At 47.4% G+C, this 70,519-nt stretch overlaps 2 protein-coding genes across 5 annotated transcripts; both read left to right on the plus strand.

Moving 5' to 3' along the window:
• Window positions 1-442: 442 nt before the first annotated feature.
• On the plus strand, window positions 443-18,077 carry LOC129190091 (cytoplasmic polyadenylation element-binding protein 4-like). 3 transcript variants are annotated; one of them, XM_054792469.1, is made up of 12 exons: window positions 443-570; window positions 1,379-2,492; window positions 2,579-2,677; window positions 3,266-3,356; window positions 6,351-6,401; window positions 6,576-6,599; window positions 6,776-6,952; window positions 13,059-13,148; window positions 13,242-13,360; window positions 13,808-13,922; window positions 14,004-14,185; window positions 14,987-18,077. In XM_054792469.1, the coding sequence occupies exons 2-12, from the start codon at window positions 1,434-1,436 to the stop codon at window positions 15,212-15,214; spliced, it is 2,235 nt and encodes a 744-aa protein (XP_054648444.1). In that variant the 5' UTR covers window positions 443-570; window positions 1,379-1,433; the 3' UTR covers window positions 15,215-18,077. The 3 variants fall into 3 exon arrangements, with proteins under 3 accessions (XP_054648444.1, XP_054648443.1, XP_054648445.1); XM_054792468.1 differs by having other exon boundaries at window positions 3,263-3,356; window positions 14,987-18,076; XM_054792470.1 differs by lacking the exon at window positions 6,576-6,599 and having other exon boundaries at window positions 3,263-3,356; window positions 14,987-18,076.
• A 1,669-nt stretch (window positions 18,078-19,746) lies between these two features.
• Window positions 19,747-27,638, plus strand: LOC129190045 (B-cell receptor CD22-like). 2 transcript variants are annotated; one of them, XM_054792369.1, is made up of 9 exons: window positions 19,747-19,855; window positions 19,935-20,282; window positions 20,355-20,570; window positions 21,696-21,974; window positions 22,065-22,316; window positions 22,512-22,590; window positions 25,932-25,962; window positions 27,006-27,289; window positions 27,375-27,638. In XM_054792369.1, exons 1-9 carry the CDS (start codon window positions 19,798-19,800, stop codon window positions 27,430-27,432), a joined length of 1,605 nt encoding a protein of 534 aa, XP_054648344.1. In that variant the 5' UTR covers window positions 19,747-19,797; the 3' UTR covers window positions 27,433-27,638. The 2 variants fall into 2 exon arrangements, with proteins under 2 accessions (XP_054648344.1, XP_054648345.1); XM_054792370.1 differs by having other exon boundaries at window positions 19,786-19,862.
• Window positions 27,639-70,519: the final 42,881 nt, after the last annotated feature.

Genomic DNA, 70,519 nt, shown 5'->3' on the forward strand with positions numbered 1-70,519 from the left:
CTCAACAACTATGGCTGATCTGCGATCTGATGCAACACACACCTATCAGACTGCTGGCTGAGGGTGGAGGAAGAACATTTGTTTCATCAAATCATTTTCTTCTGCATTTTGACTAAATGGCTACATATATTGTACCTTGCTGTTCTTTTGCCTAGTTTTTATGCGATTTCCTTCCAGAAACGCCTTTTTTAAAATATTGATTTGATAGCTCATTAATATAGTTCCCCATCAACCCCTCCCTTTCATTTCAATGTATCCTTATTTGGGAGGAGAACGTGTGCCATTCATTGAATAAAGGCGTACTATGGGCGTGGCTACACAGTTATTATCCAATTAAAGGGAAGATAGAAGTATGACTGGGCGGGACTACAGGGGAAATCCTGACACACATTGGCTCCTTATTGCTGTCGGGGCGGGGCTTATAGTCGGAAGTGTCCGCCGACTGGCTCAGCTGTCATCTAGATGAAAGAGGAGAAACCATTTACACCGGCCGTCTGGGAAATGCAGAAAAGGGAAAAACGCTGAAATATGGCGACATCAAAACGATAAGGTCATGACGCCGAACTGAAGGTAGTTAGGCCGAGGTGCTATCGATGAACTATGATTGTCAGTGCTTCAGAACAGCGGGCTGGATTGGGTTGCGTTGTTTCGAGGTGAAAATTTGATGGCTAGGCGGTGTGACATTGAACATACAGGGCACGAAACAGACGAGGTCGGTTAAAGAGCCAAGCTCCATTTCCAACTTGTCATTCCCTAGAAATTTCCACCGGGCTGTCGTTCATAATGGTGTCGTGAATATTGCTTTCCTTTTGTTGGACACTGTTATCACCGAAAGCGCTTAATGCTTGCCAGCTGCTTTGCAAATATGCTAACGTGACAACGTCCCTTATGCTAGCTTAGCGGCTCCTGGAAGGGAAGTACCCTACATTCAGAACAGACGCGGAGACGTCATCAGCATTTTCCTGTATTTAAATGGCTACGTGTGAGGGGGGCCATTACTTAGAAAGGAAGAATACTCGATAGGTGTCCGTGCTGTTTCCCCACCTCGGCAAAAACACAGGACTACTCGGAGGTGCTTTAAAATAGACTGCCTTGCCTCCATGATGAAAAGGACACATGAAAGGTGGTGGAGTCGTTGTGTTAGCTTGCTGCTAGCTGCGCAACGACCTTTGCAGACGTCAGAGCAGGCTGCTAGCTTATGCTGGTTCACTTGGGTGTTTTCCCTGTTTTCTTAGCCTGGCGAGATATCTATTTCATTTCTTGTGGTATAATCTAGACATGGTGCAATTTACACGAGTAATCCACAGGCATATTTTTTAACTTGTCACTTCCATTAGACCTGTCACCCGTTCTACTTTTTTGTATCTCTTTATTTCAGCATAAAGACGTCGGTGAAAGCCAAAAGTCAAGTGAAGATTTACTGGGTGTCCTAAATGGGGGACTACGGGTTTGGAGTTCTGGTGAAGAACAGCAGTGGCAACAAGTCTGCTTTCCCTGTAAGGATCCCTCCTCACCTCCAACCCCAGCACCCACACCATACCACCAACCCCCCCAGCCCCCCCTCCTTTGTAAACAACACCTGCTCCACCAATGGGGGCAGTGCTTGGCTGTTCCCTGCCGTAGCCCAACACAGTAACATGCAAGATGAGATCCTGGAGTCGGAGAAGTCGAAGGCTTTAGAACTCCAGGACATGCAGGAGAAGTCTCAGGTCCAGGCCCAGCCTCAGGCCCTCTCTCCAGGCCAGCAGGAGGCCGGCACAACCTTGGGGGAGCTTGAGGGAGCTCTGCCTGAAGACAACTTAATGGAGAAAGGTTCTTTGGAGAGCAGTGGAGGGAAGGAGAAGCTAAGGATGGAGTCTCCAGTGCTTAGTGGATTTGACTACCAGGACACCCTGGGGATGGGCACAGGCTGCACACAGTCCACTTCCTCCTCACTGACGAGCTTCAACAACTGGTCCCCTGCTGTTCCATCCACCCATTCTCCAGGGGTTGGTGATGACGTTGGGGGCTTTTTTGGTCCTGCTGGCTCTAACGGCAACGCACCACCTTTGCTGTTCCAGAGCTTCTCTCACCACACTGGGCCTGGCTTTGGCGCAGGAGGAAACTTCACTCCTCAAATCGGACCGGTCGCACAGCACCACCCTCCCACCCCTCACCCTCAGCCCTATCACCCTCACGGCCAGGGGGTGCCACCGCAACACCGGCGCTCCCCAGCTAGCCCTCACCCACCTCAGCCCTCCTTCCCTCCACACGCTCATCGCACAGGAGCCTTCCCCCAACTGCCCCACCTCACACCTGCCCAGAGCAAACACCCTTCACCCTGGGGAAGCTACCAGAGCCCCTCCACACCCACATCAACCACCTGGAGCCCTGGGGGATATGGAGGCTGGGGGGGCACACATGGTGTTAGGGAGTACCGTCGTGGGGTAGGTGGAGGAATGACTGGCCTTAACTCCATCTCTCCACTGAAGAAGTCCTTCCCCAACAATCAGGTAAAAGTGACGTTTCACCTAAACTCTCATTTTTGTGTATGTTGATTAATTTTAACAAGAATATAAAACTCTTCACTGATCCCCAGGTTCCTTCCCAGAAGTTTCCCCGAAATAGCTCTGGATTCAATCACAAGGGCTGGGTGGAGGACGCAGTGAGCCGCAGTGATAGTGTGTACCCTTTCCAGGTTAGGGCGTTTCTGTAGTTTCATTCATTTACATTGTAGTTTCATTCTTTTTTTGTGTGTATTTGGGATCCCGAGAGATAAGGTTCTGTAATGCTAATCTTGTTGAATGCACTTGGCTGTATTCAGTGCAACAAATGAGCCATTGAGTAAAACGGGATATGTGACAGAGTCATATGTAGATCCTTAGGTTACAGGATAGTAATCTTGTCCCCCTTAGTCTTGCTACTGCCCTCATTTCAGAGGTCTTGTGCTGTATGCATACTGATGCTCTTTGTGCTTTCAAGCTTTCTCAATGTACAGTCAGCATGTTGTGTGGCTCCATTTTAAATGCCTGCATTTTGTTTTGTGTCAGGGTATTTATTCATAGTGATGTAGATGCATGTGCCCTTCTTGGTAGCACAGCATCTCCTTTGCTGTCATTATGTATGTATGCAGTCAATGCGGAGGCCCTGCTTTCTACTCGCATGATGGCTAACTGTGTCAGGCCTGCTGTTGTTGCCTCAGATGGTGATGCAAAGCTGCGTGGAGGCTAATTGTTTTCTTCCTCTTTTTTTTTTTATTTTTTTTTATTTTTTTTTTTTTTAGCAGGAGAGAACCCGCTCCTTTGATGGTTTTAACATGCACTCTCTGGAGAACTCCCTGATTGACATTATGAGGGCTGAACAGGATTCCTTGAAAGGTTAGTTCCCACATGAACAATAGTGTGGAGGAGCTCTCGCTACTGGCTGTAAATAAATACAGCCAGTCAGAAGATACACTTTGTGTCTTTTCATTGGATGTAGTTTACAGTGGATACACGGCAGAGGACGGTGTGTAAATATTTTACAGAGGATTTTGTCATACTATTTTCCAGTCATACCTGGGTGGTTAATACAGATGCATAACAAAAAATGGGCATTGGTAGAATCTTATTGTGCACCTCCAAAAAGTCAATGCCAAAGGAAGGAAAACCTGAATAAATGATTAAAAGGCATTTAGTTGGAGAAAGTTCTTTATTTGTTCAAATAAAGTACTTTTGTAATAATAAAGTGGAACACTAGTGTGTGACTTGCAAAGATGCCGTATCCCCATAAGGTAAGATAATCTTTGACATTGCACAGGGAACTTGTTTATAACATCCAAGTAGCAGCTGGTACAGCGCCACACTTCAGTTAATCTGAGATCCGTAGGTACTGCTGTTTTTGTTAGCAACTGACTTGAAGTGGGTCAAGTGGAAGATCCACCCAGAGATTAATTGAGACAGGCACTCTAGCTATTTCATTGTTTCCTATACATTCATTTATTTACTACCACTACTGACTTGGTCAAGCATTATATCTGTTAAGATGTACAATGACGTGTCCATTAGGGCTGGGCGATATAGCGATATTATAAAATTATTGATATTTACTTTAAGCATGACATCAAAACCAACCATATTGTTAGACTGGATTTGCGCTGTATCTCCCTTATCCCTGCATGCAGGAAGAGGTGCGAAGCAGAAGCCCGGCGGCTCCAGTCGAAGCGACGGCGTCTGCGGTGGAAGAAGTAGTCAGCAAGGAAAAAGCGGTAGCTCAGTAATATGGAGATACTAAGAAATCAGAGCATAAAAATATTTTTCACCACCCTAAAACTTGGCACAAACTCTCATACGAGGAATGTGGGACGCTATGCTCTGTCTGCCGTGCTCCTGTGGTGTTCCTCATGAAAGGAAAAGCAAAGTGGTGTGATTATGGTCCCTGTTGCAACAGTGGAAAAAAGGGCTTTAAAAACCTGCTGAAAAGGATGGACTTGCGATGTCCAGCGAGCTTTGCAGTCACAATTATTTAGCACGACAAGCTCTACCACAAATGTACAAGAAAGTTAGACAGACAGTGGCTAAGCCTGATGCGTTTGACAGGTTGGTGTTCCTGGCACAAAATAAGGACATGCTTCTGTCTTCTAAAAATGTTTACCTTAAAATACTACTGTTCAATTGAAAGTATTTTTGATTTGCCGACATTTTAAAATTTTCTCTTAAACCGGTTACTCCTTCATATTTTGTTCTTTTGTTATTGACTGAGGATTTGAGCATAGCCAACGGTTTGTTCTAAAAAAGATTATATTTGGCTTTTTCTATATTTCCAAAAAAAATGGCCTACTTCATTTTAGAGGGCATTTTTAGATTTGTTTTAATGTGCGTCTTGCACGCAGCTTTAAAATTTCATAATACATTCTCATGTTAAGTATTTATTTTAATAAAACAACTTGACACACATATTTGGCTTTGATTTTGTCTAAACTCACTCGCTTAAAAAAATATCGGGGTATTCATTGTATACCGATATTCAACCTAAATACTGTATATTGGGTTATGAGTTTTGTTTCATATCGCCCAGCCCTAGTGTCCATTATCTTTTAAATCAGCACACACTTGCATGGAGCCCAGGAAACATCATGCATGTTTTTTTGTTTTTTTATTGCCAATGCAAACCAATCCCACAGATTTATTGCAGTCCTATGGAAATCACTGTATTGGAGCATTTGTTTTAGATGCCTCCTTAGGGAATGGTGTGAGTGTAATGCAGTGATGATTTTTAATGGCATCCTGCCAACTTGCCTCAACCCACCTCAGCACCTCTGGGAGATTTTGTACTTGTGGTAGACAAGACTGTCAGTTTTCTCAAATGAGCAAATACCTTTCAGAAAAAGTTTGTTGGGACAAAGAGTCATTGCCAAAATGGTCATTTTGGGAGCTCCGCGGTTATCCAATACCATGCTACATATGTTAATCGTGTTTATTTTTTCCCCAAATTGTTGTCCTTCTAATACCAACAAAAGTCAGCAAATATAGATGTGCAGCAGATCCAGCATGTGTGCAAAAGCTACATAACCATTTTCATGCTTATATGTTGGAAAAGAAAACATCAGATTTCAGCGCAAATCAGGAAAAACATTACAATGTTGTTTTTTTTCCCATTTGAGTCATAATGGAACAGTTCACCCTGCCCCAGAATGCAAAGGGAACAATCCTGAACATTTAATCAAGAAGTCTTTATATTATTCTTCATGAACTTGAACCAAAAGTTGCCTGCTGACAGACAAAATAAATATTATGGTGCGCTGTAATTTATTCACAATTATTATGTATTTTCTTATTTGTTTATTTGGCTTTTTGAGTTTCAATGCAAGCATTCATATCCTCTATATCACACAATGCACTAGGAGTGCAGCAGCCATCATTATCTTTTGTGTTTGTGTGTGCTTGGACAATAATGTGATCTACTGCCTTGCTGTTGTCAGAGTGGACGCTGCTGATTGCAGGTGTAGATATTGTTCAGCCCAATGTGGTCGGACAATAAAAATCCAAGTGCAGCGCTTTCCAATTTTTTTTTACATTGTTAACCATGTAACATTGTATAATAATAATGAATTTGTCAACTAATTTTGAATTCTTTTATATATGCCAATGTTTTCCATCACTGGAAGACTTCAACAATCGTGAAAATTAAAAAACATATTTATAATGGAATGTTATTTACGTGCATTTGTGTGCTCATTTGAGAATAAATGTTAGAAATTAGGCAATATTTGTTTTATTTATATATGTATATTTTTTTGCGAATTGAGTCGCTATTACCTTTTTGGCAGAAATGAGTTAATTTTTGTTCATGAAGCTGTGATCTGAAGCCTTTCCTGTTTTCATTTACTGTAGGACGCTTCAACTTCTCTCACCAGGGTGGAGACGGGCCTCTGCCTATGAATGGTATGTCAATTGCATGCATAAAAGACACCGTCCCGAACACCAATTGAAATTAAGACCTGACACATAAGAATGCAATACGTTCCCAGTTTGATGTTAGTTACTTTCTCCATTGCTGAGTGACCACCATTTTACCTCTGAGGCAGTTTGAAGGTTTTTGTTGTGTTTTACATGCAGCGAGAAGTTATGGCAGAAGACGAGGTAATTGTTGTCTTTGTGTTGTTTTAAAATGGTTCAGTAGTAGTTAATTTAGTTAAAAAAAAAATACAGTTTAACAATCACGCATGAAATTATTGAATGTCTTTCTTCAATCTTGTTCAATGATTTAAATTAGTGAAGGAGATACCTGATGTATTTGAGTGTTCTTTTCTGGCCAGGTCATTCCTCTCTGTTCCCCATGGAGGATGAACGCACTTTCGGGGATGATGAGACCACAGACCAGGGCCTTGGTGGGCTTGGCTCAGCACACTGTTTCCCCCACCTCAATGGAGAACGCATAGAGCGTTATTCTCGCAAAGTGTTTGTTGGAGGCCTGCCCCCAGACATTGACGAAGGTACAGACAATGTTGTGAACATGTAAAATGTCAGTTTTGATCAACGGCACAGTTAAATTATAATTTTTTTAAAGGAATAGGCTGTGAGCCCCCCAAACTACCATACAGACTATTTTTGACGTAATAGTGGAAAACTATCAACATCATTTGCAAAAAGAGTGAATACAGGTTCCGAATGTGAATACAGGCTGTTCCGAGTTTCTGCATTTCGTGGTTACATACGCACTCCCACAAATTAACGGAATTTTGGCTTGTGAACTAGTTAGAGTGGAAGTGTGCAACTCATGCGCAGCCATATTACACTCAATACTGGACTGTCATGACCATTAAGAATAAAGATCATATTGTACCATCTACTCGGACATTGTAAGGTTGACGAGGGGGGGTCGATCTTTATTGCAAAAACAGAACAGGCGACAATGCCACAAGCAGGTCAAAACAATACCAGCAAACTCGCCTGTCCTCTCTGCACAGAGACATCCCCCCCCCCCCCCCCCCCCCCCCACCACCACCACCACCACCACCACCACACACACACACACACACACACACACAGTCAGGTCTCAGTCTATCACATTCACAGACAGCAGAAACCCGAAATCAGAATACAGAACATCACACAACTACCAGGTTGCTGCAGTACCTTTGAGCATGTTAAAAGGATCTGCTCCAATGAAAGTGACAGTAATAATTGAGTGGTAGTGGTGTTTTTGGTTTTTATTTTTTATTATATTTAATAACTTTTACTGTGTAATTCTTGTATTTGGTGTTTTATTGTTGTATTTGAAGTCTTTCACGTGTTCTGTGTACAATGTGAGTGACTTTGTTACTTTAGATATAATTTAGGTGTAACATCTGACTAACACCAACACTCAACTTCATCAGTCTAGGAACGGAATTCGTTTGTTACCTGAGGACGGCCTGTATTAGATTAGATTCAGCTCCATCTCTCTTCAATATGCCTCACACACTTAAATGCATTTTAAATGTAAATGTATTCGGCACTAATGAATGATAATGTAATTTGATTGATGAACAAATGGAATCGTAGTCACTGTGTAGATGTTTTGCTTCTGCGTCTCACAGCAACTATGATGCGAACAAGGTGCTGTTTTTTTGGGGGGGGGGGGGGGGGGATATACAATACATATAATTTTAACCAAAAATCTGCAAATTTGTGGGGTTGTGAATGCTGAATCGCAAATCAGAATGCAGTACAGTACGGTTGTCCTTCGCTACATTGCAGCCTCACTCTGTCGCTGTTTTTCAAAAATGTATTATTAAATCATTGCTGTTTTGTGGTTGAATACAGCCTATGATTAGTAAAAATAAATACATATTTAAGCAAATTGTACTTATTTTTGGTGTAAATGGCTAAATGAACTAAAATACAAATGCAAGGGAGAAGACACATTCTAATTGTATGTAGTTTTCTACATTGTCCACTAGGTGTCAGTAATTGTTTGGTGAGAGAAGCAGCAGAGGTGATTGCCAGAACAGGCATTTATTGCAGGTTTAAATGATCTCACAATAATAACCAGAGCTGTCAAAAATAGCACATTAACCGCGGGAGCTAATTTATTTCAATAATTCTGTAAAAAATAAAATACAACTTTGCATAATTTACGCATTGTGGCAAGCCACGCCTCTCTGTTGTGATGACAGACGGAGGCACAGGTATAGCGTCCCCACAGAGTCTGACAGTCTTTTATAACTTTATTCTCAGACACAGACACATATATATCTCCAACACACAAACACGTCTCGAGTGCCTTCGTCATAGGAACGACACTTCCTCATTGTCACTAGATGACCACAGATGCATTCATGAACCCTCCGAACGTGACGTCTTTATTATGCTTGTACGTGTGGTCTAAATAAACAAAAATACAAAGAAAAAAATAAGTGGATATTCTTGTCACTCACTAACGCAACTCATACTGCGGAAGTACATCTGCTCCATTTGAGTATACTTGGTAATCCAAGAAAACACTCAAAACATGTGAATTCAACTTAAATGACATGGTGCCTTTCAACACAACCCCTCATTGCTCATAATAACATGGTCACAGTATGATTCAAATGTTCTGCTACTATTAAAGAAACTAAATAGATTTTCAGATGTGTGCCATCTTTTAGCTTTATTAAAATTTTCACCTAATTTTGAGCTGCTAATACTAGGGATGTCCCGATCCACATTTTTTGGCTTCCGATCTGATTTTTAAAATTTTTTTATAGTCTTGCAGATCCGATCCGGTACGGATTGTTTTCTGTTTTTTTAAATAATAATAAGCCTTTGTTACAAACATGACTTTGTGGAATTTAATATGGTTATGAAAATAGCTCTTCAAAGCATTAAAAATAATGCAACCAAAGTAATGCCAAATGTACTTTTTTATTACGCAGCATGACCAACAATATTGTTTGGCTTTTGTAACAAACCTCTGTGAGTCAGGTCCCAAATCCAATAAAAGTACATCCAATAAATGATAAAACTGAAAAAAAAAAAATCTTCAACAATGCCCGTAATGCCCGTGCTTGCAATTAAGGAAGATGTAGTCACAGATGTCATTCCAATCGCGTTATTAATGTAAGATATTTTAATGACACCCATATTTTGTTTACACAATTAGACAAATGTGACAAAAAGCGGTCTTATTTTGAAGGCCGGAATGTGTTGTGTGTGTTGAGAATGGTAATTGACAGTTGATACGCGCTGGGTGCGAGAATAAACGTGCCTCTCGTCTTTTTTTCACCCAGAACCTGCGCGTCGTCAGTGGGCATTGAAAAATGATCTTTACGTTAAAGCAGTAAAACACAACACAGTGAAAATATACTCATCCCGCCTGATTTGCACGCACGCACACACACACACACACGCACACACACAGCTGCACGAGCTAAACTAAGCTAACCCCGCTAGCTTCCATTCACGCTCCGTAACAGAGGAGTTTCCAAGGTTTTTTGCCACCGTTTCGACATGTTTAGTAGTATATGTGCGGTCCCTATTATAAGCAACCAGAGCGGCACTTCCCGTGCGAGCCAAATGTCCAACATGAAACTAACTTCACCACGGTACACCGCGGACATGTCTACATGGTGGTGTTGAGGTTTCTTCTTGCGGGAGTCGAGAGGCAACCAGCTTAGAGGCGCTTTACCGCGCCTACAATGTTGGAGTGTGGCTCAAGAGTTACAAACGTGATACGGCAACCGGATCGGCCCGTTCTCGTGGCGGAAGCCGATATTAACCGATCTTCACAAGTACAGCGGATCGGCAGCCAATCCCGATCATGAAGATCAGATCTGGACTTCCCTAGCTAATACATACAAATATATATATATATATATATATATATATATATATATATATATATATATATATAAAATCCTGTCTTATCATTTATCTTTCTTTTAATATAATACAGTAAAAATGGGCATATTTCATGCATAGTTGCAAATGGCGATTAAGCATGACTAATAGAAAACCGTGATTAATCTGCTTTCATTCATCATTTGACAGCCCTAATAATAACAAAGTACTCATACAGTGCATCCCATAAGTATTCACAGCGCTTCACTTTTTCCATTTTTTTTTTATGTCATAGCCTTATTTCTAAATGGATTAAATTTATTTTTTTTCCTCAAATTCTACACAGCACCCCATAACGACAATGTGAAAAAGGTTTTTTGAAATTGTTGCACATTTATTAAAAATAAAAAAAATTAAAAATCACATGTACATAAGTATTCACAGTCTTTGGTCAGTACTTTGTTGATGCATCTTTGACAGCAATTATAGCCTCAAGTAATTTTGAATATGATGCCACAAGCTTGGCACACCTATTTTTGGGCAGTTTCACCCATTCCTCTTTGCAGTACCTCTCAAGCTCCATCAGGTTGGATGAGAAGCGTCGGTGCACAGCCATTTTCAGATATCTCCAGAGATGTTCGGTTAGATTCAGGCGTGGGCTCAGGCTGGGCCATTCAAGGACACTCGGTTATTCTGAAGCCACTCTTTTGATATCTTGGCTGTGTGCTTAGGGTCATTGTGCTTAAGGTTGAACCGTCGCCCCAGTCTGAGGTCAAGAGTACTCTGGAGCAGATTTCCATCCAGGATGTCTCTGTAGATTGCTGCAGTCATCTTTCCCTCTATCCTGACTAGTCATCCAGTTCCTGCTGCTGAAAAACATCCCCACAGAATGATACTGCCACCACCATGCTTCACTGTAGGGATGGTATTGGCCTGGTGATGAGCAGTGCCTGGTTTTCTCCAAACGTAACGCCTGGCATTCACTCCAAAGAGTTCAATTTTTGTCTCATCAGACTAGAGACTTATATTTCTCATGGTCTGAGAGTCCTTCAGGTGCCTTTTGGCAAATTGGTAGATTGCTGTATAGATGGTTGTCCTACTGGAAGGTTCTCCTCTCTCCACAGAGGAAGGCTGGAGCTCTGACAGAGTGACCATAGCGTTATTGGTCACCTCCCTGACTAAGGCCCTTTTCCCCCGATCACTCAGCTTAGATGGCCGGCCAGCTCTAGGAAGAGTCCTGGTGCTTCCAAACTTTTTCCACTTACAGATGGAGGCCGCTGTGCTCATTGGAACTTTCAAAGCAGAAGAAATTTTTCTGTAACCTTCCTCAGCCTTGTGCCTAGAGACAGTCCTGTCTCGGCGGTCTATAGACAATTCCTTTGTCTTTATGTTTGGTTTGTGCTTTGACATGCACTGCCAAGGCTGTGAATAATTATGTACGTGTGATTTTTCAGTTTTTCATTTTTAATATGGGGTGTTGTGTATAGAATTTTTGAGGACAAAAATGAATTTAATCCATTTTGGAATAAGGCTGTGACTTTAAAAAATGTGGAAAAAGTTAAGCATTGTGAATACTTTCCGGATGCACTGTAATAATAACATGGACTACTGTTGGGGCCGTAACCCACGACAAGCTAAAACTCAACTCTGAACCTCTGACATCACTTCCTGTCCTCCATACATCTGTAAGCCCGCTGCACCGTGATAAATGAGGGACTTTTAGCCCTGGCCCACAGGGCCAAAATCTGCAGGACTCATGCAGCTTAGCAATGAACGTGCAAACCAAATACAACAAATAACTTAAGTTTCCAAGTTCATGACAAGGCAGTGTTTTTGGGGCTTGGTGTGCTAATGACTTCACTTGTAAACTGCTGTTTGTTCACTTTCCGTCAGTCTATTGGGTTGCAATGAAGCAGTGGGATTGTCTCCCTTAGAAAATGGAATTTTTTTACCCCTGTCCTGTCCAGCCTTTAAAGCAGATAGAATTGTACATCTAAAGTACATCAAGTGCTCAACAGATTTACTCTGCCAGGGAGAAGTGTGATATACAATTCCCCTGTTATACAGAATTTATTTGACTTTGATGCTTGTTATTAAGCAAATTTGGAGCGACCGGACCGGAGCAGGAGGGGACAGAGAAGAAGAGAAAAGAAAACCCGGGGGGGGGGGGGGTGCGGGGATTAGAGGGGGACAAAAAAAAGAGAGACAAGAGACAAGGACAACAGCAGCAACAACAACAATTGTGACAACAAGAACAGAACAACAGAAACATACAGAACTACATCAGCAAATAAATGTCTGTGACAACTATAAAGACGAACAAGGACATAAGGACAAAGAACAAAACAATATCAACAACCACAATGACAATGCTGTCAATGACAATCACACATAATAGTAGTCATGAAATGATGAACTATGACTATCACAATGACAATACTGCATTTGAAACAGTCACACATAATAGTAGTCATGAAAACTGAATTTGATTCAATGCTGTTGTCATGCCGTGAGGAGTGATGCCACGGTGCTGTTGCATCTTTGGCGAGCTGCTTGTCATGGGCTCCAATGCAATCACCAGATTTTAGACTGAGTTAACAGTGCTGGTTGCGGCCAGATAGTCCACTTGATTTTCCCTGCAAATGCAGCTTTGTTAATAACTGAAAATGTTTCTGAATTACAATTAATCAACAAATTGATGTCTATTCCAACCTGAGAAAAAAAATCTGTGGATTTGCTTGTGACACTTGATGAACATCAATTGAGGAATTCACAAGATCCTGTGTTTTGTTACAGATGAAATCACTGCCAGTTTTCGTCGTTTTGGTCACTTGTTTGTAGACTGGCCTCATAAGGCAGAGAGCAAATCTTACTTCCCTCCAAAAGGTGAGAACTTACATAAACTTAGTGGGGGGGGGGGGGGGGTTTAGACCCAGCAGCGCTGTGGTGCTCAATACTCATTTCATCCTAACTTTCCAGGATACGCCTTCCTGCTCTTTCAAGATGAGAGCTCTGTTCAGGCGCTGATTGATGCCTGCATTCAAGAGGATGGCAAGCTGTACCTGTGTGTCTCCAGCCCCACCATCAAAGACAAGCCTGTGAGTGCGTTTCGCCCCTTTTTCACTGCATGGTAGCCCACTATTGATGCATAAATTCCCTTTATCAAACCAGGTACTCCGAATTCCGATTTGTAGTGGCTGAAAATTTTCCAAGCAGCAATTGTGTTTAAGTCTCACTCACATTGCTTTCTTTCACACACATGCAGTCATGCCTAAGCGTGCACAGTTTAAAATAATAGTTGGTGTTCTGCGCAGTGTTTGCTGTCTGCTGCAGTGAGTCACCGGTTTGTTAAAAGTGTTGACTGGTAGTCAAATGCCTTCGTCACACAGCAGACTTGTATGTGACAGGTGAACTGCTACGGTTGCAAGAATTGCTGTGTTGTAAAGACGGATTAACAAACGACCATATTATTGCCTTTTTTTTGCTTGAAAGTTGATGTGTCACAATCCTAAATTTATAATGTCTTTGATATTTTTGTGTACCAGGTCCAAATTCGACCCTGGAACCTTAATGACAGTGATTTTGTCATGGACGGCTCCCAGCCTCTGGATCCCAGGAAGACCATCTTTGTAGGAGGTGTCCCTCGCCCCCTACGTGCAGGTACATTTGTTATTGTGACCACCAAGTGCAATCACATTACTCTCATCACACCAACTTAACTTGTACACACTGTCATTCCAGCGGAGCTGGCCATGATCATGGACCGTCTCTATGGCGGAGTGTGTTACGCTGGCATTGACACAGACCCTGAACTGAAATATCCAAAGGGAGCGGGGCGTGTGGCTTTCTCTAATCAGCAAAGCTATATTGCAGCCATCAGTGCCCGATTTGTTCAACTGCAGCATGGGGAGATTGATAAACGGGTGAGTTTTACTGTTTGCATCATCTTTTAACAGTCGCATCTAGCAGCCCAATTTCTCAATGGATCCTTTTATTTTCACAACACTGTCTTTCACTGCACGGGATCTACTCAGGCACGTAAGCGTATAATAAGCGTAAAATTATAAAAGTTTTGTTGGAACATTTTTTACTTTCTGGAACAGATTAATTGGATTTACATTCTTTCTTATGGGAAAAATTGATTCGGTTAGTCTGTTTTGGTTAGGGCCTGACCTTATGGAACCAAGATTCCACTGTACTAGAAAATCTTAGGAATTTGTTTGTTCTGTTGCTGCTGGTTTTGCTGTGATAATTATGAACATTTTTTGTGGCTTTTATTGCAAATTGGTGAATTTATTACTTAAATCTTTAGCTTCTATAAATTAAAAAGGCATTGTTTTTAGAAAGAAATTGTATGTTATCCATATTTTTAAGTACTGGTTCGGCCCCCTTTGAAGAACCGGCCCCGTTTCTAAATTACAGATTTGGCACCTGTATCAGATAATAACTAAACAATACCCAGCCCTGGCAATGATGCAGCGATGTCCCACCAACCAGAATGCAATGGTGTCATCCCCAAACTGCTCACACACCCCCAGTGGGCGGTACATGCTATTTGTGAGCATCACAATGATGTACTGTATTAACTGGCATAAAAGTCCTTGATCCATGCAGCAATATCTCTCAGAAGTTTGCACCAATGTCTAAGCCAATAGCATTCTCTAGTTTAATGTTACTGTTAAAATTGACTGTTGTTTTCTACCATTTATTTTTTGGTCTCCCAGGTGGAAGTGAAGCCATACGTATTGGACGACCAGCTGTGTGACGAGTGCCAGGGAACCCGTTGCGGGGGGAAGTTCGCTCCTTTCTTCTGCGCCAACGTGACCTGTCTGCAGTACTACTGCGAATACTGCTGGGCAGCCATTCATTCCCGGGCCGGCCGTGAGTTCCACAAGCCCCTGGTGAAGGAAGGTGGCGACCGACCACGGCACATCTCCTTCCGCTGGAACTAAAGGCAAGGGATAAACCTAGGAATGGGGCGGGATGGAGGGAAAGGGATATGGGGGTGACCTATGATATGAATATAAATGCACTTTTCTTTTAAGTTAAAAAAAAACAACTTAATTTATATATTTTTTTTAAATTGGGCCCTCTAAACATAGCAACTGCTAAGAAGAGTATGAAATCCATTTCTGTTTTGACTTAAAGTGTGCATGAACATATGAATGCATTATATTTGGATTTTGATGTTTTCTTACTTGACTGTCATTTTGTTTGGTGTTAGCTGGCAAAGCTGCTTACATTTGTTGTCAAGGGTAACAAATTTGAATTGAGGTTCATCATACCTAAATCAGTATACAGGCTGCGGAAGCTGCATTGAAGAGGGTGCGTTTTCTTTTTGCTTGCAAGTTTCGAGAACAAATACCATTTACCAAAGTTTGAGTGATATTTGGTTGGGTTTGAACAGAAGAGGAATGTTGTTTTTAGATGGCGAGTTGATTTTGTTTCAAGCAGCTCAGTGTTTGGAAACTGGCCAACGTCACACATCAGTCTCCCCTCAAGTCTGGCAAAGCTGTGTTTGAACCGCTTGCAATGGTTTTAGGTCTTGGTTTAAAAGTAGACGCTTTGTAACCAGAAAGGGCAAACCAAAGATTGGCCTAAAACGCATCATCAAGAGCAGATGTCAATCTGGGGGTTGTCGTCAGGATACGGTGGTGTCCTCTGGTGGCACAAGGACTAGTCAGGAGTTTCAGCTCATAATGGCCCCAGCCCCTCAGGGCTCAGGTATTGGCAGTAGTATTTGCTCGCTTTATATTGTCAGGGATATTAGCACTGGAAGCTAACATGCTAATGTAGTACAAACTAATGGGAATGCACAGTCCATTCTCCCTGAGCTGTCCTCATGGTGTACCACTGCACGCTCTACTTGGTTTGGAGCTTCTATCACAAGTGTTGTGGTTGGATATGGTCGTAGCTAGAATTTGCTGTCACAGAGATAAAGATATTATTTTATACATGGCCTGCTGATTTTTGTACAGTGTTTTATAGCTGATTATTTTGTCATGGACATATATACATTTATTATGCACTACTTTTCTAAATATTTTTTTCAATAGTCATTTTAGGCACATTTTTCACAGATGGGAGAACTCCTTTTGCAATACCTCATTTTTTTCACTTGGTGAAAAATAATTTTGTACCTTTGTTACTAAGATATCTGCATTTATGGTAAACTTAATTTAAAAAAAGAGAGAAAATGAATGATATTAATATAATTTTCAATTAGCTTTTATATATTTAAGTGCTGGTAAATCTGAAAATTGTCTGGTATATTGGTGTGATTCTGGAGCTTAAAAAAATAGGCTAGCATTAGCCAGTCGTACATATGATTCTCCTCTGCCCATTTAACATAATTACAGAATCCTAAGGCATGGCGCAAGACCCTTTCTAAAAGATTTTGATAGTCTTGAAAATATATATATATATATATTCTGGTATATCACTCTTAGGTGTAGTTGAGTAGAATAAATGTTTTGGCTTTGGTCAACATGTAATCATCCTTCCTATCACCTGAGTGGATATCAGCTCTTTGAATATTTAGATCCTCTTTCTGGAACTGCCTGTAAGTTCTACTTCTTCTAAGTCTTCTTGGCATGCATAATTATGTACTACAGAAATAAAATGGCTAGTGTTAATGCCGGACCTAATGATGTAACGCACTAGATCTCCTTACTTTTCATTGTCTCCTTGGAGATCACCTCTCTTGTAGCCTCTCTTGACATGACACAGACATCATGTTTATGCAATCTACACCATGACAACACTTTTGTAATGTAGAGGACACTCGCTACGACGCAGGTGAGAAGACTTGATCACTTGACCCCCTTTTGTGATGTGGCATGCTTTGGGACATAACCTGAATGTGATTTAATGTTGCAAGTTAACTGTGAGCCATTATGTGCAATACTTATTATTTCCAGAGACAAGTCTTCGCAGTAAAAGTCATTGAATTCATAAATCATGCAGTCACGTTTGTGTTTTCCTTTTTTTGTTTTTCATGCTGATGTCTGCAAGTAAAAAAAACCAACAAAAAAAACAACTAATTTATACATGAATTTATTTTTAAACATTTAGTTTTGTGCTTACTTATTTTGCTACTACCATGTAACTGTGATTGAAAACATTGTATATACAAGGTTGATAATGTACTTAGCATTTGCTATATTTTCAATTGAAATGTATAACTATGATTTGGATCAGATTTTTGTTATATTTTTGGGGTGATGTGTTTAACTTGTTGATGTGTCTAGTTTTTCTAATTGCTGTTTTGTGCTCTGCATTTTCAGATGAGAAAGAATATTAATATGTCTCTTAGTATTACTTGATTGCAAAATTTCAATAGTTTTTAATTGTATGCTGGGAAGGTTATATTTATTGAGTTTTTTTTGTTTTTGTTTGTTTTTTTACCAGATATCATTTGGATTTTTATTAAGTAATTTCACATTTATACGTAAGTTCTAATTTTTATATTTTTCCTCCTGATTATTTTATGCTACAATACAGACATCAGTTTTTATAGCTGGTTTGTAGAAGTGAAGTAAAAACAACAAAAGATTTAACGTCATATTCATTTGCTGCCAACCTTGTTTGTAACTGTATGCATACATTGAAGTATTTGTAATGTGAGATGTTGAACGAATAAAACAGCTGTGAGGAAGAAGGAACTGCCTGCTGATTTCAGTACTGTGGTGTAATACTGGATATCTGCCACTTTCACAACTCGATATACTAGTGCAACCATATTTGGGTTTTCCAAAAAGAGGATGCATACTTAAAAAACATTACACATGATAATTGTCTTCATCAGCCCTATTTTACATTAAACTTTTGCATGTAATAAAACAATGAATAGCAGCGTGTGAGTGTAATGACACTAATATGTTACCAGTCAAAAGTGCAGCCTGCCTTGTACCCAAAGTCAGCAGGGATAGGCTCCAGCTCACCTTGCCAACCATGAAACTGTCGACAGGAACTGATACTCTGTTTCATTCAACCTTTTATCGTCAGGCTTCATGCCCGATACGCAAACATTTTTACATTTTTATCAAATAACTTCATGCAGATAGCATGCAGTAATATATAAACACATCAGTTTCCGTTGTGTTGAATGGCAATGTTCGGTAAAACCCGTAAACAAAAAAATATAGAGCGCTAAAGTCTGCTAGCCCGGGGTGGGACTTTTACAATTACACAGTTTTATTGAATGCCCTATGAGCCAACAGCACAGGTATGATATCACATGTGTATCAGACTCTAGTAGACTGAATCATTCCATGTTTTATCCTGGCAGACAGATATTAAGTCAGTGAATTATATAGCCTAACAGATGCTAGCACAGTTGCTTAGGCTAGTAAACAACACTTTATAGGCTGACTCAATCAGAGGCTAACACATTCACATGGCCTAATAGCATGCTAAACAACTGGCACTTATCAGACGCTATCAAATTGCGTTTATCCAACCATCAAGAAGAAGCTAACAAACTAAAGCAACCCTACAGATAAACAAATTAAATCAGTCAGAGGTTAACATAAGTCTGACAGTGGCTAAATTAGTTAAATCTAACATGTGAAGCATAGCGGATTCTAACATAATGCTACTGCTTAGCAAACTGGGTCAATCAAATAATCAGAGCTGTCTAAAAAAGGATAAAAAAACAAATTTTGTTAAAGTCACATTGTAGTTTACTGGGGTGTTTTAACACTTTGAAATGTGTACATTTTGGGTGTGGGCTATACAATAGAGGAGGGCGCTACACATTTTGATATCAATCCGATACCAAGAAAATACAGTGGCAGTATCGCTGATGCTTTTTGCTTGGAGATTTTTCAAGATCAAAGAATGATGTTGGAATTTTTGCCTTAAATAAGCAAACAAAAAAAATAATATTAAAAAATACCAACACACTTACAGTTGTGTGAAAAAATGGTTTCCCCCTTCCTGATTTGTTTGCATGTTTGTCACACTTAAATATTAGTGTGACAAACACTACTAATTGACATATTAATAATATCCCTCAACCTCCCTCACTCATGCGGCAACTAAAAATAACGCAACAAGCAGCACATGTGGAACACACAATATAACTGCAACGCATGGCCTATGTGGGTATCGACATACATAAATGCTTACACACTACGATACATGCAAGACAAGACTAATTTATAACCCACAGGACATGCTGGGTAACCGGGTCAATTTTGATACCAGCATTGTGGCATTGTGGTACAGGTACATCAAGTGGTCCACATGTGTTACTTGTTGTATTATTTTTGGTAGCACCGTGAGTAAGGGATGATGTTTGATGTTTGAAACAAAAATGCTACGATACGAGGCGACCCACTGTACTTCAAAAATGAACAAATCGACGATTGTGCAGCACCACCGAGGGAACGGAAGCAGGGGGAGGACACACCTTCCCACTTCTGCTTTTTCCACCCACTAGTAAATGTGCCATTCTAATACACGATGTGGGTGAGTCATGTCTCTTTACATTCGTTCTAATCCTGTACTAATAAACACTGTCTGTGTCAGCATGTTCCAGGCTGCTTCAACAATGAAGGAGAGTTGGATTATTTTGCTATTTATTTCAAGTGAGGAGTGAGCACATATCCTGACATTTCCCTGAATGATATTTATTAACGCTGACAGTCACTTTTTCTCTGATCAAAGATGCATGGAGCGGAGACTGGGGTGTGATGTTCAAGGATCAGTGTGCTTTGGAAGGGACCTCGCTGCATATTGGGTGCGAGTATGATTACCCTTTTGGTCATATTGTCACTTCAGCTGCCTGGTTCAAAGCTCAACGGAGGTCTGGTCAGTGGGTCCTGTATTCCCTGCCAAGTTTGCCAACATCTGCGTCAACCCAAGTTCACTTTGAATATGTGGGCAACTACCGTGGAGACTGCAGCTTGAAGATCAATAACTTAAAACATGCTGATGAAGGATTTTACTTCTTTCGTTTTGTGACCACATTCAACAGCTGGACCAGCAAAAGTCCACTTTATTTGTCAGTAAAAGGTAAAGACACACATATGAATGTTATTTGTGATGGAACGTCCCTTAATTCAAATGTTTTGAATCAAAAAACAGAACTGACTGCTGTTTTGGAGCCAAGCACAGTGATGGAGGGCCAACGGGTCAGCCTGGCCTGTGGGACGGGGTGTGCCACACGGCTGCAGACAGTCTGGTACCGAGATGGAAAACTGGTACCAAATCCGGTCTTCTGGGCAAGCAAAAATGATTCCGGGAGATACTATTGCACTGTCCTTGGACAGAAGTCGGCCTCTGTGGCTTTGAATGTTCAATGTAAGTAAGTAATACTGTGACAATGATATCCAGTGACGTGTATTCAGAAGAGGCAGCGCCTCACCAGTCATGATGATTTTTTTTTAATCAAATAATGATAACATAAATATTAATATTTGTCCATTGAACTGTATGCTTTATGTATTTTTTTACGACTCCAATCGTTTTTAACATTTTCTTCAGTGAAAATTGCTCAATTTGCGCGAGCGTGCCTGCCTACCATCACACTGCACACTGAGTGGGATTATGGTGTCTGCCAGTTTGTGTTTTGTCAGAATGTCGGCAATAATGTTGCAGAAACATTTATTGTACACCATGGCCTTCTACAGCTCGTGTAATGTATTTCATGTAATTGCGGCATCATTATTCTTACTAATCGGACAAGAAAATACATAGAAATGTCATAGAGGAGGCACTTGCAGAACCGCTGCATCCTGAAGGGGCCAGGCGTGCATGAGCTGGAAGGTGCTTGTCACTGCCGTTCTTCCATAGAGGAGGAGGAGCACAGCAGAAAGTTAAATGCATTCGAAATATTTTTATGCTCTGCTGAATGAATTAATGAATTTGACTGCCAAGATGGATGATTATACATCTAAGCTCACCAGGAGGTAATCAGACTTTTACAACAAAGTATCAGAACTTTTCCTGGAGAAGGAAAGGCTACATTTACTCGATATACCGATAAAGGGTAAGAACACAAATGTAAAAAAATGAATAAATGCAGCTTAGAAGTATTTGAAAATAATTTGAAGTTATTTTTGAAAACAAAAATTAATTATTCTCTTCTTTCTTCTTTTCTTAATCAGCAAACTGTATTAACATAAAAAAAATCCAAAAGAGTCGGTGCCTCACCAGCCATGAATCTCACCTTATGTCACTGGTAACAATATGAATATGAACAACAACAAAAAACTGATATTTCTGAAAAGCCAGTTGATGGACTGGCTGCTCATACTGATACTACCCTTGGTATTTATACTACTGGTATTTGGATCGATCTGCTTACTCCTAATATAGAATATGTGCTATTAAAAAAGTACCTCTCAGGTGTTGCCTCGTTTCCAGATGACTGAACATTAATCTGCCTTTATGCCATTGGCTAATGCGATATTTTTTTTCAAACAGATGCTCCAAACCATGTTGTGTTCTCAATGAAGCCTGCGGGAGACGTCCTCAACGGAAGCTCAGTGACTCTCAGCTGCAGCAGTGATGCCAACCCACCTGTCCCACAGAGTGGATACAGCTTGTTTAAGGACAAACAGTTGATAAATTCTGGACCAAGCCACACCATCTCTCTCCCTCAGCCCAGCCACAGTGGACTGTACCACTGTCAGGCCTCCAATAACATCAGCAGGAGGGGCATCACATATGTTAACTCTCCTGAGGTGAACCTAGATGTGCAGTGTACGTATCCCAAAGGTCTCCTTTTACATTGCTTTCTCATGCCAGATGAGACTTTACCTTTTCATATAGTCTAACAAATGTTTCCACCAGATCTGCCAAGTGTTGCTGAGGTCAGCAGCGTCAAAGTGGTGTGCAGCAGCACAGCCAACCCTGCAAACCACAGCTACGTCTGGTATAAGTGGACCAGCTCCAGCTCCCTGCTCCAAGTGGGCTCAGGACGGGTGCTGTTTCTTCCGTCCACGAACAGATCCCACACGGGAATCTACCTCTGCCAGGTCAGGAACCTTCTTGGGGTTACCAACTGGACAAAAGTGCTGCTGGCAATGGAGGAGAATAACTCTGGTTAGTTCCTGTTAAATATACCAATTAATGGGGTAATAGTATGCAGTGCTTATAGAGAGAATCATCTTTACTGGTTTCCCTGCACAATGTCAAGAGCATGGAGGACATGGAGGACATACCATCGCCAATGATACGACAGCCTTCTAACCAAATCTATATAATCTAACCAAAGTGTTCTGTTATGTATCTCCACAGGTCATCAGACCCTACTGGTACTTGCTGGACTTGGAGTGTGTCTTTTGGGGACACTTGTCATAGCTCTTCTTTTGCTATGGTAGGTGGGAGTATGACTCAGCATTATACACCAGTTGAAAAAATTCAACAATTTACATTGTGAGCCGTTGGATCTTAAGGAGATTCCAAGTAGAGCCTCAAAATGCAAAAAGAAGAAATGGGAGTGAGACAAAAACAGTTTGAGTAAGGAATTTCTTGCAAACAACCATCAAACTGAAATGAGCTGTTTATCATCTGAACAAAAGTTTAAGACCATAGCTCAAATACCCTGAAATGCTTCTAAAATAGAAATAAAATGTTCCAAAAATAACTCTGTGATGAGTAGCTGCGCCATTCTTGTTAAATACCTCAAAAATTTGCTTGTGCATGCTTGATGCCAGTGTTTCCAGGAGGCTAGTGGGAATGTTGCTCCAGGTGGTGAAGATGGCTTCACGGAGGGCATCCACTGTCTGGAACTAACAGTATGTCCATTTTTATAAACTTCTCTTTTCATCCATCCCCCAATGTTCTCAATTGGGTTTAGATCAGGGGAACACGCATGATGGCCTAAAAGAGTCACGTTATTCCTCTGGAAGAAGTCCTTTGTCAGGCGGGCATTGTCAACTGCAGCATTGTCCTTTTGAAAAAACGCCGTCATTACCACACAGACGAGGGCATTCAGTCACGATGGATGCCCCCTGCAACATCTCCATGTAGCCCTTTGCCGTTTTATGCCCCTGCACAACCTAAAGCTCCATTGTTCCATTGAAGGAAAAAGCACCCCAGATCATGATGGTGCCCCTTGAACTGTGTCGTGTGGAAAACATCTCAGGTGGGATCTCCTTGTCATGCCAGTAACGTTAGAAGCCATTAGGGCCATTAAGGTTACATTTTTTCTCATCAGTGAATGAAACCTTACACCTTTCAGTGTCCCTTGTTTTGTGCTCACATACAAATTACAATTACAAAATTTTGTGGTGTTGAAGGAGACAAGACCTTTGAAGACCCGTTTTCTTCTTAAAACCCTTCTCTCGCGGGTGCTGTTTGATGGTTCTTGGACTGCACTCTGCACCAGTAACAATCTTCATTTGGAGATCATCCCGTGTCTGGGCAGACAATTTTTTTTGGGTCCACCACTTTACTTTTTTGTTCCATAACCCTCAGGATCTTTTAAAAACTGTGTTGCAAGAGGCCTTGCTTATGTAACTCAGCAATGCGACCGCATTCAAAGAGAGAAAGCTTTAATGCCTTTGCCATCAAGAGATCATGACAGTGTGAAATGCGATATTAAAATGACATTGACAGTGAATTCACATTTTTGCCAAGATTTTGTCTTTTAAAGGCTATGGTCTCAAACTTTTGATCAGATGATGAACAGCCTATTTCACTTCAATGGTTGTTATACAAATTTTTTTTTTTCCCTCCCATTTCTTCTTTTTGCATTTTGAAGCTCTACTGAGAACGTCCATCCAACCATCTTCTACGCCGCTTATCCTCATTAGGGTCGCGGGGGTATGCTGGAGCCTATCCCGCTGCCTTCGGGCGAGAAGCGGGGTTTCCTTAAGAGTCAACTGTGCAAAATGTAAATTCTTGCAATTTTTCAACTTGACTTAAAATTTTGATCAGGAGTTTATCTCTCTTACCGACAGCCCTTAACAAATGTGGGTATTGTTGGACTTCCTCACTGAGGCATTTTTCAAGTGTTGCAAAATGTTGTTTCCCCTCTTGCTTAACAATGACAAGGCTTCATATATAAGTACATCATGTATTACAAAATGTTAGGGATGCTCCGATCAGGGTTTTATGCTGCTGATATCGATCATGCGTGAGTGAGATCGGCCGATAAAGATGCTGACCACATTGATTAACTGTACATCTTTCAATATATTTATGATGAGCACTATTGTCCAGCCGTTAGACAATTCCAAGGGCCCCTGGCAAATGGGTAAATATTAAAAAATAAACTTTTTTGTTTTATTGCCTTTATTTTTGTGAAACGAGTTTTGTACTATTTGAAACAATCCTGAATTTAATTTGATGCATGTTTTGGAGTAATACTAATACGTGGGAAATAAATTGTACAACAATTAACTTTTTAGTTAAAGATAACAAAATTAACAGAAATAAATAATATAAAAATAATACAAATAAATATCTTTATTAAACAGAAATCTGTCCTGCTTAACTTAAAACAGAATAAATTCAGTGTCCAGGTTGCAGGGGTCTTCAACTTTCATCACTATTAGAGCTGTCAACTATTTGGGTTTTATTTATGACTGGCGACATTTCAATTGTACACTACTTTATTTATCAAGCAGATCTCCACTCAAACAGTGTGGCCATCATCTTTAGGTTATTATATAAAGATATAAAATCTGAATTCAACAGTAAAAAACTACTAAGACTTGAAGCAAATATTATTTTACCCTTTGGTGAGCTACTCAAAATCACCTGGCAAACGAGGAGACTCCTGTCATAGTATCACCACCATAAGGTTGGACACACTATATGTGTTTATGGCCAGTAAACAACCACACACAAATAGTGTTTTGAGGACAAGACATAATTAGTATAATGACAACAAGAGAGCAAAATTGTTCGGTGACGCTTGAAAAAGTTAGGACATAACCCATGAATGGGATATCCACTTCCCCGTTGGAGAAAAATGAGCTCCGAACTAACCACATTGCTTGTTTGTTTTAAAAGCAAAATGTCATTGTTTTTAAAAAAACACATTTGGAGTCCGGAGACGAGAAGCGAGGCAGATAACTTGAGCTAGCTAGCTAGCCGATCGTTTTTTGGGATCGGCTTGGAAAGGCATTTATCGGCATATGCCGATCACATGTTTTCTACGGAAATTGACCGATATTAATCGGTGGCCGATCGACTGGAGCATCCCTACAAAATATGCATCATAATACCCATCCATCCATTTTTTTATATATTGCTTGTATGCTGGAGCCTATCCCAGATGTCTTTAGGCGAGAGGCATCGTACATCCTTGACTGGTTGCCAGCAAATTCAAGGGCACCTATAGACAAACAACCATTCACGCTCACATTCACACCTATGGACAATTTAGAGTTGCCAATTAACCTAACATGCATGTTTTTGGAATGTGAGAGGAAACTGGAGAAAACCCACGCACGAACAGGGAGAAAATGCAAACTCCAACAGAGATGCACAAGTCCAAGCCTGATCTCCTTGACTGTGTGTCCAAAATGCTAAGCACTCGGCCACCGTGCGGCCTTATGTGACCAATCTATAGTTATACATAGCTTTATGAAATAGGATGTAAAAAGTGTTTCCAGACACTTTGTTCCACATGAGCTGACATAAAGCAGTAAATGAAATACATTTGTGCTCTTCTCATATTGTTTTATTCATTTATCCCTGTGCTAGGGCGAAACACAGACGTGAGGATGAAAAAGGGGTGAGTATCCTTCTTCCATCCATCAAATCAAGAAAAATACAAGTTTTCGGAGTAATATAATCATCTTGGGTCAAAAAAAAAATGCCACCATTGTTTTACTTGCTAAGAAAATGTTTTTGATTACTTTTTTATGCAATGTCCTTCCCACTGGTATTGGTATCCAGTGCTAATTCTTTCACCCTTCTCTTTTCTACTGTTTTGCATTTGTGGCATCAAGTATCTTCATCATTTTATATGAAAAAGTCCTCATGCCCACCACAGTGGACATTGGAAAAATGTGTTGTTTTCAGTATCTTAAAAACTCTTGTATGTTACCAAAACAACCACAAACTATTGATTAGACCCTAAAAATACCCAGTTTCCACCTTTAAAAAACATTTTGTGAAGACGGGTCGTCAATTTCATTGGACAAACCCAAACAAATTACATGTCAATGGAAAGCACATCAGCTTTTTATGCTTGCAGAGTGTTTTTGCGTTGGGAATAAGGCTGTGAACTGCTTGTCCCTTACAGAAGACAACATTTTGCATTGCTGGGTCCATTGCATCCATTGCAACTCGATATTGGCTTTCTTACCGATATCTGATATACCATTTACCATATATACTGCATACCATATATGGTCCAGCACTTCATTACCAATACCAAGATCAGCCGATACCGATACTGGCAGCAGCTCTTCCCTTAAACTAATGTCAGGTAACATCTTGTGTAATGAATGAACACATTATGCTTCTTTTGCTGTGATGCCACTGGATGCATTTCACAAATAAACAGTTTGTATAAAATAACAAAACTACTTTGATATGCAGTGTAAATAGAAAAAGTGCCGTATTTATTTGAAACATTTGTCTCAACAAAATAGTCATAAAAAAATCAAGACCAATAGCCAACTAAAATAACATGTCCTATGCTTTGTTTGATTATGACTTCTCATGCTACAACCACAACTTACTGAAATTTTGTGCTCAACGTTTTAGAAATGTTTGTGGTTCTGTATGGCACATCATCTAACACCTCGCTACTCTTTACCCCTCAATCAGGCGGCGTTATATTCCCAATATGTTGGCCCTGCAGCCGATGAAGATCAGTCCAACAGTGTTTATGCCAATGTCAACATGTCAACACCATCTCCTCAACCTCCACCACGCAGATACTCCAAGCAACAACACGCTAATGTCATGCACCAATACGGGCACGTGAAAACACGGCGCCAGCGCTCACAGCAAGCATGTAATTACCACTTCTCCAATTCTAATAATGATAAACATGATGAGGTTACGTACTCAACAGTCACCATCAAAGCCAAAAACCCACAAAAATCCAGGTAGGTTTGCTATAAAAACAGTAGTTAGTTACAATATGGAGGCTGCTGTTGGATGAATACTTATTTCTTCTCATTTTATCTGCAGGTTCAACATGGGGGAGAATGACACAACCATATATTCCACTGTGGCTAATTCCAGCTGAATGATAAGGTTTTAGCAGCAGCATCATTATGACCCATCTTTGTTCAGATGACATTTACATGTTTGTGAGATTTATTTCGGGCTTCTGTGCATTAATTACCCAAAAATACAATCACGTTGAAAGCGATAAAATGCAATACTTATGCATTATTTCTGTAAGAATTCATAAGAAAGTGTTTTGCTTCAATGATACTGTACTGTACAATAAATTCCAAGCCATACAACTATTGCTGACTGTGCAATTCCTCCCATTCACTAACAATGAATACCATTAAATACTGTTTAACATTGAGAGCCACTTAAATCTCCATAAGCATTGAAGTTTACAGCTAAGAACCCCCCCCCCCCCCCCGCACACACACACACAAATTCAGTATCTCATAAAATAAATAAATATCAAAAAGTTCAATAGTGTAAACCGCTGGTTCACACTGTAATTAGCATATACTGGATAATAGCTGAGGAGGGTTTGGTGACGTCATCGATGAGCTTGCTTCCGCCACCTGCTGGCTGTACATACATTAGCTATTTAAAGGAATTCATAAAAAGGGACGTTTCTACTCGACTGCAGTATCAATATTCCATTTGAAAGCGTCATCATGTCGAATAAGAAGGTGAATTTATCAAGGCTGGGCCAAAAAATTGTTTCAAATCAAAGAGATGGAGCACAAGAGGAACAGAGGAAAGACTGCAATGGCTTGTCCGTGAAACAGAGGACGAGAGGTGACAAAATGTCCGGGCTACTAAAAGTAAAATTCCCAGAGTTAGTCAAGCCGTCTTTGGCCAAGGGTATGAGCAGCAAGGAGACGCCCAAGGGGTGCATGTTCACCCCACCCAAAGGTAAAGCCAAAATAAATTAAATATTTGGATAGCAAGAAAATACTGTATTGTGCTAGCAAGGTTCCTAACTTGATTACCTTCAGCTTGCTAGCAGTCAATTTAGCTCACATTATATGAAAAACAATGTATTGTGTATTAAACTGGGTTGATCAAATCATTACAAGAAAATATTATTTTAAAAAAAGATCTAAAAAACGTTTTTAATATCTCGTCTGTGGAAAACCTTTAGCCATTTAGCCATTATTAGCACATTTGGCCTTTCGCCAGTATAAAGAAATATGTAATTCTATAGCTCTATAAAAATTGTGAAGGACTCTGGTTTAGTGTTTTTCTGCATTGAAATATATTTTGTATTATGTATGTATTATGAAACACTCAAAATACGTTGTTTGTTTTAATGGTTTCTTGTCAAATGTTGTTTTTTTTAACTTTATTGAAAAATAGTATATTATATTATATTGTATATATATCGTTTAGAATCTTGTTAACTGGTTTCACACAATTGACCTCTCTCTCTGTCCACAAACGTGCTAGCAGCTTCCATGTAATTCATTGTTCTGAGCTAAACACAGGCTGTGTCACAGGCACTGACTCTTTTGGAGGATTTTTTAATGTTAATACAGATTAGTCATTAAGAGGGTCACAAGAAAAAGAAGCAAATAATTAAATTTGTTTAAAAAATGTCTTCAATTTGTTTTCAAATACTTCTTAGTCCAATTTATCCATCCATCCATCTTCTATGCCGCTTATCCTCACTAGGGTCGCGGGTCCGCTGGAGATTAACCCAGCTGACTTCGGGCGAAACCCAGCTGACTTTCGGGCGAGAGGCGGGGTACACCCTGAGCTGGTCACCAACCAATTCCAGGGCACATATAGACAAACAACCATTCACACTCACATTCATACCTATGGACAATTTAGAGTCGCCAATTAACCTAACTTTTTTGAAATGTGGGAGGAAACCGGGGTACCTGGAGAAAACCCACACATGCACGGCGAGAAAATGCAAACTCCACACCGAGATGTAGTCCAATTTATTTCATTTATTATTAACTGGAAAACATTTGTGTTCCTACCTTGTGTATATGAAGTACATGCAGCCTTTCCTTCTCCAGGAAACGTTTTGATACTTTGCGGCAAAAGTCTAATCAACGACTCGTGAATTTGGGCATATAATCTTCCAATTTAACAGTCAAATTCATTCATTCATTCATTCAGCAGAGCATTTTATTTTTTGCTAGCTAGAGCTGCTGCTGTATGTACAATGACAAGCACCTTCTAGCTCACGCATGCCTGACCCTTTCACGATGCAGCGCCACGGCAAAATACATTTAGAATACAGTTCAATGGATAAATATTTGTTTTTGTTTTTTTTGTTTTTATCATGGCTTGTGAGACCTGCCTCCCCTGAGTTCACATCACAGCTACTGTATGTACACTGCATATTTAATTTCTGAAGACCACATTTTGACAATATAGTGCAGTCCGCAGTTGATTATTGTCGTTGCGCACTTACCGGACATGATGACCGCAATATTTATTACAATTTCTCTTATTCTTCTTGGTTGTGCCCCAATTGCCGCACTTCCATACTTAACATTTTGAGTGCAAAAGTGTGTTCCCACTGAGAAGTACGGCAAAATGCACTGCACTGGCAATACAATCCATCGCGGTTCGAACATTGCTCCCTCACTCACATTTTTTCAAAAATGTATTAATTTAATAAATGATCGCTGTTTTGTGGTTGACGACGGCCTATTATTAGTTTAAAAAATGCATATTAAAGCAAATTGTGTGTATTATTGACCTAAATTCATTTTCAAGCATAAAAATGTTGTAAATGAAAATATACAGTTTAGGGCAATACAAGACGATGAACTGTAGTCTTCATTGGCCATTAGGTGTCACTAGTAACACGCAGCAGACTTGATCGCCACTGGCAGGATTTTATTATTTTACAATTGTCTCACAACAGGCACAATAATATAATAATAATAATAGTCATCATTATCATCATAATATTAACACAGCCTACTGTTGTGGCCGTACTCCAACTAAAACTCAAATCTGTGTATATGAAATTGAATATATGGATTAAAGACACTCCTTATGACTTTCAGATTTTTTGAGTTTGTGGTACATCATATCATGCTGTATGTTAAATATTATGTCACTCTTTTGGGTGATTGCCTGACTTATTTAGCTTATTTAAAATGTAAGGGAGCATGTCCCAAAATATCATTCAACTTTTGTTTTGTCAGTTCCTGATATGGTTGTTGAACCTGTTGAAGACCCTTTCTTTTTCTCCAAAAGACAACAAAGCGAAGTCTCCAGTGAGGCAGAGAAGGTAAGCCCCCTTTATACTTCATTGTTGACCCACATCTTTTAAAGCTTTGAGACATTGTATGACATTAAATACAGATACTGCAAAGCACAAAGATGCATGTGTCATGCATGCATTGTTTAATTAGGGACAGGCGTAATTATCTGAATACCATCTATGTTGTCATTTGCTGTATGCTTTCCTTGACCTCAATTATTCATTAGTGTTAACAATCAAATTTGCATGGTGGAATCACATGTCCAATTTTCTTGGACAGGCAAGACTTGCTGTTCTCAGGACCATCTCTAAGATGGTGGAGGAAAACAAGCTCATCAGGGAGCGTCTGGCCTCCCTCAAAGAGACCGTCTGATGCGGCATCAGATTTACACTCATTTTTCTAGCGTGTTCCAGGGTGCATTTAGTTCTTGAAGAACAGAGAGTTTCATTTGGTTGGAAACGTGTTTATGTATTATTTTTGTTGTTCCTATTAAAATAGTCTTTGACTATACATATGCTTTGGGCTTTTTTCTGCTGTGAGTACAGTACAGACAATAGAATTTTTCACTTACATAAAATAAACTTGACATAAATTATATGCAGAAATTTGAGGGGTGTACGGAATTTTATGATATACTGTAAATGTCATAAGCAGAGCAATGACTGGTATTTCTTTTTTGAAAAGAAATGCTACATTCCATTAATATACAGTAATGGTTTTAAACGCAGCACCATGTAAAGTGGTTATTGCAAAGGTTTCCTAGTGGTTTGATGTAGGGTTTATTGCAGACTTGACATTACAGTATGGTGAGGTTAGTGATCCGGAAAGTGACACTGAAAGCCAAGATTAAATTCATACCCCAGACCGAGCACAATGATAGGGCAAAGGTCATGTAGATACTGGAGCTGCATGTACTTACAGTCGATGGATTGATGGCACCTAAGTGTGTCAGGAGGTCAGAGGAAGCCACATCCACATGGGCACATTACACGTACACAGAGAGGAACAATTCAACAATGCAGCGACAGGAAGAACAAGCCTCTTTCATCTAAATGGTAAATGGTCTTTCACTTGTATAGCACTTTTCCATCTCTAAGGCACTCAAAGCACTTTGACACTGCTAGCACATTTACCTACTGATGACGAAGCATCAGGAGTAATTCTCTGTTAATTTTTTGCTATACACCATTGCCTTGTGTTTTTTGGACTACTATTTTGCACAGTACCCAATTAAATGACCTAAACTGCTCCACGAACCTTCCGACGCGGCATCTGGGGTCCAAACCCTAACACAAACGTCACACGTTTTAACATTACTATAGCCCTGTAGACATGAAATAACACTCATACCTTTACACTCCTATTATTCATCGTTTACACCACAATGCAACTCTTATGCTGCAGGGATGGCCTCTAGCTAGCGAGCTAATGAGTTAGTCTCAAATTTATTTGTTCTAAACTTAAGAAGCAAAATACTTACCACTTCCACACAGGATGGGAGGAGAACTTATTTTCACTTTATTATATCCGGCATGTCACGGCTGACTTAATGCAGTGTTAAGGCAATGTAATGTAAGGTAATGTTTTGTGTCATTACTGCCGCCTAGTGACCAGAATACTACATATCCCTATATATATTTCAATATGATTTGAGTAATAATAGATCATAGTCTATCTACCACGAAACAGCGATCACTTATTAATTAATTAATTTCTGGAAAACTGTGATATGGCGAGGGAGCACTAATCGAGCCATGATATTGCGAGCGATGACTGTATTATTGACTTTAACTTCTCAAATAATTCTGAGTTTTGCTGTAACTTTTTCAGATCATATAAACTTTTTCAACATTTATTTGGACCTTTTTGTCATTATGACCCTTTTTTTCATCGTTCAGATAAAGCTTTGATTTAAATGATGACATTTGTCGTAATCTTACAACTTCAGTACCTACTTTAATAATAAATGTTTTTCTTGTAATAATTCCCCAAACATTTGGAATATTTTATTCTTGTAAAATGATGGCATATACTTTACCTTTAACTTTATTCTTATACATTTCAACTTTTTTTCTCCTAAACAAAATTTAAGTGTTTTTATATTTTTGTAAAGTTATGCCTTTATACTTGCAATACAGACTTATAATACTGACACGAGTGTGTGTGTCTCGGTTGTCCTTTTATACTTGTTTACCCATGGATGGTTTCACATTCCACAGCACTCACTCACTAGCCTGATTTATGGGGAGGTTACTCAACATTGCCGTACTGAATTCATCACCATACCACCTTTATTGTTTACAAAACACCAGCATTTCATAACAGGCTACACTCACTCATTCACTTTACAGACAACGCTAAGGTCGTTCAACAACAGGTAATCCCTTTGCTGTGCCTAGGTGAATTGTCTTCGTGACAAAATTCCACTACTACAAAAGTGTGAAATTGGCAGATGGAGTACTAAGCAAACATTGTACACGCTCCATTTCTTTCACTTTTTGTAAAAGCTGTCACAAATTATTTGCTTTCCTCCATTCCTCCTGTCATTTAACCGAATGTGAGCTCTTTCATGGTTTTAGTTGACCAACAACACCAGAGGTTTTTGTTATTAAAGTGAAGCAAATGATCACAAGAGTAAAGACATGGAGCACATGACTCTTAATGATGAAAAATTATTAGTTGAATGAAAGAGTGCATATACACTCCTGATCAAAATCTTAAGACCAGTTGAAAAATTGCTAGAGTTAGCATTTTGCACATTTGGATCTTAATGCGGTTTTAAGTGGAGCTACAATATGCAAAAGCAAGAAGGGGGAGTGAGACAAAAAACATTCGGAACTTGTAATTTAAAAAAACCAAAAAAAAAAATGAAATAAGTTGTTTATCGGCTGATCAAAAGTTTAAGACCACAGGCTATAAAAGCCAAAATCTGCTCAAAATTGAGGCGTTAGGTTAATTGGCAGCACTAAATTGTCCATAGGTGTGAGCTGAATTGTCCACAGGTATGAATGTGTCTATATGTGCCCTGCGTTTGGCTGGCAACCAGTCCAAGGTGTCCCGCCTGTTGTCCGAAGTCAGCTTGGATAGGCTCCTGCATGCCCCCACGACCCTAATGAGGATAAGCGGCATAGAAAATAGATGGATGGATGTTGTTTCCAATAAATTATTTTTTCAAATTGCTTTTTGTCTCACTCCCTCTTCTTGCTTTGCTTATTGTAGCTCTACTTAAAACCTCATTAAGATCCAAATGTGCAAAATGCAAATTCTAGCAATTTTTCAACTGGTCTTAAGATTTTGATCAGGAGTGTATATAAATCCAGCCATCCATCTATTTTCTATACAGCTTGTCATCATTAAGGTCATGAGCTGGAGCCTATCCCAGCTGACTTCAGGTGAGAGGCAGGGTACACCCTGGACTGGAGGAAGCTGGAGTTCACAGAGAAAATCCACACAGGCACAGCAAGAACATGTAAACGCCACACAGTTGCCACACGAAGATTCGAACCCTCGACCTCCGGACTGTGAGGCCACCATGCTAACTATGAGGCACTGTGAATATATGGCCTGCATATGGGGATACGTATAATTTGTTTTAAGCAGGGTGCAATATATACACATCTGACGTAATATGGTGTTAAAAACATCTTTACTAATGTCACTATGACCAATGGCAACCAGTCAATTGAACTGGAATGATTCAAGGTTGAGCTGGGCAAAAGAGAAAGTAATTATATATATTTTTTAATACAATATTCACTGCAATAAACATGTATTTTCTTGGTCTATTAAAATAATCGCACGTTAAAGTAAAACTACACATGCAAAGCGTGTTTTTAAAAGAGCCCAGGCAAGTTCATGCAATTCGTGATAATTCCACTAGATGTCGCAGCCTCCCATCAATTCTCCCCTCATTTCAAGCAAGGACTTTTGTTCTGACTGATCTCACATTGATACATTCATGCTATGCAAGTAGAAATACTTTTCAGAACACCAGAGCTAACAACATATCATCCTAGACAGAGCTTTACATGCCACCTTACTTACAGGCACTTAGATAACGTGTGTTTAATTCGCCATGAGTGTCCCAGTGAATAAAAGATGGAAGTGTTCTGTGTTGTTCAGCTGTGCCTCCCATTAATGGCCGAGTTAAGTGAGTCCTTATACATGCATCATTGCGAAGCAAAGTGTCACACATCTGCTCAGACTGAGAATAAGTTACTCTTGCTTTTGTATGTGATGTTCTTTAATAAGCAGACGGCTTATTTGCTTGTATGAGGCAGGCATTTCATAATGCATGACTGCATGTGATCATTATTTTTTTTTGTTGTGCAAAACAAAGCAGGCCTGCTGCATTTAAAGCAAATGTTTGTGCTTTATCGCCTCGCTCCTACCCTTTCCTGTCCTGTTCCAGCCAATTAAGCAAAAGTGAGACTCAAAGGGGAGCATTTCAGCATCTATGTGCACACTGAAGCTGAGACAAGTAGCCTACACGCTTCATATCACCACAGGAAAACAAATCAGACAGTCACTTCTCAAGAGCGGGCCTGTATTCTGAGGTACGATGAAAAGAAAGGACTTTACACACATGTCAGTGATGTAGCAAGTGCGTGCTTTTATCTGTCCTTCAAAGCTTAGAACAGGTGTCTCTGCCGCAGACAATCCATCCTCTGTGCATCATTGGTCAGTTCATTTTCAACCTTTGTAGAGCACAGCATGAAAACACAGTGTACCGTCATCTGAGATGGCCGTCCGCTGACTTTTGTTCATATTAAAAAAAAAAAAATAAAGCAAATATAACTAATCCGTTCTACGGTCAAACTGTTCATTGATCATAAAACCTTCATGAACCCTAGCACGATTTTTAAAGTAGTATTTTAACCGTATTGAAGTTTGAAAATTTTTAACCATTGTTAATTAGATGTTTAAACAAGAAGCTGGCCTAAATGACGCAAGTACAGAGGCAGGGACACTGCAAGTTGCTCCTCATATAGACGACTCGCTTTGCAGTGTACATTCCGTTGATCTTTTGTTATCATTGTCAACTTACTTTGCCACCGAGTATACAGTAAAGCAGTACATTTTGGAGTGACCTTTTATTGTGGCCAGCCTACCTGTGCAATCAGCATCTTTATACGCCACACCTGAGAAGTGCTGACTAACACAGATTTAGACAGATTTGTCAACAAGATTTAAGAGAAATAGGCCTTTTGTGTACATAGAACAAGTTTTTTAGATCTCTGAGTTTAGCTAATTAAAAGAGTTAGCAAAAACAAAAGGGTTTAAGTGCCTAGAGTAGTCACTAGGGGGAACTTGATCCCGTGTTGAACACACATACTCATACACACACAGACAGACACATCTCCCAATGCCACCTCCAGCAGTTTCTTTCTTTTGTTGACTTCTTTGAAATGGTTTAAAAGAAAGGCTCTTGGGCCCCGTTTGGCCAGACATGACCCATTTAAACATAAAGACATCCTTAAATGCCGCTGGTTTGAGGTTGTCCCACAAAAAGTTTCCACAGATGTTACGGCTGTAGGCTTGTTTTTTTTTTTTTTATCTATTAGAAAATCAGGCACCTAACAAGTAAAAAAAACACCAGAGAAATAAAGACATAGATTTTTTTCCATGGCTTGAAACATCTAACACTTTTTTTCCTTTCTGCCCCATCCTTTGTTTTTCACCGCCTCCCCTCTCTAGGCTGTCACTGTAAGAAAATACTCACAAAAGAGTCCAGGATTCTGTACTCTTTTGGATTTCATAACATCTTCATAACATTCCTCACCAAACTGGTAAATTAACAATATTATATTTACTGGTAATGTATTTTTTGCGCATGCAGTAGGGATTAAATTCCACAGATGTGCTGACCTCTGTAATTGTATACTGCTCAAAAAAATTAAAGGAACACTTGGAAAACACATCAGATCTAAACTGGGGGAAAAATGATCTTGAATATCTTTCCTGATAATAAGTGGGTGATGTATTAGTAACAAAATGATGCCACATAATTTGATAGAAATGAAAATGATCACCCTATAGAGGGGGGAAATCAAAGACACCCCAAAAATGAAAGTGAAAAAATGATGCAGCACACTGGTCCATTTTGCTCAAATGTCATTGTAGCAACTCAAAATGATTCTCAGTAGTTTGTGTGGCCCCCACATGCTTGTACGCATGCCTGACAACGTCGGGGCATGCTCCTAATGAGACTACGGATGGTGTCCTGGGGGATCTCCTCCCAGATCTGGACCAGGGCATCAATGAGCTTCTGGACAGTCTGAGGAGCAACCTGGCGGCGCCGGATGGACCTAAACATAATGTCCCAGAGGTGTTCTATTGGGTTTAGGTCAGGTGAACGTGGGGGCCAGTCAATGGTATCAATTCCTTCATCCTCCAGGAACTACCTGCATACACTAGCCACATGAGGTCGGGCATTGTCGTGGACCAGGAGGAACCCAGGTCCCACTGCACCAGCGTAGGTTCTGACAATGGGTCCAAGGATTTTATCCCGATACCTAATAGCAGTCAGGGTGCCATTATCTAACCTGTAGAGGTCTGTGCGTCCTTCCAGGGATATGCCTCCCCAGACCATCACTGACCCACCACCAAACCATACTGAATGATGTTGCAGGCAGCATAACGTTCTCCACGGCATCTCCAGACCCTTTCACGTCTGTCGCATGTGCTCAGGTTGAACTTGCTCTCATCAGTGAAGAGCACAGGGCACCAGTGGTGTAGTTGCCAATTCTGGTGGTCTATGGCAAATGGCAATCAAGCTCTACGGTGCTGGGCAGTGAGCACAGGGCCCACTACAGGACGTCGGGCCCTCAGGCCACCCTCATGGAGCCTGTTTCTGATTGTTTGGTCAGAAACATTCACAACAGTGGCCTGCTGGAGGTAATTTTGTAGGGCTCTGGCAGTGCTCATCCTGTTCCTCCTTGCACAAAGGAGCAGATATCAATCCTGCTGAGGCTTGAAGGACCTTCCACGGCCCTGTCTAGCTCTCCTGGAGTAACTACCTGTCTCCTGGAATCTCCTCCATGCGTCCAGGTACCGCAGTGATGCCCTGGTCCAGATGTGGGAGGAGATCCCCCAGGACACTACGGACACTATCCGTAGTCTCATTAGGAGCATGCCCCGAGCTTGTCAGGCATGCGTACAAGCACGTGGGGGCCACACAAACTACTGAGAATCATTTTGAGTTGCTACAATGACATTTGAGCAAAATGGACCAGTGTGCTGCATCATTTTTTCACTTTCATTTTTGGGGTGTCTTTGATTTCCCCCCTCTATAGGGTGATCATTTTCATTTCTATCAAATTATGTGGCATCATTTTGTTACTAATACATCACCCACTTATTATCAGGAAAGATATTCAAGATAATTTTTCCCCCAGTTTAGATCTGATGTGTTTTCGAAGTGTTTCTTTAATTTTTTTGAGCAGTGTATTTACAGTCAATATGAGCAGAGAAAAACTGTGTTTTAGCTGGATAACACATGATTTCATTTTCGATGCCCATTTCACATAATTTTGCCAGCAAATATTGATATTGTTTTGGTGAAACATACACAAGCTTGACAGTGCACTCTTTGGTCATTTATTGATTTATTGATAAACAGAAGGTGGGCTAAGCAGGGGGCCAGACTTCCAGATGGGACAATTAAAGAGGATTAACATTGTGCTCAGAATAAGCATTCATCTCCACTTCCGCTCCTCCCTCCTCTCCTTATCCCTCCCCCTTTCAAATGTTTATGTAAAGAGGTTATAAGGGAATACTGATGTACTTTTTGCTTTACCTAATATTTTTCAGCCTGAACTGCAATGACACTCTGCTTATTTATTCTAATTAGCTTTTGCTCCAACTGAAATGCGTTGGATCATTTTGAAAATGTGGTAAAGTGACTCAGTCCCTTTTGGAGGATGTGGGGTGTTTGGGGGTGGTGGTGAGTGCCTGTATTTACACTTCTAGACTGATGTGGACATCCAGTATGATTGTACCCATTGTGATGTCCTCAAAAGAATAGTATGTAGAATAGTACTGTATATAATATATTAGTATGTATGTGATTCAAGCATGCCCCATGCAGTTTTTCACACAGGGTATGATAGACCCATTCAGGTGAAGTATCATTATTACTGAATATGCATCTCCAATTGTATCCATTTGTACGCTCTATATACATTTTTCCACCGAGGACCACATACTGAAAAAAATCAAATTATCTGGGGGTCCATTTTGAAATATTGAATTTTGTAAAAAGGCTCAATCAAAATATGTGTGTATGTGTGTGCGTGCGTTCCAGAAGGTGGTCTCACTCGAACCCAGACGAAATTAAAACAAGTAAATTTTTCGCATGAAAAATAATGAAAATCCAATTACTCTGTTCCAGAAAGCCAGAAATGTGAACACATTACTTTTCCAATTATAGTTTTACATGCAGAAAATAGGAGTGTCTCCTTTCATTTTAAGTAAAACTAAAATAATGGTATTTGGTAATAGCAGAAAGGCCACGTACATATTTGAGTCCTGCCGGGACCCCCGATGAATGTTTGGGGGGTTTGGCCCACCTCCCGGGCCGGAAAAGTGGCGTTTCAGCAGCTTGAAAAAATGCGATTTCGCGACAGTGCCGGCACTGTCGAAACGGGTGAAAATCGACCCCTCGGAAAAGTTGGGTTTTTTGCCATCTTTGAGGCCTGCCGGGACCCCCGATGAATGTTTGGGGGGTTTGGCCCACCTCCCGGGCCGGAAAAGTGGCGTTTCAGCAGCTTGAAAAAATGCGATTTCGCGACAGTGCCGGCACTGTCGAAACGGGTGAAAATCGACCCCTCGGAAAAGTTGGGTTTTTTGCCATCTTTGAGGCCTGCCGGGACCCCCGATGAATGTTTGGGGGGTTTGGCCCACCTCCCGGGCCGGAAAAGTGGCGTTTCAGCAGCTTGAAAAAATGCGATTTCGCGACAGTGCCGGCACTGTCGAAACGGGTGAAAATCGACCCCTCGGAAAAGTTGGGTTTTTTGCCATCTTTGAGGCCTGCCGGGACCCCCGATGAATGTTTGGGGGGTTTGGCCCACCTCCCGGGCCGGAAAAGTGGCGTTTCAGCAGCTTGAAAAAATGCGATTTCGCGACAGTGCCGGCACTGTCGAAACGGGTGAAAATCGACCCCTCGGAAAAGTTGGGTTTTTTGCCATCTTTGAGGCCTGCCGGGACCCCCGATGAATGTTTGGGGGGTTTGGCCCACCTCCCGGGCCGGAAAAGTGGCGTTTCAGCAGCTTGAAAAAATGCGATTTCGCGACAGTGCCGGCACTGTCGAAACGGGTGAAAATCGACCCCTCGGAAAAGTTGGGTTTTTTGCCATCTTTGAGGCCTGCCGGGACCCCCGATGAATGTTTGGGGGGTTTGGCCCACCTCCCGGGCCGGAAAAGTGGCGTTTCAGCAGCTTGAAAAAATGCGATTTCGCGACAGTGCCGGCACTGTCGAAACGGGTGAAAATCGACCCCTCGGAAAAGTTGGGTTTTTTGCCATCTTTGAGGCCTGCCGGGACCCCCGATGAATGTTTGGGGGGTTTGGCCCACCTCCCGGGCCGGAAAAGTGGCGTTTCAGCAGCTTGAAAAAATGCGATTTCGCGACAGTGCCGGCACTGTCGAAACGGGTGAAAATCGACCCCTCGGAAAAGTTGGGTTTTTTGCCATCTTTGAGGCCTGCCGGGACCCCCGATGAATGTTTGGGGGGTTTGGCCCACCTCCCGGGCCGGAAAAGTGGCGTTTCAGCAGCTTGAAAAAATGCGATTTCGCGACAGTGCCGGCACTGTCGAAACGGGTGAAAATCGACCCCTCGGAAAAGTTGGGTTTTTTGCCATCTTTGAGGCCTGCCGGGACCCCCGATGAATGTTTGGGGGGTTTGGCCCACCTCCCGGGCCGGAAAAGTGGCGTTTCAGCAGCTTGAAAAAATGCGATTTCGCGACAGTGCCGGCACTGTCGAAACGGGTGAAAATCGACCCCTCGGAAAAGTTGGGTTTTTTGCCATCTTTGAGGCCTGCCGGGACCCCCGATGAATGTTTGGGGGGTTCGGCCCACCTCCCGGGCCGGAAAAGTGGCGTTTCAGCAGCTTGAAAAAATGCGATTTCGCGACAGTGCCGGCACTGTCGAAACGGGTGAAAATCGACCCCTCGGAAAAGTTGGGTTTTTTGCCATCTTTGAGGCCTGCCGGGACCCCCGATGAATGTTTGGGGGGTTTGGCCCACCTCCCGGGCCGGAAAAGTGGCGTTTCAGCAGCTTGAAAAAATGCGATTTCGCGACAGTGCCGGCACTGTCGAAACGGGTGAAAATCGACCCCTCGGAAAAGTTGGGTTTTTTGCCATCTTTGAGGCCTGCCGGGACCCCCGATGAATGTTTGGGGGGTTTGGCCCACCTCCCGGGCCGGAAAAGTGGCGTTTCAGCAGCTTGAAAAAATGCGATTTCGCGACAGTGCCGGCACTGTCGAAACGGGTGAAAATCGACCCCTCGGAAAAGTTGGGTTTTTTGCCATCTTTGAGGCCTGCCGGGACCCCCGATGAATGTTTGGGGGGTTTGGCCCACCTCCCGGGCCGGAAAAGTGGCGTTTCAGCAGCTTGAAAAAATGCGATTTCGCGACAGTGCCGGCACTGTCGAAACGGGTGAAAATCGACCCCTCGGAAAAGTTGGGTTTTTTGCCATCTTTGAGGCCTGCCGGGACCCCCGATGAATGTTTGGGGGGTTTGGCCCACCTCCCGGGCCGGAAAAGTGGCGTTTCAGCAGCTTGAAAAAATGCGATTTCGCGACAGTGCCGGCACTGTCGAAACGGGTGAAAATCGACCCCTCGGAAAAGTTGGGTTTTTTGCCATCTTTGAGGCCTGCCGGGACCCCCGATGAATGTTTGGGGGGTTTGGCCCACCTCCCGGGCCGGAAAAGTGGCGTTTCAGCAGCTTGAAAAAATGCGATTTCGCGACAGTGCCGGCACTGTCGAAACGGGTGAAAATCGACCCCTCGGAAAAGTTGGGTTTTTTGCCATCTTTGAGGCCTGCCGGGACCCCCGATGAATGTTTGGGGGGTTTGGCCCACCTCCCGGGCCGGAAAAGTGGCGTTTCAGCAGCTTGAAAAAATGCGATTTCGCGACAGTGCCGGCACTGTCGAAACGGGTGAAAATCGACCCCTCGGAAAAGTTGGGTTTTTTGCCATCTTTGAGGCCTGCCGGGACCCCCGATGAATGTTTGGGGGGTTTGGCCCACCTCCCGGGCCGGAAAAGTGGCGTTTCAGCAGCTTGAAAAAACGCGATTTCGCGACAGTGCCGGCACTGTCGAAACGGGTGAAAATCGACCCCTCGGAAAAGTTGGGTTTTTTGCCATCTTTGAGGCCTGCCGGGACCCCCGATGAATGTTTGGGGGGTTTGGCCCACCTCCCGGGCCGGAAAAGTGGCGTTTCAGCAGCTTGAAAAAACGCGATTTCGCGACAGTGCCGGCACTGTCGAAACGGGTGAAAATCGACCCCTCGGAAAAGTTGGGTTTTTTGCCATCTTTGAGGCCTGCCGGGACCCCCGATGAATGTTTGGGGGGTTTGGCCCACCTCCCGGGCCGGAAAAGTGGCGTTTCAGCAGCTTGAAAAAACGCGATTTCGCGACAGTGCCGGCACTGTCGAAACGGGTGAAAATCGACCCCTCGGAAAAGTTGGGTTTTTTGCCATCTTTGAGGCCTGCCGGGACCCCCGATGAATGTTTGGGGGGTTTGGCCCACCTCCCGGGCCGGAAAAGTGGCGTTTCAGCAGCTTGAAAAAATGCGATTTCGCGACAGTGCCGGCACTGTCGAAACGGGTGAAAATCGACCCCTCGGAAAAGTTGGGTTTTTTGCCATCTTTGAGGCCTGCCGGGACCCCCGATGAATGTTTGGGGGGTTTGGCCCACCTCCCGGGCCGGAAAAGTGGCGTTTCAGCAGCTTGAAAAAATGCGATTTCGCGACAGTGCCGGCACTGTCGAAACGGGTGAAAATCGACCCCTCGGAAAAGTTGGGTTTTTTGCCATCTTTGAGGCCTGCCGGGACCCCCGATGAATGTTTGGGGGGTTTGGCCCACCTCCCGGGCCGGAAAAGTGGCGTTTCAGCAGCTTGAAAAAATGCGATTTCGCGACAGTGCCGGCACTGTCGAAACGGGTGAAAATCGACCCCTCGGAAAAGTTGGGTTTTTTGCCATCTTTGAGGCCTGCCGGGACCCCCGATGAATGTTTGGGGGGTTTGGCCCACCTCCCGGGCCGGAAAAGTGGCGTTTCAGCAGCTTGAAAAAATGCGATTTCGCGACAGTGCCGGCACTGTCGAAACGGGTGAAAATCGACCCCTCGGAAAAGTTGGGTTTTTTGCCATCTTTGAGGCCTGCCGGGACCCCCGATGAATGTTTGGGGGGTTTGGCCCACCTCCCGGGCCGGAAAAGTGGCGTTTCAGCAGCTTGAAAAAACGCGATTTCGCGACAGTGCCGGCACTGTCGAAACGGGTGAAAATCGACCCCTCGGAAAAGTTGGGTTTTTTGCCATCTTTGAGGCCTGCCGGGACCCCCGATGAATGTTTGGGGGGTTTGGCCCACCTCCCGGGCCGGAAAAGTGGCGTTTCAGCAGCTTGAAAAAATGCGATTTCGCGACAGTGCCGGCACTGTCGAAACGGGTGAAAATCGACCCCTCGGAAAAGTTGGGTTTTTTGCCATCTTTGAGGCCTGCCGGGACCCCCGATGAATGTTTGGGGGGTTTGGCCCACCTCCCGGGCCGGAAAAGTGGCGTTTCAGCAGCTTGAAAAAATGCGATTTCGCGACAGTGCCGGCACTGTCGAAACGGGTGAAAATCGACCCCTCGGAAAAGTTGGGTTTTTTGCCATCTTTGAGGCCTGCCGGGACCCCCGATGAATGTTTGGGGGGTTTGGCCCACCTCCCGGGCCGGAAAAGTGGCGTTTCAGCAGCTTGAAAAAATGCGATTTCGCGACAGTGCCGGCACTGTCGAAACGGGTGAAAATCGACCCCTCGGAAAAGTTGGGTTTTTTGCCATCTTTGAGGCCTGCCGGGACCCCCGATGAATGTTTGGGGGGTTTGGCCCACCTCCCGGGCCGGAAAAGTCGCGTTTCAGCAGCTTGAAAAAACGCGATTTCGCGACAGTGCCGGCACTGTCGAAACGGGTGAAAATCGACCCCTCGGAAAAGTTGGGTTTTTTGCCATCTTTGAGGCCTGCCGGGACCCCCGATGAATGTTTGGGGGGTTTGGCCCACCTCCCGGGCCGGAAAAGTGGCGTTTCAGCAGCTTGAAAAAACGCGATTTCGCGACAGTGCCGGCACTGTCGAAACGGGTGAAAATCGACCCCTCGGAAAAGTTGGGTTTTTTGCCATCTTTGAGGCCTGCCGGGACCCCCGATGAATGTTTGGGGGGTTTGGCCCACCTCCCGGGCCGGAAAAGTGGCGTTTCAGCAGCTTGAAAAAACGCGATTTCGCGACAGTGCCGGCACTGTCGAAACGGGTGAAAATCGACCCCTCGGAAAAGTTGGGTTTTTTGCCATCTTTGAGGCCTGCCGGGACCCCCGATGAATGTTTGGGGGGTTTGGCCCACCTCCCGGGCCGGAAAAGTGGCGTTTCAGCAGCTTGAAAAAACGCGATTTCGCGACAGTGCCGGCACTGTCGAAACGGGTGAAAATCGACCCCTCGGAAAAGTTGGGTTTTTTGCCATCTTTGAGGCCTGCCGGGACCCCCGATGAATGTTTGGGGGGTTTGGCCCACCTCCCGGGCCGGAAAAGTGGCGTTTCAGCAGCTTGAAAAAACGCGATTTCGCGACAGTGCCGGCACTGTCGAAACGGGTGAAAATCGACCCCTCGGAAAAGTTGGGTTTTTTGCCATCTTTGAGGCCTGCCGGGACCCCCGATGAATGTTTGGGGGGTTTGGCCCACCTCCCGGGCCGGAAAAGTGGCGTTTCAGCAGCTTGAAAAAACGCGATTTCGCGACAGTGCCGGCACTGTCGAAACGGGTGAAAATCGACCCCTCGGAAAAGTTGGGTTTTTTGCCATCTTTGAGGCCTGCCGGGGACCCCCGATGAATGTTTGGGGGGTTTGGCCCACCTCCCGGGCCGGAAAGTGGCGTTTCAGCAGCTTGAAAAAATGCGATTTCGCGACAGTGCCGGCACTGTCGAAACGGGTGAAAATCGACCCCTCGGAAAAGTTGGGTTTTTTGCCATCTTTGAGGCCTGCCGGGACCCCCGATGAATGTTTGGGGGGTTTGGCCCACCTCCCGGGCCGGAAAAGTGGCGTTTCAGCAGCTTGAAAAAATGCGATTTCGCGACAGTGCCGGCACTGTCGAAACGGGTGAAAATCGACCCCTCGGAAAAGTTGGGTTTTTTGCCATCTTTGAGGCCTGCCGGGACCCCCGATGAATGTTTGGGGGGTTTGGCCCACCTCCCGGGCCGGAAAAGTGGCGTTTCAGCAGCTTGAAAAAATGCGATTTCGCGACAGTGCCGGCACTGTCGAAACGGGTGAAAATCGACCCCTCGGAAAAGTTGGGTTTTTTGCCATCTTTGAGGCCTGCCGGGACCCCCGATGAATGTTTGGGGGGTTTGGCCCACCTCCCGGGCCGGAAAAGTGGCGTTTCAGCAGCTTGAAAAAATGCGATTTCGCGACAGTGCCGGCACTGTCGAAACGGGTGAAAATCGACCCCTCGGAAAAGTTGGGTTTTTTGCCATCTTTGAGGCCTGCCGGGACCCCCGATGAATGTTTGGGGGGTTTGGCCCACCTCCCGGGCCGGAAAAGTGGCGTTTCAGCAGCTTGAAAAAATGCGATTTCGCGACAGTGCCGGCACTGTCGAAACGGGTGAAAATCGACCCCTCGGAAAAGTTGGGTTTTTTGCCATCTTTGAGGCCTGCCGGGACCCCCGATGAATGTTTGGGGGGTTTGGCCCACCTCCCGGGCCGGAAAAGTGGCGTTTCAGCAGCTTGAAAAAACGCGATTTCGCGACAGTGCCGGCACTGTCGAAACGGGTGAAAATCGACCCCTCGGAAAAGTTGGGTTTTTTGCCATCTTTGAGGCCTGCCGGGACCCCCGATGAATGTTTGGGGGGTTTGGCCCACCTCCCGGGCCGGAAAAGTGGCGTTTCAGCAGCTTGAAAAAACGCGATTTCGCGACAGTGCCGGCACTGTCGAAACGGGTGAAAATCGACCCCTCGGAAAAGTTGGGTTTTTTGCCATCTTTGAGGCCTGCCGGGACCCCCGATGAATGTTTGGGGGGTTTGGCCCACCTCCCGGGCCGGAAAAGTGGCGTTTCAGCAGCTTGAAAAAACGCGATTTCGCGACAGTGCCGGCACTGTCGAAACGGGTGAAAATCGACCCCTCGGAAAAGTTGGGTTTTTTGCCATCTTTGAGGCCTGCCGGGACCCCCGATGAATGTTTGGGGGGTTTGGCCCACCTCCCGGGCCGGAAAAGTGGCGTTTCAGCAGCTTGAAAAAACGCGATTTCGCGACAGTGCCGGCACTGTCGAAACGGGTGAAAATCGACCCCTCGGAAAAGTTGGGTTTTTTGCCATCTTTGAGGCCTGCCGGGACCCCCGATGAATGTTTGGGGGGTTTGGCCCACCTCCCGGGCCGGAAAAGTGGCGTTTCAGCAGCTTGAAAAAATGCGATTTCGCGACAGTGCCGGCACTGTCGAAACGGGTGAAAATCGACCCCTCGGAAAAGTTGGGTTTTTTGCCATCTTTGAGGCCTGCCGGGACCCCCGATGAATGTTTGGGGGGTTTGGCCCACCTCCCGGGCCGGAAAAGTGGCGTTTCAGCAGCTTGAAAAAATGCGATTTCGCGACAGTGCCGGCACTGTCGAAACGGGTGAAAATCGACCCCTCGGAAAAGTTGGGTTTTTTGCCATCTTTGAGGCCTGCCGGGACCCCCGATGAATGTTTGGGGGGTTTGGCCCACCTCCCGGGCCGGAAAAGTGGCGTTTCAGCAGCTTGAAAAAATGCGATTTCGCGACAGTGCCGGCACTGTCGAAACGGGTGAAAATCGACCCCTCGGAAAAGTTGGGTTTTTTGCCATCTTTGAGGCCTGCCGGGACCCCCGATGAATGTTTGGGGGGTTTGGCCCACCTCCCGGGCCGGAAAAGTGGCGTTTCAGCAGCTTGAAAAAACGCGATTTCGCGACAGTGCCGGCACTGTCGAAACGGGTGAAAATCGACCCCTCGGAAAAGTTGGGTTTTTTGCCATCTTTGAGGCCTGCCGGGACCCCCGATGAATGTTTGGGGGGTTTGGCCCACCTCCCGGGCCGGAAAAGTGGCGTTTCAGCAGCTTGAAAAAACGCGATTTCGCGACAGTGCCGGCACTGTCGAAACGGGTGAAAATCGACCCCTCGGAAAAGTTGGGTTTTTTGCCATCTTTGAGGCCTGCCGGGACCCCCGATGAATGTTTGGGGGGTTTGGCCCACCTCCCGGGCCGGAAAAGTGGCGTTTCAGCAGCTTGAAAAAACGCGATTTCGCGACAGTGCCGGCACTGTCGAAACGGGTGAAAATCGACCCCTCGGAAAAGTTGGGTTTTTTGCCATCTTTGAGGCCTGCCGGGACCCCCGATGAATGTTTGGGGGGTTTGGCCCACCTCCCGGGCCGGAAAAGTGGCGTTTCAGCAGCTTGAAAAAACGCGATTTCGCGACAGTGCCGGCACTGTCGAAACGGGTGAAAATCGACCCCTCGGAAAAGTTGGGTTTTTTGCCATCTTTGAGGCCTGCCGGGACCCCCGATGAATGTTTGGGGGGTTTGGCCCACCTCCCGGGCCGGAAAAGTGGCGTTTCAGCAGCTTGAAAAAACGCGATTTCGCGACAGTGCCGGCACTGTCGAAACGGGTGAAAATCGACCCCTCGGAAAAGTTGGGTTTTTTGCCATCTTTGAGGCCTGCCGGGACCCCCGATGAATGTTTGGGGGGTTTGGCCCACCTCCCGGGCCGGAAAAGTGGCGTTTCAGCAGCTTGAAAAAACGCGATTTCGCGACAGTGCCGGCACTGTCGAAACGGGTGAAAATCGACCCCTCGGAAAAGTTGGGTTTTTTGCCATCTTTGAGGCCTGCCGGGACCCCCGATGAATGTTTGGGGGGTTTGGCCCACCTCCCGGGCCGGAAAAGTGGCGTTTCAGCAGCTTGAAAAAATGCGATTTCGCGACAGTGCCGGCACTGTCGAAACGGGGTGAAAATCGACCCCTCGGAAAAGTTGGGTTTTTTGCCATCTTTGAGGCCTGCCGGGACCCCCTGGGGGGTTTGGCCCACCTCCCGGGCCGGAAAAGTGGCGTTTCAGCAGCTTGAAAAAACGCGATTTCGCGACAGTGCCGGCACTGTCGAAACGGGTGAAAATCGACCCCTCGGAAAAGTTGGGTTTTTTGCCATCTTTGAGGCCTGCCGGGACCCCCGATGAATGTTTGGGGGGTTTGGCCCACCTCCCGGGCCGGAAAAGTGGCGTTTCAGCAGCTTGAAAAAACGCGATTTCGCGACAGTGCCGGCACTGTCGAAACGGGTGAAAATCGACCCCTCGGAAAAGTTGGGTTTTTTGCCATCTTTGAGGCCTGCCGGGACCCCCGATGAATGTTTGGGGGGTTTGGCCCACCTCCCGGGCCGGAAAAGTGGCGTTTCAGCCGCTTGAAAAAACGCGATTTCGCGACAGTGCCGGCACTGTCGAAACGGGTGAAAATCGACCCCTCGGAAAAGTTGGGTTTTTTGCCATCTTTGAGGCCTGCCGGGACCCCCGATGAATGTTTGGGGGGTTTGGCCCACCTCCCGGGCCGGAAAAGTGGCGTTTCAGTAGCTTGAAAAAATGCGATTTCGCGACAGTGCCGGCACTGTCGAAACGGGTGAAAATCGACCCCTCGGAAAAGTTGGGTTTTTTGCCATCTTTGAGGCCTGCCGGGACCCCCGATGAATGTTTGGGGGGTTTGGCCCACCTCCCGGGCCGGAAAAGTGGCGTTTCAGCAGCTTGAAAAAATGCGATTTCGCGACAGTGCCGGCACTGTCGAAACGGGTGAATATCGACCCCTCGGAAAAGTTGGGTTTTTTGCCATCTTTGAGGCCTGCCGGGACCCCCGATGAATGTTTGGGGGGTTTGGCCCACCTCCCGGGCCGGAAAAGTGGCGTTTCAGCAGCTTGAAAAAATGCGATTTCGCGACAGTGCCGGCACTGTCGAAACGGGTGAAATCGACCCCTCGGAAAAGTTGGGTTTTTTGCCATCTTTGAGGCCTGCCGGGACCCCCGATGAATGTTTGGGGGGTTTGGCCCACCTCCCGGGCCGGAAAAGTGGCGTTTCAGCAGCTTGAAAAAATGCGATTTCGCGACAGTGCCGGCACTGTCGAAACGGGTGAAAATCGACCCCTCGGAAAAGTTGGGTTTTTTGCCATCTTTGAGGCCTGCCGGGACCCCCGAAGAATGTTTGGGGGGTTTGGCCCACCTCCCGGGCCGGAAAAGTGGCGTTTCAGCAGCTTGAAAAATGCGATTTCGCGACAGTGCCGGCACTGTCGAAACGGGTGAAAATCGACCCCTCGGAAAAGTTGGTTTTTTTGCCATCTTTGAGGCCTGCCGGGACCCCCGATGAATGTTTGGGGGGTTTGGCCCACCTCCCGGGCCGGAAAAGTGGCGTTTCAGCAGCTTGAAAAAATGCGAATTCGCGACTGTCGAAACGGGTGAAAATCGACCCCTCGGAAAAGTTGGGTTTTTTGCCATCTTTGAGGCCTGCCGGGACCCCCGATGAATGTTTGGGGGGTTTGGCCCACCTCCCGGGCCGGAAAAGTGGCGTTTCAGCAGCTTGAAAAAATGCGATTTCGCGACAGTGCCGGCACTGTCGAAACGGGTGAAAATCGACCCCTCGGAAAAGTTGGGTTTTTTGCCATCTTTGAGGCCTGCCGGGACCCCCGATGAATGTTTGGGGGGTTTGGCCCACCTCCCGGGCCGGAAAAGTGGCGTTTCAGCAGCTTGAAAAAACGCGATTTCGCGACAGTGCCGGCACTGTCGAAACGGGTGAAAATCGACCCCTCGGAAAAGTTGGGTTTTTTGCCATCTTTGAGGCCTGCCGGGACCCCCGATGAATGTTTGGGGGGTTTGGCCCACCTCCCGGGCCGGAAAAGTGGCGTTTCAGCAGCTTGAAAAAACGCGATTTCGCGACAGTGCCGGCACTGTCGAAACGGGTGAAAATCGACCCCTCGGAAAAGTTGGGTTTTTTGCCATCTTTGAGGCCTGCCGGGACCCCGATGAATGTTTGGGGGGTTTGGCCCACCTCCCGGGCCGGAAAAGTGGCGTTTCAGCAGCTTGAAAAAACGCGATTTCGCGACAGTGCCGGCACTGTCGAAACGGGTGAAAATCGACCCCTCGGAAAAGTTGGGTTTTTTGCCATCTTTGAGGCCTGCCGGGACCCCCGATGAATGTTTGGGGGGTTTGGCCCACCTCCCGGGCCGGAAAAGTGGCGTTTCAGCAGCTTGAAAAAACGCGATTTCGCGACAGTGCCGGCACTGTCGAAACGGGTGAAAACCGACCCCTCGGAAAAGTTGGGTTTTTTGCCATCTTTGAGGCCTGCCGGGACCCCCGATGAATGTTTGGGGGGTTTGGCCCACCTCCCGGGCCGGAAAAGTGGCGTTTCAGCAGCTTGAAAAAACGCGATTTCGCGACAGTGCCGGCACTGTCGAAACGGGTGAAAACCGACCCCTCGGAAAAGTTGGGTTTTTTGCCATCTTTGAGGCCTGCCGGGACCCCCGATGAATGTTTGGGGGGTTTGGCCCACCTCCCGGGCCGGAAAAGTGGCGTTTCAGCAGCTTGAAAAAACGCGATTTCGCGACAGTGCCGGCACTGTCGAAACGGGTGAAAATCGACCCCTCGGAAAAGTTGGGTTTTTTGCCATCTTTGAGGCCTGCCGGGACCCCCGATGAATGTTTGGGGGGTTTGGCCCACCTCCCGGGCCGGAAAAGTGGCGTTTCAGTAGCTTGAAAAAATGCGATTTCGCGACAGTGCCGGCACTGTCGAAACGGGTGAAAATCGACCCCTCGGAAAAGTTGGGTTTTTTGCCATCTTTGAGGCCTGCCGGGACCCCCGATGAATGTTTGGGGGGTTTGGCCCACCTCCCGGGCCGGAAAAGTGGCGTTTCAGCAGCTTGAAAAAACGCGATTTCGCGACAGTGCCGGCACTGTCGAAACGGGTGAAAATCGACCCCTCGGAAAAGTTGGGTTTTTTGCCATCTTTGAGGCCTGCCGGGACCCCCGATGAATGTTTGGGGGGTTTGGCCCACCTCCCGGGCCGGAAAAGTGGCGTTTCAGCAGCTTGAAAAAACGCGATTTCGCGACAGTGCCGGCACTGTCGAAACGGGTGAAAATCGACCCCTCGGAAAAGTTGGGTTTTTTGCCATCTTTGAGGCCTGCCGGGACCCCCGATGAATGTTTGGGGGGTTTGGCCCACCTCCCGGGCCGGAAAAGTGGCGTTTCAGCAGCTTGAAAAAACGCGATTTCGCGACAGTGCCGGCACTGTCGAAACGGGTGAAAATCGACCCCTCGGAAAAGTTGGGTTTTTTGCCATCTTTGAGGCCTGCCGGGACCCCCGATGAATGTTTGGGGGGTTTGGCCCACCTCCCGGGCCGGAAAAGTGGCGTTTCAGCAGCTTGAAAAAACGCGATTTCGCGACAGTGCCGGCACTGTCGAAACGGGTGAAAACCGACCCCTCGGAAAAGTTGGGTTTTTTGCCATCTTTGAGGCCTGCCGGGACCCCCGATGAATGTTTGGGGGGTTTGGCCCACCTCCCGGGCCGGAAAAGTGGCGTTTCAGCAGCTTGAAAAAACGCGATTTCGCGACAGTGCCGGCACTGTCGAAACGGGTGAAAACCGACCCCTCGGAAAAGTTGGGTTTTTTGCCATCTTTGAGGCCTGCCGGGACCCCCGATGAATGTTTGGGGGGTTTGGCCCACCTCCCGGGCCGGAAAAGTGGCGTTTCAGCAGCTTGAAAAAACGCGATTTCGCGACAGTGCCGGCACTGTCGAAACGGGTGAAAATCGACCCCTCGGAAAAGTTGGGTTTTTTGCCATCTTTGAGGCCTGCCGGGACCCCCGATGAATGTTTGGGGGGTTTGGCCCACCTCCCGGGCCGGAAAAGTGGCGTTTCAGTAGCTTGAAAAAATGCGATTTCGCGACAGTGCCGGCACTGTCGAAACGGGTGAAAATCGACCCCTCGGAAAAGTTGGGTTTTTTGCCATCTTTGAGGCCTGCCGGGACCCCCGATGAATGTTTGGGGGGTTTGGCCCACCTCCCGGGCCGGAAAAGTGGCGTTTCAGCAGCTTGAAAAAACGCGATTTCGCGACAGTGCCGGCACTGTCGAAACGGGTGAAAATCGACCCCTCGGAAAAGTTGGGTTTTTTGCCATCTTTGAGGCCTGCCGGGACCCCCGATGAATGTTTGGGGGGTTTGGCCCACCTCCCGGGCCGGAAAAGTGGCGTTTCAGTAGCTTGAAAAAATGCGATTTCGCGACAGTGCCGGCACTGTCGAAACGGGTGAAAATCGACCCCTCGGAAAAGTTGGGTTTTTTGCCATCTTTGAGGCCTGCCGGGACCCCCGATGAATGTTTGGGGGGTTTGGCCCACCTCCCGGGCCGGAAAAGTGGCGTTTCAGCAGCTTGAAAAAACGCGATTTCGCGACAGTGCCGGCACTGTCGAAACGGGTGAAAATCGACCCCTCGGAAAAGTTGGGTTTTTTGCCATCTTTGAGGCCTGCCGGGACCCCCGATGAATGTTTGGGGGGTTTGGCCCACCTCCCGGGCCGGAAAAGTGGCGTTTCAGCAGCTTGAAAAAATGCGATTTCGCGACAGTGCCGGCACTGTCGAAACGGGTGAAAATCGACCCCTCGGAAAAGTTGGGTTTTTTGCCATCTTTGAGGCCTGCCGGGACCCCCGATGAATGTTTGGGGGGTTTGGCCCACCTCCCGGGCCGGAAAAGTGGCGTTTCAGCAGCTTGAAAAAATGCGATTTCGCGACAGTGCCGGCACTGTCGAAACGGGTGAAAATCGACCCCTCGGAAAAGTTGGGTTTTTTGCCATCTTTGAGGCCTGCCGGGACCCCCGATGAATGTTTGGGGGGTTTGGCCCACCTCCCGGGCCGGAAAAGTGGCGTTTCAGCAGCTTGAAAAAATGCGATTTCGCGACAGTGCCGGCACTGTCGAAACGGGTGAAAATCGACCCCTCGGAAAAGTTGGGTTTTTTGCCATCTTTGAGGCCTGCCGGGACCCCCGATGAATGTTTGGGGGGTTTGGCCCACCTCCCGGGCCGGAAAAGTGGCGTTTCAGCAGCTTGAAAAAACGCGATTTCGCGACAGTGCCGGCACTGTCGAAACGGGTGAAAATCGACCCCTCGGAAAAGTTGGGTTTTTTGCCATCTTTGAGGCCTGCCGGGACCCCCGATGAATGTTTGGGGGGTTTGGCCCACCTCCCGGGCCGGAAAAGTGGCGTTTCAGCAGCTTGAAAAAACGCGATTTCGCGACAGTGCCGGCACTGTCGAAACGGGTGAAAATGGACCCCTCGGAAAAGTTGGGTTTTTTGCCATCTTTGAGGCCTGCCGGGACCCCCGATGAATGTTTGGGGGGTTTGGCCCACCTCCCGGGCCGGAAAAGTGGCGTTTCAGCAGCTTGAAAAAACGCGATTTCGCGACAGTGCCGGCACTGTCGAAACGGGTGAAAATCGACCCCTCGGAAAAGTTGGGTTTTTTGCCATCTTTGAGGCCTGCCGGGACCCCCGATGAATGTTTGGGGGGTTTGGCCCACCTCCCGGGCCGGAAAAGTGGCGTTTCAGCAGCTTGAAAAAACGCGATTTCGCGACAGTGCCGGCACTGTCGAAACGGGTGAAAATCGACCCCTCGGAAAAGTTGGGTTTTTTGCCATCTTTGAGGCCTGCCGGGACCCCCGATGAATGTTTGGGGGGTTTGGCCCACCTCCCGGGCCGGAAAAGTGGCGTTTCAGCAGCTTGAAAAAACGCGATTTCGCGACAGTGCCGGCACTGTCGAAACGGGTGAAAATCGACCCCTCGGAAAAGTTGGGTTTTTTGCCATCTTTGAGGCCTGCCGGGACCCCCGATGAATGTTTGGGGGGTTTGGCCCACCTCCCGGGCCGGAAAAGTGGCGTTTCAGCAGCTTGAAAAAATGCGATTTCGCGACAGTGCCGGCACTGTCGAAACGGGTGAAAATCGACCCCTCGGAAAAGTTGGGTTTTTTGCCATCTTTGAGGCCTGCCGGGACCCCCGATGAATGTTTGGGGGGTTTGGCCCACCTCCCGGGCCGGAAAAGTGGCGTTTCAGCAGCTTGAAAAAACGCGATTTCGCGACAGTGCCGGCACTGTCGAAACGGGTGAAAATCGACCCCTCGGAAAAGTTGGGTTTTTTGCCATCTTTGAGGCCTGCCGGGACCCCCGATGAATGTTTGGGGGGTTTGGCCCACCTCCCGGGCCGGAAAAGTGGCGTTTCAGCAGCTTGAAAAAATGCGATTTCGCGACAGTGCCGGCACTGTCGAAACAGGTGAAAATCGACCCCTCGGAAAAGTTGGGTTTTTTGCCATCTTTGAGGCCTGCCGGGACCCCCGATGAATGTTTGGGGGGTTTGGCCCACCTCCCGGGCCGGAAAAGTGGCGTTTCAGCAGCTTGAAAAAATGCGATTTCGCGACAGTGCCGGCACTGTCGAAACGGGTGAAAATCGACCCCTCGGAAAAGTTGGGTTTTTTGCCATCTTTGAGGCCTGCCGGGACCCCCGATGAATGTTTGGGGGGTTTGGCCCACCTCCCGGGCCGGAAAAGTGGCGTTTCAGCAGCTTGAAAAATGCGATTTCGCGACAGTGCCGGCACTGTCGAAACGGGTGAAAATCGACCCCTCGGAAAAGTTGGGTTTTTTGCCATCTTTGAGGCCTGCCGGGACCCCCGATGAATGTTTGGGGGGTTTGGCCCACCTCCCGGGCCGGAAAAGTGGCGTTTCAGCAGCTTGAAAAAATGCGATTTCGCGACAGTGCCGGCACTGTCGAAACGGGTGAAAATCGACCCCTCGGAAAAGTTGGGTTTTTTGCCATCTTTGAGGCCTGCCGGGACCCCCGATGAATGTTTGGGGGGTTTGGCCCACCTCCCGGGCCGGAAAAGTGGCGTTTCAGCAGCTTGAAAAAATGCGATTTCGCGACAGTGCCGGCACTGTCGAAACGGGTGAAAATCGACCCCTCGGAAAAGTTGGGTTTTTTGCCATCTTTGAGGCCTGCCGGGACCCCCGATGAATGTTTGGGGGGTTTGGCCCACCTCCCGGGCCGGAAAAGTGGCGTTTCAGCAGCTTGAAAAATGCGATTTCGCGACAGTGCCGGCACTGTCGAAACGGGTGAAAATCGACCCCTCGGAAAAGTTGGGTTTTTTGCCATCTTTGAGGCCTGCCGGGACCCCCGATGAATGTTTGGGGGGTTTGGCCCACCTCCCGGGCCGGAAAAGTGGCGTTTCAGCAGCTTGAAAAAATGCGAATTCGCGACTGTCGAAACGGGTGAAAATCGACCCCTCGGAAAAGTTGGGTTTTTTGCCATCTTTGAGGCCTGCCGGGACCCCCGATGAATGTTTGGGGGGTTTGGCCCACCTCCCGGGCCGGAAAAGTGGCGTTTCAGCAGCTTGAAAAAACGCGATTTCGCGACAGTGCCGGCACTGTCGAAACGGGTGAAAATCGACCCCTCGGAAAAGTTGGGTTTTTTGCCATCTTTGAGGCCTGCCGGGACCCCCGATGAATGTTTGGGGGGTTTGGCCCACCTCCCGGGCCGGAAAAGTGGCGTTTCAGCAGCTTGAAAAAATGCGATTTCGCGACAGTGCCGGCACTGTCGAAACGGGTGAAAATCGACCCCTCGGAAAAGTTGGGTTTTTTGCCATCTTTGAGGCCTGCCGGGACCCCCGATGAATGTTTGGGGGGTTTGGCCCACCTCCCGGGCCGGAAAAGTGGCGTTTCAGCAGCTTGAAAAAATGCGATTTCGCGACAGTGCCGGCACTGTCGAAACGGGTGAAAATCGACCCCTCGGAAAAGTTGGGTTTTTTGCCATCTTTGAGGCCTGCCGGGACCCCCGATGAATGTTTGGGGGGTTTGGCCCACCTCCCGGGCCGGAAAAGTGGCGTTTCAGCAGCTTGAAAAAATGCGATTTCGCGACAGTGCCGGCACTGTCGAAACGGGTGAAAATCGACCCCTCGGAAAAGTTGGGTTTTTTGCCATCTTTGAGGCCTGCCGGGACCCCCGATGAATGTTTGGGGGGTTTGGCCCACCTCCCGGGCCGGAAAAGTGGCGTTTCAGCAGCTTGAAAAAACGCGATTTCGCGACAGTGCCGGCACTGTCGAAACGGGTGAAAATCGACCCCTCGGAAAAGTTGGGTTTTTTGCCATCTTTGAGGCCTGCCGGGACCCCCGATGAATGTTTGGGGGGTTTGGCCCACCTCCCGGGCCGGAAAAGTGGCGTTTCAGCAGCTTGAAAAAACGCGATTTCGCGACAGTGCCGGCACTGTCGAAACGGGTGAAAATGGACCCCTCGGAAAAGTTGGGTTTTTTGCCATCTTTGAGGCCTGCCGGGACCCCCGATGAATGTTTGGGGGGTTTGGCCCACCTCCCGGGCCGGAAAAGTGGCGTTTCAGCAGCTTGAAAAAACGCGATTTCGCGACAGTGCCGGCACTGTCGAAACGGGTGAAAATCGACCCCTCGGAAAAGTTGGGTTTTTTGCCATCTTTGAGGCCTGCCGGGACCCCCGATGAATGTTTGGGGGGTTTGGCCCACCTCCCGGGCCGGAAAAGTGGCGTTTCAGCAGCTTGAAAAAACGCGATTTCGCGACAGTGCCGGCACTGTCGAAACGGGTGAAAATCGACCCCTCGGAAAAGTTGGGTTTTTTGCCATCTTTGAGGCCTGCCGGGACCCCCGATGAATGTTTGGGGGGTTTGGCCCACCTCCCGGGCCGGAAAAGTGGCGTTTCAGCAGCTTGAAAAAACGCGATTTCGCGACAGTGCCGGCACTGTCGAAACGGGTGAAAATCGACCCCTCGGAAAAGTTGGGTTTTTTGCCATCTTTGAGGCCTGCCGGGACCCCCGATGAATGTTTGGGGGGTTTGGCCCACCTCCCGGGCCGGAAAAGTGGCGTTTCAGCAGCTTGAAAAAATGCGATTTCGCGACAGTGCCGGCACTGTCGAAACGGGTGAAAATCGACCCCTCGGAAAAGTTGGGTTTTTTGCCATCTTTGAGGCCTGCCGGGACCCCCGATGAATGTTTGGGGGGTTTGGCCCACCTCCCGGGCCGGAAAAGTGGCGTTTCAGCAGCTTGAAAAAACGCGATTTCGCGACAGTGCCGGCACTGTCGAAACGGGTGAAAATCGACCCCTCGGAAAAGTTGGGTTTTTTGCCATCTTTGAGGCCTGCCGGGACCCCCGATGAATGTTTGGGGGGTTTGGCCCACCTCCCGGGCCGGAAAAGTGGCGTTTCAGCAGCTTGAAAAAATGCGATTTCGCGACTGTCGAAACGGGTGAAAATCGACCCCTCGGAAAAGTTGGGTTTTTTGCCATCTTTGAGGCCTGCCGGGACCCCCGATGAATGTTTGGGGGGTTTGGCCCACCTCCCGGGCCGGAAAAGTGGCGTTTCAGCAGCTTGAAAAAACGCGATTTCGCGACAGTGCCGGCACTGTCGAAACGGGTGAAAATCGACCCCTCGGAAAAGTTGGGTTTTTTGCCATCTTTGAGGCCTGCCGGGACCCCCGATGAATGTTTGGGGGGTTTGGCCCACCTCCCGGGCCGGAAAAGTGGCGTTTCAGCAGCTTGAAAAAACGCGATTTCGCGACAGTGACGGCACTGTCGAAACGGGTGAAAATCGACCCCTCGGAAAAGTTGGGTTTTTTGCCATCTTTGAGGCCTGCCGGGACCCCCGATGAATGTTTGGGGGGTTTGGCCCACCTCCCGGGCCGGAAAAGTGGCGTTTCAGCAGCTTGAAAAAATGCGATTTCGCGACAGTGCCGGCACTGTCGAAACGGGTGAAAATCGACCCCTCGGAAAAGTTGGGTTTTTTGCCATCTTTGAGGCCTGCCGGGACCCCCGATGAATGTTTGGGGGGTTTGGCCCACCTCCCGGGCCGGAAAAGTGGCGTTTCAGCAGCTTGAAAAAACGCGATTTCGCGACAGTGCCGGCACTGTCGAAACGGGTGAAAATCGACCCCTCGGAAAAGTTGGGTTTTTTGCCATCTTTGAGGCCTGCCGGGACCCCCGATGAATGTTTGGGGGGTTTGGCCCACCTCCCGGGCCGGAAAAGTGGCGTTTCAGCAGCTTGAAAAATGCGATTTCGCGACAGTGCCGGCACTGTCGAAACGGGTGAAAATCGACCCCTCGGAAAAGTTGGGTTTTTTGCCATCTTTGAGGCCTGCCGGGACCCCCGATGAATGTTTGGGGGGTTTGGCCCACCTCCCGGGCCGGAAAAGTGGCGTTTCAGCAGCTTGAAAAAATGCGAATTCGCGACTGTCGAAACGGGTGAAAATCGACCCCTCGGAAAAGTTGGTTTTTTTGCCATCTTTGAGGCCTGCCGGGACCCCCGATGAATGTTTGGGGGGTTTGGCCCACCTCCCGGGCCGGAAAAGTGGCGTTTCAGCAGCTTGAAAAAATGCGATTTCGCGACAGTGCCGGCACTGTCGAAACGGGTGAAAATCGACCCCTCGGAAAAGTTGGGTTTTTTGCCATCTTTGAGGCCTGCCGGGACCCCCGATGAATGTTTGGGGGGTTTGGCCCACCTCCCGGGCCGGAAAAGTGGCGTTTCAGCAGCTTGAAAAAATGCGATTTCGCGACAGTGCCGGCACTGTCGAAACGGGTGAAAATCGACCCCTCGGAAAAGTTGGGTTTTTTGCCATCTTTGAGGCCTGCCGGGACCCCCGATGAATGTTTGGGGGGTTTGGCCCACCTCCCGGGCCGGAAAAGTGGCGTTTCAGCAGCTTGAAAAAACGCGATTTCGCGACAGTGCCGGCACTGTCGAAACGGGTGAAAATCGACCCCTCGGAAAAGTTGGGTTTTTTGCCATCTTTGAGGCCTGCCGGGACCCCCGATGAATGTTTGGGGGGTTTGGCCCACCTCCCGGGCCGGAAAAGTGGCGTTTCAGCAGCTTGAAAAAATGCGATTTCGCGACAGTGCCGGCACTGTCGAAACGGGTGAAAATCGACCCCTCGGAAAAGTTGGGTTTTTTGCCATCTTTGAGGCCTGCCGGGACCCCCGAAGAATGTTTGGGGGGTTTGGCCCACCTCCCGGGCCGGAAAAGTGGCGTTTCAGCAGCTTGAAAAATGCGATTTCGCGACAGTGCCGGCACTGTCGAAACGGGTGAAAATCGACCCCTCGGAAAAGTTGGTTTTTTTGCCATCTTTGAGGCCTGCCGGGACCCCCGATGAATGTTTGGGGGGTTTGGCCCACCTCCCGGGCCGGAAAAGTGGCGTTTCAGCAGCTTGAAAAAATGCGAATTCGCGACTGTCGAAACGGGTGAAAATCGACCCCTCGGAAAAGTTGGGTTTTTTGCCATCTTTGAGGCCTGCCGGGACCCCCGATGAATGTTTGGGGGGTTTGGCCCACCTCCCGGGCCGGAAAAGTGGCGTTTCAGCAGCTTGAAAAAATGCGATTTCGCGACAGTGCCGGCACTGTCGAAACGGGTGAAAATCGACCCCTCGGAAAAGTTGGGTTTTTTGCCATCTTTGAGGCCTGCCGGGACCCCCGATTAATGTTTGGGGGGTTTGGCCCACCTCCCGGGCCGGAAAAGTGGCGTTTCAGCAGCTTGAAAAAACGCGATTTCGCGACAGTGCCGGCACTGTCGAAACGGGTGAAAATCGACCCCTCGGAAAAGTTGGGTTTTTTGCCATCTTTGAGGCCTGCCGGGACCCCCGATGAATGTTTGGGGGGTTTGGCCCACCTCCCGGGCCGGAAAAGTGGCGTTTCAGCAGCTTGAAAAAATGCGATTTCGCGACTGTCGAAACGGGTGAAAATCGACCCCTCGGAAAAGTTGGGTTTTTTGCCATCTTTGAGGCCTGCCGGGACCCCCGATGAATGTTTGGGGGGTTTGGCCCACCTCCCGGGCCGGAAAAGTGGCGTTTCAGCAGCTTGAAAAAACGCGATTTCGCGACAGTGCCGGCACTGTCGAAACGGGTGAAAATCGACCCCTCGGAAAAGTTGGGTTTTTTGCCATCTTTGAGGCCTGCCGGGACCCCCGATGAATGTTTGGGGGGTTTGGCCCACCTCCCGGGCCGGAAAAGTGGCGTTTCAGCAGCTTGAAAAAACGCGATTTCGCGACAGTGCCGGCACTGTCGAAACGGGTGAAAATCGACCCCTCGGAAAAGTTGGGTTTTTTGCCATCTTTGAGGCCTGCCGGGACCCCCGATGAATGTTTGGGGGGTTTGGCCCACCTCCCGGGCCGGAAAAGTGGCGTTTCAGCAGCTTGAAAAAATGCGATTTCGCGACAGTGCCGGCACTGTCGAAACGGGTGAAAATCGACCCCTCGGAAAAGTTGGGTTTTTTGCCATCTTTGAGGCCTGCCGGGACCCCCGATGAATGTTTGGGGGGTTTGGCCCACCTCCCGGGCCGGAAAAGTGGCGTTTCAGCAGCTTGAAAAAACGCGATTTCGCGACAGTGCCGGCACTGTCGAAACGGGTGAAAATCGACCCCTCGGAAAAGTTGGGTTTTTTGCCATCTTTGAGGCCTGCCGGGACCCCCGATGAATGTTTGGGGGGTTTGGCCCACCTCCCGGGCCGGAAAAGTGGCGTTTCAGCAGCTTGAAAAAATGCGATTTCGCGACAGTGCCGGCACTGTCGAAACGGGTGAAAATCGACCCCTCGGAAAAGTTGGGTTTTTTGCCATCTTTGAGGCCTGCCGGGACCCCCGATGAATGTTTGGGGGGTTTGGCCCACCTCCCGGGCCGGAAAAGTGGCGTTTCAGCAGCTTGAAAAAACGCGATTTCGCGACAGTGCCGGCACTGTCGAAACGGGTGAAAATCGACCCCTCGGAAAAGTTGGGTTTTTTGCCATCTTTGAGGCCTGCCGGGACCCCCGATGAATGTTTGGGGGGTTTGGCCCACCTCCCGGGCCGGAAAAGTGGCGTTTCAGCAGCTTGAAAAAATGCGATTTCGCGACAGTGCCGGCACTGTCGAAACGGGTGAAAATCGACCCCTCGGAAAAGTTGGGTTTTTTGCCATCTTTGAGGCCTGCCGGGACCCCCGATGAATGTTTGGGGGGTTTGGCCCACCTCCCGGGCCGGAAAAGTGGCGTTTCAGCAGCTTGAAAAAATGCGATTTCGCGACAGTGCCGGCACTGTCGAAACGGGTGAAAATCGACCCCTCGGAAAAGTTGGGTTTTTTGCCATCTTTGAGGCCTGCCGGGACCCCCGATGAATGTTTGGGGGGTTTGGCCCACCTCCCGGGCCGGAAAAGTGGCGTTTCAGCAGCTTGAAAAAATGCGATTTCGCGACAGTGCCGGCACTGTCGAAACGGGTGAAAATCGACCCCTCGGAAAAGTTGGGTTTTTTGCCATCTTTGAGGCCTGCCGGGACCCCCGATGAATGTTTGGGGGGTTTGGCCCACCTCCCGGGCCGGAAAAGTGGCGTTTCAGCAGCTTGAAAAAACGCGATTTCGCGACAGTGCCGGCACTGTCGAAACGGGTGAAAATCGACCCCTCGGAAAAGTTGGGTTTTTTGCCATCTTTGAGGCCTGCCGGGACCCCCGATGAATGTTTGGGGGGTTTGGCCCACCTCCCGGGCCGGAAAAGTGGCGTTTCAGCAGCTTGAAAAAACGCGATTTCGCGACAGTGCCGGCACTGTCGAAACGGGTGAAAATCGACCCCTCGGAAAAGTTGGGTTTTTTGCCATCTTTGAGGCCTGCCGGGACCCCCGATGAATGTTTGGGGGGTTTGGCCCACCTCCCGGGCCGGAAAAGTGGCGTTTCAGCAGCTTGAAAAAACGCGATTTCGCGACAGTGCCGGCACTGTCGAAACGGGTGAAAATCGACCCCTCGGAAAAGTTGGGTTTTTTGCCATCTTTGAGGCCTGCCGGGACCCCCGATGAATGTTTGGGGGGTTTGGCCCACCTCCCGGGCCGGAAAAGTGGCGTTTCAGCAGCTTGAAAAAACGCGATTTCGCGACAGTGCCGGCACTGTCGAAACGGGTGAAAATCGACCCCTCGGAAAAGTTGGGTTTTTTGCCATCTTTGAGGCCTGCCGGGACCCCCGATGAATGTTTGGGGGGTTTGGCCCACCTCCCGGGCCGGAAAAGTGGCGTTTCAGCAGCTTGAAAAAACGCGATTTCGCGACAGTGCCGGCACTGTCGAAACGGGTGAAAATCGACCCCTCGGAAAAGTTGGGTTTTTTGCCATCTTTGAGGCCTGCCGGGACCCCCGATGAATGTTTGGGGGGTTTGGCCCACCTCCCGGGCCGGAAAAGTGGCGTTTCAGCAGCTTGAAAAAATGCGATTTCGCGACAGTGCCGGCACTGTCGAAACGGGTGAAAATCGACCCCTCGGAAAAGTTGGGTTTTTTGCCATCTTTGAGGCCTGCCGGGACCCCCGATGAATGTTTGGGGGGTTTGGCCCACCTCCCGGGCCGGAAAAGTGGCGTTTCAGCAGCTTGAAAAAACGCGATTTCGCGACAGTGCCGGCACTGTCGAAACGGGTGAAAATCGACCCCTCGGAAAAGTTGGGTTTTTTGCCATCTTTGAGGCCTGCCGGGACCCCCGATGAATGTTTGGGGGGTTTGGCCCACCTCCCGGGCCGGAAAAGTGGCGTTTCAGCAGCTTGAAAAAATGCGATTTCGCGACAGTGCCGGCACTGTCGAAACAGGTGAAAATCGACCCCTCGGAAAAGTTGGGTTTTTTGCCATCTTTGAGGCCTGCCGGGACCCCCGATGAATGTTTGGGGGGTTTGGCCCACCTCCCGGGCCGGAAAAGTGGCGTTTCAGCAGCTTGAAAAAATGCGATTTCGCGACAGTGCCGGCACTGTCGAAACGGGTGAAAATCGACCCCTCGGAAAAGTTGGGTTTTTTGCCATCTTTGAGGCCTGCCGGGACCCCCGATGAATGTTTGGGGGGTTTGGCCCACCTCCCGGGCCGGAAAAGTGGCGTTTCAGCAGCTTGAAAAATGCGATTTCGCGACAGTGCCGGCACTGTCGAAACGGGTGAAAATCGACCCCTCGGAAAAGTTGGGTTTTTTGCCATCTTTGAGGCCTGCCGGGACCCCCGATGAATGTTTGGGGGGTTTGGCCCACCTCCCGGGCCGGAAAAGTGGCGTTTCAGCAGCTTGAAAAAATGCGATTTCGCGACAGTGCCGGCACTGTCGAAACGGGTGAAAATCGACCCCTCGGAAAAGTTGGGTTTTTTGCCATCTTTGAGGCCTGCCGGGACCCCCGATGAATGTTTGGGGGGTTTGGCCCACCTCCCGGGCCGGAAAAGTGGCGTTTCAGCAGCTTGAAAAAATGCGATTTCGCGACAGTGCCGGCACTGTCGAAACGGGTGAAAATCGACCCCTCGGAAAAGTTGGGTTTTTTGCCATCTTTGAGGCCTGCCGGGACCCCCGATGAATGTTTGGGGGGTTTGGCCCACCTCCCGGGCCGGAAAAGTGGCGTTTCAGCAGCTTGAAAAATGCGATTTCGCGACAGTGCCGGCACTGTCGAAACGGGTGAAAATCGACCCCTCGGAAAAGTTGGGTTTTTTGCCATCTTTGAGGCCTGCCGGGACCCCCGATGAATGTTTGGGGGGTTTGGCCCACCTCCCGGGCCGGAAAAGTGGCGTTTCAGCAGCTTGAAAAAATGCGAATTCGCGACTGTCGAAACGGGTGAAAATCGACCCCTCGGAAAAGTTGGGTTTTTTGCCATCTTTGAGGCCTGCCGGGACCCCCGATGAATGTTTGGGGGGTTTGGCCCACCTCCCGGGCCGGAAAAGTGGCGTTTCAGCAGCTTGAAAAAACGCGATTTCGCGACAGTGCCGGCACTGTCGAAACGGGTGAAAATCGACCCCTCGGAAAAGTTGGGTTTTTTGCCATCTTTGAGGCCTGCCGGGACCCCCGATGAATGTTTGGGGGGTTTGGCCCACCTCCCGGGCCGGAAAAGTGGCGTTTCAGCAGCTTGAAAAAACGCGATTTCGCGACAGTGCCGGCACTGTCGAAACGGGTGAAAATCGACCCCTCGGAAAAGTTGGGTTTTTTGCCATCTTTGAGGCCTGCCGGGACCCCCGATGAATGTTTGGGGGGTTTGGCCCACCTCCCGGGCCGGAAAAGTGGCGTTTCAGCAGCTTGAAAAAACGCGATTTCGCGACAGTGCCGGCACTGTCGAAACGGGTGAAAATGGACCCCTCGGAAAAGTTGGGTTTTTTGCCATCTTTGAGGCCTGCCGGGACCCCCGATGAATGTTTGGGGGGTTTGGCCCACCTCCCGGGCCGGAAAAGTGGCGTTTCAGCAGCTTGAAAAAACGCGATTTCGCGACAGTGCCGGCACTGTCGAAACGGGTGAAAATCGACCCCTCGGAAAAGTTGGGTTTTTTGCCATCTTTGAGGCCTGCCGGGACCCCCGATGAATGTTTGGGGGGTTTGGCCCACCTCCCGGGCCGGAAAAGTGGCGTTTCAGCAGCTTGAAAAAACGCGATTTCGCGACAGTGCCGGCACTGTCGAAACGGGTGAAAATGGACCCCTCGGAAAAGTTGGGTTTTTTGCCATCTTTGAGGCCTGCCGGGACCCCCGATGAATGTTTGGGGGGTTTGGCCCACCTCCCGGGCCGGAAAAGTGGCGTTTCAGCAGCTTGAAAAAACGCGATTTCGCGACAGTGCCGGCACTGTCGAAACGGGTGAAAATCGACCCCTCGGAAAAGTTGGGTTTTTTGCCATCTTTGAGGCCTGCCGGGACCCCCGATGAATGTTTGGGGGGTTTGGCCCACCTCCCGGGCCGGAAAAGTGGCGTTTCAGCAGCTTGAAAAAATGCGATTTCGCGACAGTGCCGGCACTGTCGAAACGGGTGAAAATCGACCCCTCGGAAAAGTTGGGTTTTTTGCCATCTTTGAGGCCTGCCGGGACCCCCGATGAATGTTTGGGGGGTTTGGCCCACCTCCCGGGCCGGAAAAGTGGCGTTTCAGCAGCTTGAAAAAACGCGATTTCGCGACAGTGCCGGCACTGTCGAAACGGGTGAAAATCGACCCCTCGGAAAAGTTGGGTTTTTTGCCATCTTTGAGGCCTGCCGGGACCCCCGATGAATGTTTGGGGGGTTTGGCCCACCTCCCGGGCCGGAAAAGTGGCGTTTCAGCAGCTTGAAAAAATGCGATTTCGCGACAGTGTCTGTTTCGGCACTGTCGTGGCGTTTCAGCAGCTTGAAAAAATGCGATTTCGCGACAGTGCCGGCACTGTCGAAACGGGTGAAAATGGACCCCTCGGAAAAGTTGGGTTTTTTGCCATCTTTGAGGCCTGCCGGGACCCCCGATGAATGTTTGGGGGGTTTGGCCCACCTCCCGGGCCGGAAAAGTGGCGTTTCAGCAGCTTGAAAAAACGCGATTTCGCGACAGTGCCGGCACTGTCGAAACGGGTGAAAATCGACCCCTCGGAAAAGTTGGGTTTTTTGCCATCTTTGAGGCCTGCCGGGACCCCCGATGAATGTTTGGGGGGTTTGGCCCACCTCCCGGGCCGGAAAAGTGGCGTTTCAGCAGCTTGAAAAAACGCGATTTCGCGACAGTGCCGGCACTGTCGAAACGGGTGAAAATCGACCCCTCGGAAAAGTTGGGTTTTTTGCCATCTTTGAGGCCTGCCGGGACCCCCGATGAATGTTTGGGGGGTTTGGCCCACCTCCCGGGCCGGAAAAGTGGCGTTTCAGCAGCTTGAAAAAACGCGATTTCGCGACAGTGCCGGCACTGTCGAAACGGGTGAAAATCGACCCCTCGGAAAAGTTGGGTTTTTTGCCATCTTTGAGGCCTGCCGGGACCCCCGATGAATGTTTGGGGGGTTTGGCCCACCTCCCGGGCCGGAAAAGTGGCGTTTCAGCAGCTTGAAAAAACGCGATTTCGCGACAGTGCCGGCACTGTCGAAACGGGTGAAAATCGACCCCTCGGAAAAGTTGGGTTTTTTGCCATCTTTGAGGCCTGCCGGGACCCCCGATGAATGTTTGGGGGGTTTGGCCCACCTCCCGGGCCGGAAAAGTGGCGTTTCAGCAGCTTGAAAAAACGCGATTTCGCGACAGTGCCGGCACTGTCGAAACGGGTGAAAATCGACCCCTCGGAAAAGTTGGGTTTTTTGCCATCTTTGAGGCCTGCCGGGACCCCCGATGAATGTTTGGGGGGTTTGGCCCACCTCCCGGGCCGGAAAAGTGGCGTTTCAGCAGCTTGAAAAAACGCGATTTCGCGACAGTGCCGGCACTGTCGAAACGGGTGAAAATGGACCCCTCGGAAAAGTTGGGTTTTTTGCCATCTTTGAGGCCTGCCGGGACCCCCGATGAATGTTTGGGGGGTTTGGCCCACCTCCCGGGCCGGAAAAGTGGCGTTTCAGCAGCTTGAAAAAACGCGATTTCGCGACAGTGCCGGCACTGTCGAAACGGGTGAAAATCGACCCCTCGGAAAAGTTGGGTTTTTTGCCATCTTTGAGGCCTGCCGGGACCCCCGATGAATGTTTGGGGGGTTTGGCCCACCTCCCGGGCCGGAAAAGTGGCGTTTCAGCAGCTTGAAAAAATGCGATTTCGCGACAGTGCCGGCACTGTCGAAACGGGTGAAAATCGACCCCTCGGAAAAGTTGGGTTTTTTGCCATCTTTGAGGCCTGCCGGGACCCCCGATGAATGTTTGGGGGGTTTGGCCCACCTCCCGGGCCGGAAAAGTGGCGTTTCAGCAGCTTGAAAAATGCGATTTCGCGACAGTGCCGGCACTGTCGAAACGGGTGAAAATCGACCCCTCGGAAAAGTTGGGTTTTTTGCCATCTTTGAGGCCTGCCGGGACCCCCGATGAATGTTTGGGGGGTTTGGCCCACCTCCCGGGCCGGAAAAGTGGCGTTTCAGCAGCTTGAAAAATGCGATTTCGCGACAGTGCCGGCACTGTCGAAACGGGTGAAAATCGACCCCTCGGAAAAGTTGGGTTTTTTGCCATCTTTGAGGCCTGCCGGGACCCCCGATGAATGTTTGGGGGGTTTGGCCCACCTCCCGGGCCGGAAAAGTGGCGTTTCAGCAGCTTGAAAAAATGCGAATTCGCGACTGTCGAAACGGGTGAAAATCGACCCCTCGGAAAAGTTGGGTTTTTTGCCATCTTTGAGGCCTGCCGGGACCCCCGATGAATGTTTGGGGGGTTTGGCCCACCTCCCGGGCCGGAAAAGTGGCGTTTCAGCAGCTTGAAAAAACGCGATTTCGCGACAGTGCCGGCACTGTCGAAACGGGTGAAAATCGACCCCTCGGAAAAGTTGGGTTTTTTGCCATCTTTGAGGCCTGCCGGGACCCCCGATGAATGTTTGGGGGGTTTGGCCCACCTCCCGGGCCGGAAAAGTGGCGTTTCAGCAGCTTGAAAAAACGCGATTTCGCGACAGTGCCGGCACTGTCGAAACGGGTGAAAATCGACCCCTCGGAAAAGTTGGGTTTTTTGCCATCTTTGAGGCCTGCCGGGACCCCCGATGAATGTTTGGGGGGTTTGGCCCACCTCCCGGGCCGGAAAAGTGGCGTTTCAGCAGCTTGAAAAAACGCGATTTCGCGACAGTGCCGGCACTGTCGAAACGGGTGAAAATGGACCCCTCGGAAAAGTTGGGTTTTTTGCCATCTTTGAGGCCTGCCGGGACCCCCGATGAATGTTTGGGGGGTTTGGCCCACCTCCCGGGCCGGAAAAGTGGCGTTTCAGCAGCTTGAAAAAACGCGATTTCGCGACAGTGCCGGCACTGTCGAAACGGGTGAAAATCGACCCCTCGGAAAAGTTGGGTTTTTTGCCATCTTTGAGGCCTGCCGGGACCCCCGATGAATGTTTGGGGGGTTTGGCCCACCTCCCGGGCCGGAAAAGTGGCGTTTCAGCAGCTTGAAAAAACGCGATTTCGCGACAGTGCCGGCACTGTCGAAACGGGTGAAAATGGACCCCTCGGAAAAGTTGGGTTTTTTGCCATCTTTGAGGCCTGCCGGGACCCCCGATGAATGTTTGGGGGGTTTGGCCCACCTCCCGGGCCGGAAAAGTGGCGTTTCAGCAGCTTGAAAAAACGCGATTTCGCGACAGTGCCGGCACTGTCGAAACGGGTGAAAATCGACCCCTCGGAAAAGTTGGGTTTTTTGCCATCTTTGAGGCCTGCCGGGACCCCCGATGAATGTTTGGGGGGTTTGGCCCACCTCCCGGGCCGGAAAAGTGGCGTTTCAGCAGCTTGAAAAAATGCGATTTCGCGACAGTGCCGGCACTGTCGAAACGGGTGAAAATCGACCCCTCGGAAAAGTTGGGTTTTTTGCCATCTTTGAGGCCTGCCGGGACCCCCGATGAATGTTTGGGGGGTTTGGCCCACCTCCCGGGCCGGAAAAGTGGCGTTTCAGCAGCTTGAAAAAACGCGATTTCGCGACAGTGCCGGCACTGTCGAAACGGGTGAAAATCGACCCCTCGGAAAAGTTGGGTTTTTTGCCATCTTTGAGGCCTGCCGGGACCCCCGATGAATGTTTGGGGGGTTTGGCCCACCTCCCGGGCCGGAAAAGTGGCGTTTCAGCAGCTTGAAAAAATGCGATTTCGCGACAGTGTCTGTTTCGGCACTGTCGTGGCGTTTCAGCAGCTTGAAAAAATGCGATTTCGCGACAGTGCCGGCACTGTCGAAACGGGTGAAAATGGACCCCTCGGAAAAGTTGGGTTTTTTGCCATCTTTGAGGCCTGCCGGGACCCCCGATGAATGTTTGGGGGGTTTGGCCCACCTCCCGGGCCGGAAAAGTGGCGTTTCAGCAGCTTGAAAAAACGCGATTTCGCGACAGTGCCGGCACTGTCGAAACGGGTGAAAATCGACCCCTCGGAAAAGTTGGGTTTTTTGCCATCTTTGAGGCCTGCCGGGACCCCCGATGAATGTTTGGGGGGTTTGGCCCACCTCCCGGGCCGGAAAAGTGGCGTTTCAGCAGCTTGAAAAAACGCGATTTCGCGACAGTGCCGGCACTGTCGAAACGGGTGAAAATCGACCCCTCGGAAAAGTTGGGTTTTTTGCCATCTTTGAGGCCTGCCGGGACCCCCGATGAATGTTTGGGGGGTTTGGCCCACCTCCCGGGCCGGAAAAGTGGCGTTTCAGCAGCTTGAAAAAACGCGATTTCGCGACAGTGCCGGCACTGTCGAAACGGGTGAAAATCGACCCCTCGGAAAAGTTGGGTTTTTTGCCATCTTTGAGGCCTGCCGGGACCCCCGATGAATGTTTGGGGGGTTTGGCCCACCTCCCGGGCCGGAAAAGTGGCGTTTCAGCAGCTTGAAAAAACGCGATTTCGCGACAGTGCCGGCACTGTCGAAACGGGTGAAAATGGACCCCTCGGAAAAGTTGGGTTTTTTGCCATCTTTGAGGCCTGCCGGGACCCCCGATGAATGTTTGGGGGGTTTGGCCCACCTCCCGGGCCGGAAAAGTGGCGTTTCAGCAGCTTGAAAAAACGCGATTTCGCGACAGTGCCGGCACTGTCGAAACGGGTGAAAATCGACCCCTCGGAAAAGTTGGGTTTTTTGCCATCTTTGAGGCCTGCCGGGACCCCCGATGAATGTTTGGGGGGTTTGGCCCACCTCCCGGGCCGGAAAAGTGGCGTTTCAGCAGCTTGAAAAAATGCGATTTCGCGACAGTGCCGGCACTGTCGAAACGGGTGAAAATCGACCCCTCGGAAAAGTTGGGTTTTTTGCCATCTTTGAGGCCTGCCGGGACCCCCGATGAATGTTTGGGGGGTTTGGCCCACCTCCCGGGCCGGAAAAGTGGCGTTTCAGCAGCTTGAAAAAACGCGATTTCGCGACAGTGCCGGCACTGTCGAAACGGGTGAAAATCGACCCCTCGGAAAAGTTGGGTTTTTTGCCATCTTTGAGGCCTGCCGGGACCCCCGATGAATGTTTGGGGGGTTTGGCCCACCTCCCGGGCCGGAAAAGTGGCGTTTCAGCAGCTTGAAAAAATGCGATTTCGCGACAGTGTCTGTTTCGGCACTGTCGTGGCGTTTCAGCAGCTTGAAAAAATGCGATTTCGCGACAGTGCCGGCACTGTCGAAACGGGTGAAAATGGACCCCTCGGAAAAGTTGGGTTTTTTGCCATCTTTGAGGCCTGCCGGGACCCCCGATGAATGTTTGGGGGGTTTGGCCCACCTCCCGGGCCGGAAAAGTGGCGTTTCAGCAGCTTGAAAAAACGCGATTTCGCGACAGTGCCGGCACTGTCGAAACGGGTGAAAATCGACCCCTCGGAAAAGTTGGGTTTTTTGCCATCTTTGAGGCCTGCCGGGACCCCCGATGAATGTTTGGGGGGTTTGGCCCACCTCCCGGGCCGGAAAAGTGGCGTTTCAGCAGCTTGAAAAAACGCGATTTCGCGACAGTGCCGGCACTGTCGAAACGGGTGAAAATCGACCCCTCGGAAAAGTTGGGTTTTTTGCCATCTTTGAGGCCTGCCGGGACCCCCGATGAATGTTTGGGGGGTTTGGCCCACCTCCCGGGCCGGAAAAGTGGCGTTTCAGCAGCTTGAAAAAACGCGATTTCGCGACAGTGCCGGCACTGTCGAAACGGGTGAAAATCGACCCCTCGGAAAAGTTGGGTTTTTTGCCATCTTTGAGGCCTGCCGGGACCCCCGATGAATGTTTGGGGGGTTTGGCCCACCTCCCGGGCCGGAAAAGTGGCGTTTCAGCAGCTTGAAAAAACGCGATTTCGCGACAGTGCCGGCACTGTCGAAACGGGTGAAAATCGACCCCTCGGAAAAGTTGGGTTTTTTGCCATCTTTGAGGCCTGCCGGGACCCCCGATGAATGTTTGGGGGGTTTGGCCCACCTCCCGGGCCGGAAAAGTGGCGTTTCAGCAGCTTGAAAAAACGCGATTTCGCGACA

The sequence above is a fragment of the Dunckerocampus dactyliophorus genome, chromosome 11, assembly GCF_027744805.1.
Source record: "Dunckerocampus dactyliophorus isolate RoL2022-P2 chromosome 11, RoL_Ddac_1.1, whole genome shotgun sequence".
Lineage (NCBI taxonomy): Eukaryota > Metazoa > Chordata > Actinopteri > Syngnathiformes > Syngnathidae > Dunckerocampus > Dunckerocampus dactyliophorus.

What these genes read in the sequence shown, in the direction of transcription:
- LOC129190091 (XM_054792468.1), top strand. Translation starts at nt 1,434, where the DNA reads ATGGGGGACTACGGGTTTGGAGTTCTGGTGAAGAACAGCAGTGGCAAC. An exon ending in ATAGTGTGTACCCTTTCCAG is followed by an intron (nt 2,678 to 3,262) that starts GTTAGGGCGTTT and finishes TTTTTTTTTTAG; the next exon opens with CAGGAGAGAACCCGCTCCTT. An exon ending in AAGTTATGGCAGAAGACGAG is followed by an intron (nt 6,600 to 6,775) that starts GTAATTGTTGTC and finishes TTTTCTGGCCAG; the next exon opens with GTCATTCCTCTCTGTTCCCC.
- LOC129190045 (XM_054792369.1), top strand. Translation starts at nt 19,798, where the DNA reads ATGTTCCAGGCTGCTTCAACAATGAAGGAGAGTTGGATTATTTTGCTA. An exon ending in ATAGCTCTTCTTTTGCTATG is followed by an intron (nt 22,591 to 25,931) that starts GTAGGTGGGAGT and finishes TCCCTGTGCTAG; the next exon opens with GGCGAAACACAGACGTGAGG. An exon ending in GACGTGAGGATGAAAAAGGG is followed by an intron (nt 25,963 to 27,005) that starts GTGAGTATCCTT and finishes CCCCTCAATCAG; the next exon opens with GCGGCGTTATATTCCCAATA.